Source organism: Aquarana catesbeiana, linkage group LG08 (genome assembly GCF_042186555.1).
Source record: "Aquarana catesbeiana isolate 2022-GZ linkage group LG08, ASM4218655v1, whole genome shotgun sequence".
Classification (NCBI taxonomy): Eukaryota; Metazoa; Chordata; class Amphibia; order Anura; family Ranidae; genus Aquarana; species Aquarana catesbeiana.
Window position 1 is genome coordinate 138,383,078 of NC_133331.1, and position 63,468 is coordinate 138,446,545.

Consider the following 63,468-nt stretch of genomic DNA (forward strand, 5'->3'; position numbering starts at 1 on the left):
CAATACACACCGTCCAGTCCTCGGGCATCCACCTCTAAAGCGGCAGGGGTTAATGACTCAGAGGAAGAGGGTGCAAGTACGCTTCTTTCCCTCAAGGATTCAGATGAGGAAGAGGATGATAGCAAAGCATCCAGATACAAGCTATCATTAGAGAAGGTATATGATCTCCTGAAAGCAATCTACATGACTCTCGAGATACAAGAGGAGAAAGTATAACTGTCTGTACATGACAAGATGTACCAGGTCTTGGATGAATCCAAACACAGGGTGTTTCCAGTCCACAGGGTTCTGTCCATTACAATCAAAAAGATTCCGGAGAGGTGTCCTTGTTTTTCTAAAACCCTCAAAAGAAGGTTCCCTTTAAAAGAAAAGGAGACCAAGGTGTGGAACAAGAGACCCAGAGTGGACGCAGCTTTTTCACAAGTATCTCGTCACAAGGATTTGGCGTTCAAGGATATTAAAAGATTCAGTGGGCAAGAGGGCAGATTCCCTCCTGAAAAAAGCATGGGATTCCACCTTGTCCAGCCTCAAACCCGCTATGGCTTCCACAGCAGTGTCCAGAAACTTAGAATGCTGGTTAGAAAAGCTTAACAGGCGTGTGGAGGCTTACTAGAGTCCTTTCAACATAAGTGGAAGTAGGACGCTTATCTGCACGTCCCGATAGCCCAAGCTTTGCAACAATTTCTCCGGCTCGCTGTCAACCTGGGGAGTACAATATGGCATCTCCAGTTCAGTTCACAAAGGTGATGGCAGAAGTGCCAGAGCCACTGAAACTAAAGGGAATATCTAATGTACCCTACCTAGACAATCTGTTACTTTTTGCAGACTCCAAAAAACAGGTGTTGTTAAATCTACAGAAGACTTAGACTCACCTCAGAAGCCTAGGTTGGCTCCTAAACTTAGAAAAATCTAATCTGTCCCCTGTGACCAGCAGAACACAAAGTGCAGAGTTTCTTCTCGCTTCACAGGGAAGATAGGGCTAGATGCTTTCACCCATCCTTGGGACTACCAGCTGTGCACAGGAAATGCGCTTTTTGGGGTACACAATAAACTCAGTGCTCCAGAAGCTCCCACAGGAAAGGGTAGAAAAAATTCAGTCAGCTGTAAAACAGATCCAATCCAACCTCTTGGTGACAGTACAGACAGCAATGACAGTCTTAGGACTGCTCAACCCGTCTATACCTGCCATACAGTGGCCAGGCTATATTCCCGCCCACTACAGATGGACATCCTTCAGAAATGGTCACACCAGGAGCCTCTAGGGAAACAGATAAAGATCGCCTCGAAGGTGAGGAGGGCACTCTGGTGGTGCCGAAATCCGACCAATCCAACAGAGGGTCTCTCCTGGGTTTTTCCCCTGGACAAATGTCTAACGACGGATGCAAGCGCTTGGGGCTGGGCAGCCCACCTAGATGGCCAGACCACGCATGGTTCCTGGAGCAAAGTAGAGGCCCGGAAGTCATCTATGTATTGAAACAGGGAGGAACAAGAAGTAAGGGACTCTTATGCCCCGTACACACGGGCGGATTTTCCGACGGAAAATGTGTGATAGGACCTTGTTGTGGGAAATTCCGACCATGTGTAGGCTCCATCACACATTTTCCATCGGATTTTCCGACACACAAAGTTTGAGAGCAGGATATAAAATTTTCCTACAACAAAATCCGTTGTCGGAAATTCCGATTGTGTGTACACAAATCCGACGGACAAAGTGCCACGCATGCTCAGAATAAATAAAGAGATGAAAGCTATTGGCCACTGCCCCGTTTATAGTCCCGACGTACGTGTTTTACGTCACAGCGTTTAGAACGATCGGATTTTCCGACAACTTTGTGTGACCGTGTGTATGCAAGACAAGTTTGAGCCAACATCCGTCGGAAAAAATCCTAGGATTTTGTTGTCGGAATGTCCAAACAAAGTCCGACCGTGTGTACAGGGCATTAGAGTTAGCCAGGCAGATACTTACCTGGGCAGAGCAAAACGTATCTTCGCTAATGGCAATCCACCTAAAGGGATCCCAGAAGCTCCTAGCAGATCTCCTAAGCCGAAGGAAGGTTTTAGAAGCAGAATGGAGTCTGAACCAGGAAGTCTTCCTGATGGTCACTGAAGCATCGGGTCGGCCTCAAGTAGACCTATTTGCAAACCAGCATAACGCAAAAGTGCAGAGTTTTTTCTTGCTTCACAGGGAAGATCGGGCCATAGGGCTAGATGCTTTCACCCATCCTTTGGGACTACCAGCTGTGGTACGCTTTCCCCCCTTTCCAACTGATTGTGCTGGTTCTCAGGAAATTCAGGGAAGTTAACACGGTTCTGATTCTGGTCACCCCCTTCTGGCCAAAGAGACCCTGGTTTGTGACTCAGCTAAATCTAGCCGCAAAGCTGCTAGGATCTGATTTATAACCTTCAGTATATATTTAACTATAGTTCACCAAATGACATAAACTTTACATTTGTTTTAAGGCATCCCACATCCACCACCAACATGTCCATACCTCCTAACTTTTTGAGATAGGAACGAGGGACTCTTTTAGCAAAAGTATGTAGGCATAAGACACACCATGCCCCCTTAAATGAGAATTATACAAAAATGATGATCAGTTAAACCCACAAGTACTTTTCTTGCCACTACTATTCCTTTACACCAGGGGTCTCAAAGTACTGGCCTGCGGGCCATTTATGGCCCACGGAGCGGTTACAATTGGCCCACAGGACTGATACATTTCCTGGTAAGCAACGGCCCCCTGCTTAAGATGTTTTTTTTCCTCTTCCTGGTTTACTCAGCGAAAGACGGGCTAGCTGATGTCGGTGACATCACGTGACGTCCGCCGCTGTTGCTTCTGGGAGTTGTGGTCCATGGCTGTGCGCTCAAGCTCCCTGTACCCGGCAGGTGGTCTGGAGAGCAGCGAGTGCAGCCAGCCTAAATACAGCCATTGGCATTGCTATGGGGTACGGGAGAGGCTGGGGGTGAGGCTGCCTCCTCCACTCCTCCCACAGACTCCTTCCCTATGGATGATGCCACAGCTGAAGCAGATAGAGGCGAGGACAGATACAGCAGCCTTGCCCACCCGCCCGGGTCTTCATCTGCAGACATGAGGCATGCTATGTAAGTTACTCTGCACACTGTCACTACATAGAGTTCTAAGATGCCCTATACCACCCCAACCTGCCCTGTGCCACCCCAACCTGCCCTGTACCACCCCAACCTACCCTGTGCCACCCCAGCCTGCTCTGTACCACCCCAACCTACACTGTTCCATCCCAACCTGCTCTGTACCACCCCAACCTACACTGTACCACCCCAACCTACACTGTGCCACCCCAATCTGCCCTGTACCACCCCAACCTGCCTGTGCCACCCCAGCCTGCCCTGTACCACCCCAACCTACCCTGTGCCACCCAAACCTGCACTGTTCCACCCCAACCTACACTATGCCACCCCAACCTGCCCTTTACCACCCCAACCTGCCCTGTGCCACCCCAACCTACACTGTGCCACCCCAACCTGCCCTGTGCCACTCCAACCTACACTGTGCCACCCCAACCTGCCCTGTGCCTCCCCAACCTACCCTGTGCCACCCCAACCTTTCCTATACCACCCCAACATGCCCTATACTGCCCTAAACCACCACAACCTGCCACTATACCACCCTATACTACCCTAATCTGCCACTATACCACCCTATACTATCATTTACAGGGGCTGGTTTGGGGTGCGCCCAATGACCGTGCGCTGCCTGCATGGTGCTGTGCAGCCTAGATGGGGGGGTGACACCATGTTTTACCGCACCAGGTGAGACCAACCCTAGTGATGCCACTGACTGCAACCAAACTACAACTCCCAGTGGGATCTTCTTGGACACCGTCGTGGCTGAGTCTGACTCACTGGCTCTGCGTGCAAGGAAGAGGACCTGTCCTGCTGAGCCCGAGCTGGCAGTTGCCATCGGCCCATCGCTGAGGTCACGGTGAGAGACCCTGACACCCCCAGCTGACCCCCACATGATCATCCCATCTATCCCCCCCTTATACACCACATTTACCATGCCCCAGTGACCATCCAGTAACCTCAAAATAGCCCCCAACACTGGGAGCTGCCCAAGTGCCCGTGGCCTGTGGATCCTGCTAGGAGCTGGCTGCAAACCTGTGGGGTCCTGCTGGCCGCTGACCTGGGGGTCCTGCTGGCCTCTGGCCATGGGTCCTGCTGACCTGCGGGTCCTGCTGGCCATGGCCTACAGGCCAGCAGGACCCACAGGTCCACAGCCAGCTGTCAGCAGGACCCACAAGCTGTGTGTCCTGCTGGGAGCTGGCTACAGAACTATGGGTCCTGCTGGCCGCTGACCTGTGGGGTCTTGCTGGCCGCTGACCTGTGGGGTCTTGCTGGCCTCTGACCTGTGGGGTCCTGCTGGCCTCTGGCCATGGCCTATGTGACCTGCGGGTCCTGCTGGCCATGGCCTAGGAGCTGGCTGCGAACCTGTGGGGTCCTGCTGGACGCTGACCTGTGGGGTCCTCCTGGACGCTGACCTGTGGAGTCCTGCTGGCCTCTGGCCATGACCTATGTGACCTGCGGGTCTTGCTGGCCATGGCCTACAGGCCAGCAGGACCCATAGGCCGTGGCCAGCAGGATCCACAGGCGGATCCTGCTAGGAGCTGGCTGCGAACCTGTGGGGTCCTGCTGGATGCTGACCTGTGGGGTCCTGCTGGACCCTGTCCAAAGATCTGTGGGTCCTGCTGGCCACGGCCTACAGACCAGCAGGACCCATAGGTCAGTGGCCAGCAGGACCCACAGGTCCACAGCCAGCGCCCAGCAGGACCCACAAGCTGTGGGACCTGCTGGGAGCTGGCTGCTGGACGCTGCAGAGCAAACACTGCCAAGCACCTGGCAGTAAGCAGTGACTGGTAGCAAGCAGTAACTACCACTATATATACTAGTTTAATGTTCTTTTAGAAGCTTAAAAGTTTGCATGCGGCCCCCATGGGATATGAAAACTCGTCCTGTGGCCCTCAGGTAATTTGAGTTTGAGATCCCTGCTTTACACTGTCTTTTCAAATCTACAAATGCAGCAATTTAGAATTTGGATAAAAGGTTTAGCACTATAAAACACGTTTTGAAAGATAAAAAGTGCGGGGCGCATGCGCGCGAGCGAAGGAAATGGCCGCTTGATTCCTACGCTCCGCGCCGACGGGAACAGTAACCCGGCCTGATACCGAGCAGAGAGAGCGGGGACGCAGCACACATATTGCTCCGGACCCCGGAGCGCCTCGGGACCCTGCCGGTGATGCTCCGGTCCGGAAAACATAAGCCAAAAGCTAGGCAACCCCAGAAACCCTCTACAGCGCCAGGCAAGGGGAAATCCAATATGGCGCTTAAGCCTCCGGAACGTGAAGACGCTGCACACATGTCAGATGAAAACCCAGAATCTCCTACCGACAGCCTGGACTCTGATAATCTTTTGGCAAGATATTCTCGCAGTATTGTCAGGGATGAAATTACTGTGGCATCACGCAAACTTTCCTCAGATTTAGTGCGGGGCCTTAAAGAGATAGGCCACCGCACTAATCAATTAGAGCAGCGCATGGATTTGGCAACCACAGTCTTAGAGGGTCATGAAGAAGAGGTAGATAAGCTAACAGCAGAGTTAGAATCCCTGAGAGACAAATTAGAAGACGCAGAAAATAGGGCCCGCAGGGACAACTTACGCGGTGAATGACTTGCAGGGCACAGCGACGGCTTTCTTTCAGGAACTGGCCCCGGAGATCCCTGTGGACAGGCTTGAGTTCGATCGCATACATAGATCCCTGGCCCCTAAACCCACGGATGGTCCCCTGAGAGACGTTATCATAAAGTTCCACTATTATCGTACTAAAGAAAAGCTTTTGCAGACGGCGAGAGAACAACAAACTCTCTCATTCCAGGGAAATTCTCTTCAGCTATTCGCTGATCTCTCGCCGGTCACAATTGCTAGACGGCGGGGTCTCAAACCATACTTGCAAATCCTGCAAACCCAGGGGATCAAATACAGATGGGGATTCCCCTTCAAGTTATCCTTCTCTCATTTGGGCCGTCAATTTCAGGCTACTTCTCCAGCGGAGTTGAGGCGTCATTTCCAGGATCTGCAGCTGGACCTCCCTTCCTCCCAGACGGAGGCGGCGTCCTCCTCCTCCTCCAGACCAGGACCCTCCAGGCCCCCTCGACAAAGCTCCCAACGTTCGCAACCAGGATCCCAAGCCCTGCGAGAATTACAGTCCCAGAAGTTCCATAAATCTAACAATGGTTGAAGGTACTTTATTCTATTTGTTTTTTGAGGACATCTAGCCCCCCTCTGTTGCCTGACCCCGGGCCACGGTCATCCCTTTTTGATCTATCCACTGCTATTATACCTGGAACTTTTAGGTGTGCTGGATAAGGAGTTACCAGTCCCCAGTACACATAGTCTGGTCCTACGCTTTAATAACTTAAAAGGACACCTCACTAAGGTCCGCCCCATTAGTGAGATGGCGGTGTGAGGTGCAAGAAGCGACATCGAAGTTTAGGCAAGTGGACATCCATTAACATGTTTCCAGGAAGAAGACAACCCACGTTTAAAGAAGGATTATTTTTTTAAATTTTTTAAAATATTTTTTTCTACTTTTTCTCTTTTTCTTTTTACCGTTCCTTTTATTTTTAAGTTAAGTCTTCATGATAATATATATTTTTTTTTTTATCAATGCAGGAATGTGACTTTAATATCTCTGTTCCTTCTAGGGTTTGACGTGGTGGGGGGAGGGAGAAACCGCAGCTGCAGGAATGCCTTTTAGTGGTGTTCCAATGCGGCGCGGGCAGTTGTTTTCGTGCCCTGCTTAGCTGCCTCCGTTGGGGGGGGGGGGCGGAGGGGTTGGGTCAATCTCCCTGGTGGTCAGGGGACTGGAGGCCTTTTGGCCTTCGGGTCCGGGCCATTGGGGACTAAGTTTTGGTTGTACCTTCATGTTTTATAATGTTTCATCAACAAATGTTTAGTTCTGTTGTTTTAATTCATTTCCACTAAACCTGAGTTCAAAGGTTTCTAGTCTCTGCTCTCAGCATACATTTACAAGTCACGATTGATAAATGATAGGTCAGTGGTCCTGTTGGACCAATGCTACCCCCGATGAGTCAGCACTTGACCGAGACGGCTGTCTCGGCCAATGTCTTATTCGAATGTGGGTCTTCCAGCCCACAAAATAATGCAACTAAGGTATTGTTGTTTATCCAACTTCGAGATTTCCTCTTTACCTCTACCTTACCTGCTTCACTCTTTCTCTTGTGCCCTTTGCTTTCCCCCCTTCTTCTTTCCCTTTCCCCCAGGTCCGCGGGAGGTCTGACTGGAAATTTATATAGGAGAAACCCCCTGATCCCATGACCCTTAATTGGCTTACCCTGAATGTTCAGGGTATGAATTCCCCCCAGAAAAGGGTCAAGATCTTTAAATATCTAAAACAACAAAAAATAGATATAGCTTGTTTGAAAGAAACGCATTTCTCTACCACTTCTTGCCCTAAATACTTTGCGGCACACTACCCACAGGTCTTTCTGGCTAATGCATCTACTAAACATAGAGGTGTTCTGATTGCCATAAGTAAAACGGTCCCATTTATTTGCAGTAAGCAGATAGCAGACCCAAATGGTAGATATTTAATTTTACAAGGCACGATTCAGGATAATGAGATAACAATCATGTCCTATTATGCTCCGAATACTAACCCAGGGCCCTTTCTTACCCACCTCTGCTCTCTGTTACGATCTCACCAAAAAGGTACCCTATTGATGGCAGGAGACTCTAATGTAACGTTGAAGCCCTCCCTTGACAAATACCCACCGGACCATAAATCCCCCTCTGCGGCCGCTAAATCATTTTTACAGTCCCTACAGAATTCTGATCTAATAGATATATGGCGGGAACTCCATCCCCTAAGCAGGGATTATACCCATTATTCCCATCCTCACCACTCTCATTCTAGGATCGATCATATGTTTGTCCTTCGCAAACACCTTCCCTTAATAGAATCAATTTCTATCCTTGCCGCCCCATGGTCAGATCACGATCCCATCCTAACGGTTTGCCGTTCTTTACTGAGTAAATCACAATTCTCCCCTTGGGTGATGAATGACTCTCTTCTATCCCACAAAGAGATTTTTGCTGACATTCATGATGCTTCAGCAGAATATTTTAGAATTAACACAGGATCAGTACCATCCCCAGTTACACTGTGGGAAGCGTATAAAGCTGTCCTCAGAGGTCATGTTATTCGTATAGCGTCTAGACGTAAAAAAGAGAGAGCAAAGGCTCGACAAGAGCTTGAATTAAAATTAGAAACCGCGACCAAGACCTTCAAACAAAAACCCACTCCCACTAATCGCAAACTCTTAGATAAAGCCCGCACAGACTTAGACCTGTGCCTGACTGACGAAGCAGAACGAACCCTACGATGGGCCCGACAGAAGTGGTATATTAAAGCGAATAAACCTAATGCAATGCTAGCTAATAGATTACGCACCTTCGCCCCGAAATTTACTCCTATTACTCTTCGCATCCGCCACAATTCCCTAACAGGTAATCCCCAGCGAATCCTGGAGGAATTAAGACATCGCCTCACTAAACTTTATTCGGATCATCTTTCAACCCAAGGCCTAGATACCTTTCTCAAGAATCTATCACTACCGTCCTTGTCTGAAACTCATACATCTCTGATGGACCGAGATATACAGGTCTCAGAAGTCCTCCAATGTATTAAGGAGCTCAAGGTGGGCAAAAAGCCTGGCCCAGATGGCTTCACGGCACTTTATTACCGGAAAATGGCAGATGTCATCGCTCTGCATTTGACTAAGATGTATAATTCAGTCAAGGACGGTTGTCACTTCACACCCAATCAACTGACTGCCAACATTGTCATGATACCTAAACCAGATAAAGACCATTCATCTTGGGCTAACTTCCGGCCCATATCACTCATTAATATCGACATGAAAATTTTAACAAAGATCCTGGCCACTCCTTCCTTCCACACCTAATAAAAAAAGAGCAAGTGGGATTTGTCCCACGGAGACAGGCAGGAGACGCAATAAGACGCCTTCTCCAAATACAACACATTGTTCATAATAGATCCCTTGAAACCATGTTCTTATCATTGGACATCAATAAAGCCTTTGAAACACTGTCCTGGCCATACCTGATTCAAACGTTAAAGCACTTTGGTTTTGGCACTTCTTTTATGGGCTGGGTTTCAGCCATCTATAATTCCCCTCAAGCCAAAGTGAAGTACTATGGGTTTGAATCATACACCTTCCCAATTAGAAGGGGCACTAGCCAGGGATGCCCACTCTCTCCATTGTTATTCATTTTAGCACTAGAACCCCTAGCGGAAGTCATTAGATCCCATCCTGATATAACTGGCGTGGATATAGCAGGAACCTTGCATAAATTGTCTATGTTCGTGGATGACATTTTACTGACCATCACTAAGCCGAGAATCACCCTCCCTAATCTGCTAGCTCTTCTGGAAACCTTTGCCACCTTTTCGGGTCTATCGGTCAATCCTGCTAAATCCAAAGCAATGTCGATAAACCTCTCACCATCTGAATTAGAAGCTCTACAGTCACACTTTTCTTTTCAATGGCTGAATTCTTTGCCTTATCTCGGTATTAGACTCACCCCAAATTATTCAGGTTTATTCCAAGCTAATCTTCCCTCATTATTCAGAAATCTCACTAATATGCTCTCCTCGTGGTCCGCCCTCCCGTTGTCCTGGTTCGGTAGGATTACTACCGTACGCATGTCCTACCTCCCAAAATTGCTTTACTACTTCAGGGTTCTCCCGGTTCAAGTCCCCTCCCATATCCTCCGTATACACCAGCGCAAGATTATGCAGTTTATTTGGGGCTCCAAGAAACCTAGGATTAAAAAGCAGGTACTATTTGCTCGTAAAATTAATGGAGGTTTATCAGTACCCAACCTACAAGCTTATTACATAGCGGCAGCCATAGCTCCATTATCCCATCTCCATGAGAAATCTCAGATGCCATTATGGGCCACTATGGATATGATAGACTCTCACCCGATACCCTTAGCCTCTCTTCCATGGCTCCCCCAAGAACATCGCCCAAGTGCTATGGGCCCATGTTTGACTCATTCACTATGATTATGGGATTCTGTCAAATACTCTGCAGGTTTAATCTCCTCGCATCTTCCCCTACTTTCTCTTCTTCACTGCCCATTGTTCCCACCGGGGCATGATAACCCGCAGCAATTTCGATGGGGGACTAAGCAAGGCTTTGTGGATGTCCACTCTATGCTTTCCCCAACTAGGATCACAACATTTGCGGCCTTACGCTCCTCACATGACATCCCCCTAAGGGAACATTTTAGATATATGCAAATACGACATTTTCTACTAACCCTTATAAAATCTCATGACGCCCCTTATACACTAATCCCCTTTTAACATCTTTGCAGATCACGACCCCAGTCCCCAGGTTTGATTTCATTAATCTACGCAGCCATTATTGACTCCAAAAAACCGCCCATAAGAGCATATCATCTTCATTGGGAAGCAGAGCTGGGTAAAAAAGTTGACCCGGAGGACTGGCAGGCCATGACAATTTCATTATCCAAGTGCTCCAAGAATTTTCTGTTCTTGGAAAATGCTTACAAAATTCTTTATAGATGGTACTACACCCCAGCCAGAATAGCGAGGTTTATCCCATCATATTCCCCTTTATGTTTTCGAGGATATTCACAAGAAGGCACGATGGCACATATTTGGTGGAAGTGCCCTAAGGTATGCAGACTGTGGGTCAGAGTGTATGCACTCCTCCGAAACCTCTTCAACACTACTATAAAAAGGGACCCCTTTGAGGCCCTTTTGGGGAAACCAATCATTGAATTGTTGCGACCAGAGCGTCAGTTAGCATCCCATATACTTACTGCAACTAAATTAACTATTGCAAAATCATGGAAAACTCCAGCCCTAAGTTTTGAAGCTGTTAAAAATCGCATTAATGATACCATGGTTAATGAAAAACTGACAGCAGTATTTTCAGATACACATGACAAATTTCTCAGAATATGGCAACCATGGGTAAATTATGCCCACCCCTCTAGATTCGACTCGGCACTACTCTCCTTGTAATGAATTCACAGGCACCCCATCCCGCGGACCTCTTACCCTCTTCCCCCCCCCCCATCTCTCTTTTCCCCCCCTCTTTCTTCTCTATTTTTCTCCTTTCTTTCCTTTTCTTAATCACTAAGTCAGTTCTTTTTTACTCCCTTTTTCCATCTTTATTTTTGGCAATTTTTCATATCCTCAAACCCGCAGGTTTACCCCTGACGGAGATAAAGTACAGGCTGACAATTGTTTATGAACATCTTTTGCCTCCTCAGAGCTTTATGCACTGTTACATGGTCATTTGATATGATTCCTGTTTTCATTTCCTATTATTTTTTTTTTTTTTTTGTGCCAAGACTATGTAAATATGTATCCGCATAATGTTCATTTATATGTTTCTCCCTTTGTACTATCAATGCTCTTTATGTTCAATAAAACTTTTGTACAAGAAAGATAAAAAGTGCATTTTATATACAGCTATATAAATCAGACCAAAATGAGGGACAAATGAGGAGGAAAGAGGGACTTTGTTCCAATTCAGGGACAGTCCCTCGAAATCAGGAACAGTTAGGAGCTAGGAACATGTCAATGTCCTAGGTGATTGTGTAACTGCAGAAATAATCCTATTTATTTACAAATGTTTAGGGCTTGTTGACCTTGTCAAGTCAATGACCTTCTTTTAGCAATGAGAAAAAGTGAACTAGATTGCTGTCCTGCAGATAAACAGTAGAAATAAGCCTATACCTCTTCTTTTCCCTAGGAACTAAAACTCCCATGATGCATCAGGCGCACAGCAGCCTCTCCTCTTCTCATGTGCCAATAGCAAGCAACAAGTGGGGAGCTGCCCATGTACATAAAGGCTTGAGCAGCTCAGCTGTCACACAAATCAGAGCTTTGCTGCTTATTCTGCATCAAGAGATGGATGCAATTCTGAACTGCACTCAAGAGTCTATGGGGCCAGATTATTACACTCTGTTGGGATGTGATGAGCTGTCCACGGTGTGTATGTCCACTATTCAGCCTGTCTAATGCTTTGTCACAATATATTCCATTGTCCTGTGCAACTTTGCATCTCTTCCCTTGATAAGACATCTGTATCCAATATTTGGATGCTGCAGATGGGTCTCTTCTTTATTTATACATATTCAGATTGATTTAATTCTACTTTATATAAACAGGGTTGACACTAGTATAATGCATCCAATGTACTCAGTTTCAGCTTTTATATGCAATCATCGTCATTTAATATGTTTTGCAATTCCTGAGTCATCATATATGTCTGGGACCGCACAGTACAGGATAGGTTTAATATTCATTTCTGTATGTACGTATTTAGATTGTATTAGTAGATGCCAGAATTACCTCTCATTTAAGACATATATTATTTTGGTGGTAATATATTCCAAATATTCTTTATAAAAGGAAATAGGAAAATATGAAAAGAAGATTTATCTATACATTTATTATATTTATTTAAAAAATATATATTAAGGGCTAGTCCCACATAATCATAATAAGCTATGTGCAATCATTTGGCAATTATCTTTGTTATTTGTGATTTGCCTAATATGATAAATATTGAAATCTGATTGGTTGCTCTGGGTGATTTCACATTGTACATCATCTTTGCTTATTGGTACAGCATCTGTGTGTCTGTACTGCCCCATTTTATAACCTCAGCAGACGTACATGGAAATACATAGAAATTGATGCTTTTTAATGATAATTTCATATATTTTCTGCGGGTATTGTTATAGATACTATCTGTACATTTCCACCCTAAGTAGCTATAATGAGTATATATTTTTGTCATGTTTGTTATTTTTTACTAGACTGAAGTAATTGCTTTTGCTGAGTACGATTCTTAGCTGTCCAGTGACACATGTTATGCATTTGTCTTCTACATCAATATAATTACGCTGTTTGCTTTCCTTGACGTCAAAGAGGACTTCATTACTTTGCTAGGCAATGCATACCACCCACTCAATCACCAAAGAGGCATACAAGATCAGCGCATCAGTAGCACAAGTGGACACCGTGTTCATCAGTTGTTTGTGAGCTAAAAAATCTGCTGTGATTTTATCTTTGCACAGTTTTCATACTCTGAGTGTTACCTGTAAAGCCTACACTATATTGTCCAAAGTATTGGTTCGCCTGCCTTTACAAGCACATGAACTTTAATGGCATCCCAGTCTTAGTCCGTAGGGTTCAATATCGAGTTGGCTCACCCTTTGCAGCTATAAGAGCTTCAACTCTTCTGGGAAGGCTGTCCACAAGGTTTAGGAGTGTCTATGGGAATGTTTGACCATTCTTTCAGAGGCGCATTTGTGAGGTCAGGCACTGATGTTGGACGAGAAGGCCTGTCCTGCAGTCTCTAATTCATCCCAAAGGTCTTCTATCTGGTTGAGCTCAGGACTCTGTGCATGCCAGTCAAGTTCCTCCACCCCAGACTCACTCATCCATGTCTTGCTTTGTGCACTGGTCCAAATCATTTGGTGGAGGGGGTGTAATGGTGTTGGGTTGTTTTGTAGGGGTTGGGCTTGGCCCCTTAGAATTCTTAAGGCGTCAAAGACATTTTGGACAATTTCATGCAACCAACTTTCTGGGAACAGTTTGGGGGTTGCCCTTTCCTGTTCCAACATGACTGCGTTGCACTGCAATAAATCACCCGGTGCCACTAACTGCTTGAAATCAGTGGTTCCTGTGATGTAATCTTATTGAAAAATCTTTGTAGTGCATCCAACTGTCCATCCAATCCTACTACTCCAATGGAAGAAAACAATATACCATACTTTAAAATACTAACGTCTTTCTTAGAATTGTTGAAAATACTATTTTGGCTGGCTGTCTGCATAAAACATTAGGCAGCCAGACAGTATTGGACCCTAATTTATTACTGAGCATCACAGGAATGACATGATCTACTATGGCTATAGATGCATCCTTGGTTGTCTTTGCATTTTCTACTTTTTACTACATCACTGACACCTTCCTTGCTTATTGCTTACCTTCCAGGATATATATTTTGATATAAAATCCCTCACAGGAGAAACTGTTTATGGCATAAATATACTACAACACCACAGATCTCATTTTTAGCATGTCTGCTTGATGACCATTTGATCACTTTGGAAAGGATTTCTCAGGTATCTTTTCTTCTTGAGTTCACTGCTTTGTGAAATTACAATAAAAATGATTGAACAAGAAAAGGATTTCTCAGACAGGCTCCTTTTCTGTGTTGTACATGGAGGAGTCTAGTTTCTTTCTGGTCCATTGATGGACACATGAAGTCTCTCACCTTCAGGTTATGTTGCCACATACAGGAGGATTGGACCCTGGCAAACAAGCTGAAAGCAAACACAGGATAACATTTCCCACAACCAGCATGCCTTAGTTTTTTGCTAGTGTCATAGATGGATGGACATCTTTTCTGCCGCTGTGCTGTGTTAAAGACTAACTTTTTTTTTTTTGCTAGATCCCTTTTTTCTTTTTCACCTGCTACCAGCTGTCCAGATTTTCGTGAGTACCAGAGGCTTTACCTCTTTCCCTAAGCTTACACATTGCCTTATCATCATACAGTCGCAACATGTCTGATTCCCACTGTATCAGGTGTCCCCGAAACTTCTTTCTGCTTTGCAGGTTCAAGATGGAGGGCGTTCCAGTGATCCTCTTTGCTCTAGACTAGCCCACGCAGATGTGGTATACCAACCTGGCAAGACTCCTGCCATGTGCTTCATGGGCTCTGCCACACTGTTAGGATCTTCTATCCCAAGGACTGATTTTCTATCCTGCTTCACAATTGCTAGCTTACTGCCATGGCTGTTGAAGAACGGGTTCTGAGAGACAGGGCTTTCTTTGAGTTTGCAATTCCTAAGAAGCTAAAAATTGACTTCTCAGACATAGATTTCTTATTTGACTTGGTGTGGGTTTTTTGGATGAATTTTCTCCTTCCGGCAGCAGGGTCTGGACCAGCGTTTGGCTCTCAGCTCTTTTGAGGGTCAGGTTCTTGCCATTTCTATTATGTTTTAGAGACCACTGGCTTCTCATTCTTTTATTAATATATTTGTACAGGGAGCCTTCCATGTAGCTCCCCTGTCCATTCTTCTGTGACCTCATAAGATCTAAATCTGGTGCCCTCTGCACTTTAGACACTGCCCAGGTCCAGGACTTCCTTCTTGCCTAAGGTAGTTTCTGACTTTCACCTCAACCATAGTTCTTCTGTCCCTCTGCCTGGCTTCAGTTTTCCAAAAGAAAGCTTCCCTCTATTGTCTGGAAGTGGTTCAAAAGCTAGTCATAAATTGGTGTAGTTGCCATTATTGTATAGCTTGATTACTGGATTTGGCTTGGGGACACTTTAGACGCCTTCAGCTGCCATTGTGCTGTTGCGTCTTTAACCACTTCAATACCAGGCACTTCCCTCCCTTTCTGCCCAGGACAATTTTCAGCTTTCAGCACTGTCACACTTTGAATGATAATTGCGTGGTCATGCAACACTGTACTCAAACTAAATTTTTATCATTTTCTTCCCACAAATAGAGCTTTCTTTTGGTGATATTTGATCACCTCTGCGGTTTTTATTTTTTGCTAAACAAACTAAAAAAGACCAAATTTTTTGAAAAAAAAAAGGATTTTTTTTTTTTAGTTTAGTTTAGTGTCTTAGTGTCTTTAGTGGTTAGTGTCTTTAGTGTTTAGTGTCATAACATTTTGTTTTCCCCTTCACTGATGGGCACTGATGAGGCGGCACTGATAGAGTGTCACTGATGGGCACTGATGAGGAGGCACTGATATGTAGAACTGATGGGCACTGATAGGCGGCACTGATATGCAGCATTGATGGGCACCAATAGGCAGCACTGATATGCAGCACTGATGGGCACTGATAGGTGACATTTATGGGCACTGACAGGCAGCACCTATGGGCACTGACAGGCGGCACTGATGGGCACTGACAGGCGGCTGTGATGGGCACTGACAGGCGGCACTGATAGGCGGTACTGATTGGCACTGACAGGTGGCACTGATGGGCAGGACTGATGATGAGGTACTGATAAGTACCGACAGATGTTACTGCTGGGCAGTTTTTGGCACTGTGGTGGGGAGTGATTGGTACTGTGGGGGGCAGTGTTTGGCACTGTGGTGGCAAAATTGATTGTTTTTACATTTCTGGGCACTGGTTGGCAGGTGATTTGTACATTTGAGGGGGCTATGCTGATAATCAATGTGCTGATTATCAGCACAGACGCCCCCTCTGACAGGGAGAGCTGCCGATCGCATTGTATTTTATCCAGTTAATAAACTGATGCAGTGAAAACATTCACAGCTATAACTATCCTGCCACAAGCTCATGGTCATTATGGCTACCTACCTGTACACTCCTTCAATAGCTCCTTTATATATGAACATGGAGTTGCTTTGGCTGACCAAGGCCAAAATGATACCGCTGCCCACTGAACTGCCATTCTAAGCTACAGTATTTGGAGTTCTGTACTTAGAAATTGACATTTAAGAATGAGGAGGAAGAACAAATTAACTTGTTTATTAACAGTGCAAAGAAATGTGCGCACTAATCCATAGCAATCAAAACCTTTTTTCATTTTTTCTAAGCTGCTGAAAGCTGAATATTGGTTACTGTGGAGTATTGCACAAGAATGCGTTTTGCAATATGCTGTATATGCTGATAAACTTCTAAAGAAATCAGCAGATGTTGTGCTACGTGTCTTTTGCATCCTACACCTGTGTGGTCTGTCATAGTCATTCCCAGTGTCCATCAGTGCAGCCCATCAGTGTTCATCAGTGCCACCTCATCAGTGCCCACCAGTGCAGCCCATCATTGCCACCTCATCAGTGCCCACCAGTGCAGCCTATCAGTGTCAATAATTGTCCTTCAGTGCCACCTCATCATTGCCCACCAGTGCAGTCTATCAGTGTCCATCAGGGCAGCCTATCAGTGACAATCAGTGTCCTTCAGTGCCACCTCATCAGTGTCCACCAGTGCAGCCTATCAGTGTCCATCAGGGCAGCCTATCAGTGACAATCAGTGTCCTTCAGTGCCACCTCATCAGTGTCCACCAGTGCAGCCTATCAGTGTCAATCAGTGTCCTTCAGTGCCACTTCATCAGTGCCCAACAATGCAGCCTATCGGTGTCCATCAGTACAGACTATTGGTGTCCATCAGTCCAGCCTATCAGTGTCCATCAGTGCCACCTCATCAGTGCCCATCAGTGCACCCCATCAGTGCCACCTCATCAGTGCCCACCAGTGCAGCCTATCAGTGTCAATCAGTGTCCTTCAGTGCCACCTTATCAGTGCCCACCAGTGCAGCCTATCAGTGTCCATCAGTGCAACCTATCATTGTTCATCAGTGCAGCCCATCAGTGTTCATCAGTGCCACCTCATCAGTGCCCACCAGTGCAGCCCATCAGTGCCCACCAGTGCAGCCTATCAGTGACAATCAGTGTCCTTCAGTACCACCTCATCAGTGCCCACCAGTACAGCCTACCGGTGTCCATCAGTGTCACCTCATCAGTTCCCACTAGTGCAGCCCATCAGTGCCACCTCATCAGTGTCCATCAGTGCAGCCTATCAGTGTCAAACAGTGGCCATCAGTGCCACCTCATCTGTGCCCACCAGTGCAGCCCATCAGTGTCCATCGGTGCAGCCTATTAGTGTCCATCAGTGCAGCCCATCAGTGCCACCTCATCAGTGCCCACCAGTACAGCCTATCAGTGTCCATCAGTGCAGCCCATCAGTGTCCATCAGTGCCAACTCATCAGTGCCTACCAATGCAGCCCATCAGTGTCCTTCTGTGCCACCTCATCAGTGTGCACCAGTGCAGCCTCAGTGTTCACCAGTGGAGTGCTCTGTCCCGCTGCCTCCCCTGGCCACAGACAGAAGACAGAGCAGACTGAGCGGCAGCTGCGGCTGTACTCCATTCGGCCGCTGGGGCTCCTCTGTCTTCTGTCTGTGGCTGAGTAACAGGCCCAGCCCAGAGATTGCCCGGCGCTTGCGGCTGTCCGGCAGCCTGTAGCCAAATGTGGGAGACTCCCGCGACTCGCAGGAGACTTGGGATGTCTGTATTGCTGTGCCACAAGCAAGAGTTTCACAGACATATTTAAACCTCAGCACAGTCATTTAAAATAAATAAAACTCTTCCATTACATATGATTTGTGTACACTGAAGATAGTCAGAGAGCGGATACGCCACTGGTTACATTGTAACAATGATCTGGCGTGTTGCCTGAAATCATTGTATTTTATCCAGTTAATAAACTGACGCAGTGAAAACATTCACAGCTATAACTATCCTGCCACAAGCTCATGGTCATTATGGCTACCTACCTGTAGACTCCTTCAATAGCTCCTTTATATATGAACATGGAGTTGCTTTGGCTGACCAAGGCCAAAATGATACAGCTGCCCACTGAACTGCCCTTCTAAGCTACAGTATTTGGAGAAATTGACATTTAAGAATGAGGAGGAAGAACAAATGAACTTCTTTATTAACAGTGCAAAGAAATGTGCGCACTAATCCATAGCAATCAAAACCTTTTTTCATTTTTTCTAAGCTGCTGAAAGCTGATTATTGGTTACTGTGGAGTATTGCACAAGGATGCATTTTGCAATATGCTGTATATGCTGATAAACTTCTAAAGAAAACAGCAGATGTTGTGCTACGTGTCTATTGCATCCTACACCTGTGTGGTCTGTCATAGTCATTTCCTGTCCTTTCATTGGCAGGTGAGCAGCTATGACTCAGCCAAAGGTTATTTTCCATAAAGGAAAAACTACAAAGAAAATCAATTCTGACAGGTCCCTGGTGCTCCAGGGGAATAACTGACCATTGTCAGGATGAATCTAACAGTGCAATAATCTAGAGTAAGATGTGTACACAGAACCACAGCTAGTAAATGTGTGTGTGCTTTTTATGCAGGTTGAACAAATTATTGCTGAATATAAAGTCAGAGCTCTTGAATGCCATCCAGACAAACACCCAGGAAACCAGAAAGCAGGTAAATGTATTTTCCAAACTGCATAACAAGAAAATGATAGCTGAATATACTCCAGGAAAATGTAAAAATAAAGTTATGCATTTCAAAAAAGCTTCTTACCACAAAGCTTTTTTTGGACGTGTCCTCTCCTGCACCCTATAAAACATAAATGAGATTTTGGCACCGATATCTTTGGAATTAAGAATGGGATGATTAGTCGAGGTTTACAGGGTGGGTTAGTGTGGGGTTATTGCTAGGGTACAGGCAGGCATAATGTTAACTTAGGGTTTATGTGAGGTTAACGTTAGGGTTACGAGGAGGATTAGTGTGAAGGCAGTGTTGGGTTTGGAGGGGGAGTAAGTATGAAGTTATTCCTAGGGTAATTAGTGTGAGGATTAGCTTTAGGGTTACAGGAAGGATTAATTTGTGCTTAATGTCAGGGTTATCTGTCCCCTGATGATGGTTTTGGCCAGTCTCTCCCCCTCAGCTCCCATGCCATACATTTATCGTTGCTATCTTTTGGGATACAGCAATTCGGTACCTTGGCTCTGCAGTTTGGTGAGTATAGGGTTCCATACCCCTGAGCCCTTTCACCATCTGCTCCAATATTTATCACTGTGTCCCACATATCCTTGTGTTCAATTTAGATACATCACACATGCATCTGCCCCAGAGGAAGCGAGTCATGCCTTGCGAAACGTGACGGATTACTTTGATGCCTGTGTCTACTGTATGATACAGTATCTACATGCACTAATGTTACTTTTATCATGTGCAATATTTCATTGGCTATGCTATTGTCTGGGTTACTTTGATGCTTGTGTTTACTATATGATATCTACATGCACCAATGTTACTTTTATCATATGCAATATTTCATTGGCTATGCTACTGTCTACCGTCATGCATGTATGTACATTACCTCTTGAATAAATGGTTTTACTGTATTTACTGCTGTTATTTTGGCCCACCGTGACCACCTCACTCAAAGTCCCAGGGCAACTTTTTTTGTGCATTTGCCTGGAATGGAACTTCAGCAACTTGGTGTTGACTGGGGATGTGAGTGGTCTACCTCTGGAAGAAAAATACCAAGCTGTGTTAGTTCTCAAAAGACTCGTAGTAGTCTGGACCATTCATTGTCGTCCACACTTGTCCTGGACAAATAGTTTGCCTGAAGATTCTTCTGACCAGGCACATAGGCTGCAGATAGCTGCAGAAGATTGACTTGGGCAGATTCTAGAATTAGAGAAACCTCCTTCAGAAAGGAGACACTGAGCCTTGTTTCCAGATGTAGGCCACAGTCGTTGCGCTGTCCAACTTTACCAGGACAGGCTTACCCCGGATGAGGTGACTAAAGGCTAAGAGCCTAAAATGTTGCTCTCAACTCCAGGACATTGGACACCATCTTGGTTCCTTGAAAAAGACCATTGGCCCTGAGCCCATTGCTCTTGAAATAGGGCTCCCCTACTACTTTGTTGGTGTCTGACTCTACCACCAACCACTAGGTCGTCAGAAGGGAATGACATTGCAGACGATTTCGTTTCTTCAACCACAAGTTTAGGCCACTGGTCCAGAAACCCGACTTGAACGGGAGCGATAGTTAAACTGAGCCAACCTGAGCTGCTGGAGCGAGGCAATTTCTATGGCTCAATCTGAGACGTGAAGGATGAAAGATTTCCAAATATGGCCTTAAATGCTTGCCTTAAGGGACCAGCGTGTCAATCAGCAAAGCCATGTCCACAGAGGAGCCAAATAGTGCCCCTAAGGCATGTATGGGTGGCACAATCCCAAAACAACAGAAAGCATCCTGATATGGAACTCTTTTCTGACTTCTTGGTTTATGCGTTGGCTTCCCAGTTTTTCCTGAGAAGCTAAGCTCTCTAGAGTGAGAGTGAGCATGGAAACTGGCTCTTGAGTTTTTTGATCTTCTTTAACTCAGCAGACATTCATCTTGAGGCAGGAAGCCAAACTGACCACTATTAAATTTAGGCTTGACCTTCTATGATCAGGAAAAATACAGTGATAGCGTTTGTCCTTGAAGGCTACAACATCTTCTGATGGTAAGGTCATGTATATGGCCAATCCCACAAGGGAAACACACTGACCAGAGGGGTGATCCCAACCCCTAGACATCTTTCAGTTCAAAAGGGCATAACTTTGATATCCTGCTGTGACAACGTACTCCAATCTTGTAGAACAAGCACTTGATCCATCCAGCATAAGGGAATTGTCAAGCTGTCCTCTGGAGGTACTTAAAATACTTCCAAAGCTTCACTTCTATTTAAAGGCATTTCACCAACCTTACCAACCTGGACAAAAGTCGTCCTCATCTTCCTGTTCAGAAGAGACTGAAGAGGATTGATTGGCTTGAGAAGGCCCTGAATAGAAGACTGGACATTGCCAGAATAGATGGCCCTTGCAGAAGATTAATTCAGCAATTCCTTTAGAGTGTCTTGACCATATTCTTAATTGTGACAACTTGGTCACCATCATCTTAATCACAGCCTGCCTGAACAAAGTAGGAATCACATGTTCATTCACCTATACTTGGAAAGAAGCTGACAAGGGTTAATTTGCCTGAGGAGGTTCTGAGACTATACATTGGCACCATATATTACCCCCTTCACAGAGTGAGTGTAAACGACTCCCTTAGAGTGTATTGACCACATGCTTAATGAATGTGATAACCGGTTAGGTGTCGTCGTCATCTTTATCCCTGGTTGTTTGAACAAGGCAACATTCTTGCAGTCATGTTCGTCTGTCTTCTCTTTGGAAGAATCTGAAGCAGATTGCTTGCCTGGGAAGGCTTGGAGACTGCTTGGTAACCCTTTCACAGGGTGAGTGGAAACACTCCTTTAGAGTGTATTGACCACAGGCTTAATGAATGTGACAACCTGTTAGGTGTCATCATCTTTATCCTTGGTTGCTTGAACAAAGCAGAATTATGCAGTCATATTCATCAGGAAATTCGGAAAATGGGCTGTTTCACTTGGTATGGCTAGGCAGCTTCTCATTGCCAGAGCAGATAACCCTTCAAAGGGTGAGCAGAAACCACTCCTTTAGAGTGTATTGACAATGTGTTTATTGAATGTGACATCCTATTAGGTGTCATCCTTATCCCTGGCTGCTTGAGCCAGTGGGATACATACTGTCATGCCCATCCGTGTATGCCTCTTATAGAGTCTGAAGAGAGATGTTTTGCTTGGGAAAGCTATGAGATTGCTCCTTGCCAGAGAATTTAACCACTTCACAGGGTAAGTGGAAAAAACTCCTTTGAGTGTATTGGCCACTTGTTTAATGAATAAGACAACCTATTAGGTATCATCATCCTCATTTCTGGATTCCTTAATCAAAGCAAGCTTCACATAGTCATGTTCCTCCACACCTTCCCCTTTGGAGATTTCAAGGGGTATGAATACTTTTTAAAGACACTATAAATTAGTCTGACACCAGTATTCATGATAGACTAAAGGGGGATTTCCTGTGTAAAAGTAGGTCGATGAAATGTCTGTGGATGTCTGTGAAATGTCTGTGGATCATTGGAAATGTCTCCCTGTCAATGAATGCTGAGCCAAGTTTTGTTTATAGTAACTGTATTATAAGAACTAACACAACCTATTTCTAAAATATATAGATAGCATTCGACATCACAGAAATCTCTGGCTCCTAAATAACATTCAACCTAGGGTTTACTGTTTTGATGTGGTCACAAAGCTATTGGAGGTACACTTTCCTTATGTTTCAAAATTAGAGATTCGTTATTCAAAATAGAATATATTAGTTATTGATATTGGTCCTACTAAATCCCAATGCTTAACACTTCCTGATTTTACCTGAAAAGCTTAAAAAAAGGATATTCTTTTAGGGTAAAATATGTTTCTTTGGGCTTGTTAAGGGTCGCAGGATTCAGAGACAATTGAGTTGTAGTGCTGCCTAAGATTTGGACACTGGTAAAAAAAAAACAATGACCAACCTGGTATAACCCTTCCCAGTCCTAGCATGCGTTGGTTCGTGAAAAAGCGTACTATTAGTAAGAACACAAAGCACAAAGGGATTGGACCTGTATGCCTTCATGAACTCCAGGGAATGGAAATTACGGTAAATAAAAAAATTCCCCTTTCTTCCATATTCATTAAGGGACACAAGATTCAAAGACAATGGGGACATTCAAAATAGTCCAGCTGAGGCATGGGCAACAGTTACAAAACACTGACAGGCCCACATACCAAAACAAGAACCTGGCTGCAACCTGCAGCTCAAAGAGCTTCCTGAAGAACCTTATACCTAAAGCTGTATCAGATATCAGATGAGGCCTGGACATTCACCTAATAAAACTCCTAAAATGTACAAACAGAAGACTAGGTTGCACCTACGTAAATCTAGAAAACAATTGCCTGATGCCAACATAAGGTTTACAGATCCAGTAGACTGCTTGTTCACACCAGCCTGCATGCTCAGATCAGATCAACATTTTAGCATGTGGATGGGTGTATGTTGTGTAAGGGCAGTGCCTTGCTTTGTTACAAGGCAAGCCACTGTTTACCTTTTTTTCCATTTTTAAACATTATTGAAATTCCACAAAATTACATTTTGTTTATCTCGATTGAGATGAGGAAGGAGTTTTTAGAGAAGGAAAGGCATGGATCCGATTGAACTGATCCCATGTGCCATAGAGCCACCAGAGCATATTCTGCTTCTGCCAGAGGATCTGGAGACAAACCTGTCCAGTTTATTGTTAAACCTGAAGGCCATCATGTTCACATTCAACCTCCCCCACCTGTGACACAGGTCCTGGAACACGTCCTGGTATAGGGACCATTTACTGGGGTCCACTTGCAGCCTGCCAATTGTCCACACCTGGAATTTAGTTCTACTTCTCTTGCTGCTGTAAGACATCTGGTTCCTCCCTAAGAGTTGATAGATACCATTGAATACAGATTGATTGACCCTCCAGTTCCAAGATCCACAGTAGTAGGGGCAACCAAATTGCTTGGAGTTTTAGACTGTTGATCAGGTGACAGGATTCCTCTGGCATCCAAGTCCCCTGAACTGATAAGGTGTCTAGGACTCCCCACCCTTCTGGCTGGCATGTGTTGTTAGGGTCTCCCAAGACATTGGGAGGAAGGATTTTCCTAACATCAGAGCTGGATTCCTGAGCCACCAGGTATCCAAGCTGCTTTCAGACCAGGTTTCGCAAAGGCCAGCAGATGTCCCACCACAAGTCGGGTGTCCCTTAATGTCAAAGAGAACTTGTCTGATGGTTTCAAAAGTATAGAGGCTCAGGGTTTGCTGTTGAATTGGGCACCTGGCTTTGGTCTGGCCTTGGAAGTTAAAAGCTTGGGAGTAACCAAAGGAAATTTTTTTTGGCCCCAGAGGGAGGAGGAGTGTTCCTTGCATGAGGCTTGGCTTCTGCTGGGGCATACGAACACTTTTACCCAGAGTAGAAATCCCTCTGTAGACCTCAGTACAACCCAATTGTCTCCTAATCCTGTGTCCCGTAATGAACCAGAAATAAATTCAAATTAGTCTTGAGCATAATGCTGGTTTTCTGGTTTGTAAAGGGATTTTGAAGTACCATGCGATGTTTACTGAATTATCGAAAATTATACTTTTGTTTTATGTAACTGTTCTTAATATAAACAAGCAGATATTATAGGCAAGGCTGTCATATATTTAGGTAAATCATACCCTTGTGCCGACCCCAAATCCTTTGCTTTAATTTTTAATTGAAGAAATATAGTAAAATCTGTGCAAATTGTACCTTATTATTGACTGTCAGTGCAAAATTGTGGTGAACCATTGGACTGACCATCACCATTTAACTGTGCTATTTCTGCCATAAATTACTTTTTAACCCTAAATCCTAATTAATGCTGACAATTAAATCTCTGAACACACATTGTTACATTGCAGTTGAAGAGTTTCAAAAAATCCAGCAAGCCAAAGACACCTTAACAAATGAAGAAAGTCGTGCTCATTACGATTACTGGAGACGGAGCAAAATTATGATCCCATTTACGCAATGGGAAGCTTTGCAGGATTCTCTAAAAATGGTACGTTTTTCTAAGTATAGTAGTGTAGGGGCCCTGCTCTAAACTTGAGTGTTCCTAATTACATTTAGTATGATTTGAAGCTAGGCTGTAAGCAGTTTTTATGTTTATATATTTCTGGACTCTGTTGAATACCACAAACTCAGTTGGTGATTGCTTCTGCCTTTTATTGTTGAGGGGGTTCTATTAATCAAAGTGGGAAAGATAATTACTGAGTTATATATATTTGTCTGACCTGACCAATCTCTGGGAGCTTTGTTCAGTGGTGTGGATTAAGGAGAGGCTAACAGAAAATACATGGCAGCATACATATGGTAGTATGCTGCCATGTTGGCGCCAGGAAAATTGTATCAAATACTTACCGTAATTTTCCTTTCCTGGTGCCAATCCATAGCAGCATGCTACCACATGTATGCAGCCATGTTGGTGCCAGGAAAATTGTTTTAAGCACCTTTCCAGAGTGTTCTTTCTCACCAGGGCTTCTGCCTAGAGAGGATATCAGTAAAAAGTGTGCCTTCTATTTGGACCTTTCCTGAGTGGGGGCATGTACTGAAGACTCAACGACTTTAGCTGCCCTCTTGAAGGACTTATATTCACAGAGAGCGGGGCAAGAATGGAGCATCTGTGTGAAATCTTTTTCTTGAAGAATTGCATAGAAGGGCTGGGTAGAAGCTGTTGCTGGACATTGCAAGAAGGATTCATTGCTCATAAATCAAGGTAGCTTTGACAGCTATCACAGCATCAAAGGCCAAATTCATAGAGAGATTCAATGCAAATTAAGGAAGACTGTGACTGCTTTTACAGGGTCCACATCATAGGGGACCACCTCACCATCACCCCCAAGAGGAGAGGTGCTACTCTTTTTTTTTTTTAAATAGTTTTCATTTATAGAAGAGCAGTTTTAAAAGACTGTAACCATACATGTACCTGCACTGTATCAGTGGCTTGGCTTTGTTAGGTCTGGATTTTATTTTACAGGAATGCTTGCGTGCTGGTCGTGTGTGTAATATGACCCGGAGAACACTGAGACATGAGGAAAGCTTTCCTTTGGCATTAAAGTGTGTTTTGACAGTATAGCGTGCCATTGTGCAAGAATTTGTTTCAATAGAATTAGGTGGTTTCAAAACACTTTCTCTTTGAACCTAGCAAATAAACATTTCCTAATCCAAACTTTGTAGTAGAATGCAGACGAGTTGTTGCTCTATAATAATCCTCTTTATTTATATTTCTGTAACAACTGTTGTTTTTTTTTACTTTGGCATAGTTTGACTTGGTGGGATTCAGTATAATAATGTACTATTATTGAAATTAGCACGCAATCTGTTGTGACACAGTAACTATGTGCTCTGTTAAAGTACATTTTTCATTAAGTTCAGATTTTTCCATTTTTTCGCTATACTGGCATCAACAGCAAAACTAAGGCTAGAGCTACAAAGATTAATTATTGTCATCTGAATACTATAGGTAGATGAGGGATTTTTTTAGTACCTTAAAGCAGTTGTAAATCTTATATATATATTTTTTTTTGTAAAATAACAAACATGTTATACTTACCTGCTCTGTTCAATGATAAACCATTTTATTGACTCATTATTATTAACATATTGCGGCTGTCTGCACCTAGATCACTTGTGTGCAGCCTAACTTTAACATAGACAGGGTCCTGCTAAATCTCCCGTTTAAACTAGTAGTTACAGAACTGTCTGTTTTTGCAAACGCTTTAAAAAGCAAACTTATACTTTAAAAGTGTTTTTATCCTAATGTCATTTTTATATTGGTATATTAACATCATTTTTATTATCACAATATATATTAACATCATTTACAGAACTATATGGAGGGCATAGGGCATCTGGGCCTCAAAACTAGAAGTGTTTGATGTACATCTGAAGACCCAAAATTGCTCCCACTATTCCTGAAAGAATAAAGACACATATTCTTGGGCTAAATGCTGGACAGATTAGCACAAAAATGTAGAGTAATTATTTACTACTTGATTGTTTACTTGGACCAGATGAAAAATTTGGTTGTATGATCACAGCATCAGTAGGCATATGTAGCCTTTAAACCAAGTGTAGGGATCAACATACTGAATGTACAGGCCATTGAAATATGGTTACAAGCATGGGTCAGGTCAGGCAGACAAATCCGTATCCTGGTCACTGGACGCCTACAGAATTTCCCAATGCGTATACCTAGTGACATTATGGCTGCACACAGAATGTTTATTGGTTTTGCCACTGCTCAATAATAATTCTCTGACCTGGTTTTTTGAAGTTTTCTGCCAGAATAATTGGTTATCACCCATTCTCTGTATGCCCTTGAACAGTCATCTTGCTACAAAAACCCTTCTCACATGTATGTTGTGGGCATATTAGCATGGTACCTTCCCTCTTTATTTATGAGGGTTTAATATCACTTTAAGGATCAGTCCCAAGAAGATGTATAGTTAGTGACTGGTATTTTTTTTTAAATTCTTGCTTTCACTTTGATACCTAAAGGGGGTTTGGAACATATTTTACACATTCTGTTAGGAGACTATACTGTTGACGTATTAAAGGGGAACTAAACCCCCAGTGTTAATTTCACCTTCCAGAGATGTGGAGGTTACATCCCTCGCTGGCTGCTGTCATGGTCTCCCTGGCCCCTTCTGGATGCCAGGTTTTCGGGCTTTTGATTGGCCGGTGGGTGAATGGCATCATCCTGTGCATGTGCATGGGAGTCAGTCATTCCAGCATAGAGGTAGTGTGCCAGGAATGGATGCTGAGCTGCACATGCACAGCTAAGTGTACATTCAATAGAAGACAGTGAGCAGGCAGGTAAGTTTTTGATATTACAAAAGAGAGATTACATGTCTTTTCTGCAATAATTGCTGCCTGCTCGCAGTTTTTTACTACTTACGTTTAGTTCCACTTTAAATCAACACAAAAATTGTATACGGTTTGATGATATATTAGTAAAGTCTGTGTATGTATCTTTTAGTCAATGCATTGGACTGTAAAGAACAAGAAGGAAGCGATGCTGGAGGCTCCAAACAAGCCTTCAGATGGAGCACAAGATGACATTTTAAATGATGCGGAAGAAAAGAATAACCCGCTCAGCAGTGAACATGAGAATTACATATTGGAGGAACCTCAGGAAAATTTTGATTTACTGTCACCTAAAAGTCCTGAAGGTAACACCAGAATTAGTGGCTCTCGGTCTGTTGTGATAAAGTTCCCTAAATGTTAAAGTAGAACTGTAGGCAAACCTTTTGTTTTCATTTTGGATACAGTAAGTGAAGGTTATAACCCCTGTCAATTATTTTTTCCACCTGTGTCCTATTGGGGAGATTTACCTTCACTTCCTGTTCCATAGCCAAAACAGGAAGTGAGAGGAAATTCCTGCAAATTAAAGGAATCCCTTGGGGTCACCAGAACCGTTTTCCCCATTGTAAGATTTCCTCTCTATTATTTGGCTTGGGACTTTCTTTTACTTTCATTTTCAATGATAATGGTAAACAAGATAAACAGAGATCTGAATAGTAAAAATTCTTGCAAGCTACCATAAATATATACCGACTTTTGATCTAGACAGCTGCTACCACTGATCACGTCCCATATGACTGTGAAAACGAACAAAATACAGAGGAACGTGCTGTGCTATCTTAATCTTGGCATGTGATAACCACAATAAATTTCAATTCCTTGTGTATTTCCACAAATCACTGTAAATTATATACTAATGAATATCTCTTAAATCTTACAAATATATCACATACATGAAGTGCCCTAGTGACAATAAAGTGACTTTGCAGCAATAAAATGCAATGTGTACATTCATATCATCATATATAATACCAAAGTCCTTATTAATATTAAATACTATACAAAAAAGTGTTCAAGTGCACTGAAGTGCTACGTGCAAAATTCTATGTTAAAAAACACATGTGAAGACATGCGTTGATGAAAAAATATGAAGTCCATTCAAAATAAACAGATCAAAAAAACATTATATTGGTGATAACAAGCGTGTGTCCACTCAGGTGTTCACCCCTTCAGTGTATGCGCTCACCTTAGAGCGTGTAACCTTGCAGTTAAGCTTGGTCAAAACACGCATATGAATCTATTTTATTCATCTAAAACACTAGCCCCTTTAATAGGTTACTCACATTTAATGGGTGCTACAGTGCACCACTCTTTACAGACCAAACGAAAAATGCTGTGATCACTGAACTGGTGTGTCCTTTCCATGCTGAGACCGCTCTGCTGTCTCCTGCACCGTCCTATCCCCTCCCCAACGCGTGTCGATACCGGGAATGTGATGTATCTTCCTCAGGATGAATTCTATTGGAAGGTTGCGGTGTCAATCAATATATAGTGACACATGGCCATTTTCTTGTAGACCTTGGACACTCTATTGTCCGTGTCTCATTGTTTCTGCATATCATTACTGTTATTGCCACTTATAATCACAACAGCAATGGTCCTTCATTCCGACTAGCTATTAATTCTCTTTAGGTACTTTATCTCATTAAAATATATATGTTGTAAGTAACATTGAGAAAAGATCAGAAGTTTTTTAAATACTCAGAGCAGCCCGTCTGGCACCAACAACCATGACACGTTCAAAGTCACTTAAATTCCCTTTCTTTCCACTCTGATGCTCCATTTGAACTTCAGCAAGTCGTCTATACCACGTCTAGATGCCTAAATGCATTGAATTGCTGCCATGTGATTGGCTAGTTAGCAATTTTTTGTTACCAAGCAATAGAACAGGTGTACCTAATAAAGAGGCCGGTGAGTGTATATATTAACCACTTGCTTACTGGGCACTTAAACCCCCTTCCTGCCAAGGCCAATTTTCAGCTTTCAGCGCTGTCACTCTTTGAATGACAATTGCACAGTCATGCAACACTGTACCCAAATGATTTTTTTTATCATTTTTTCATACAAATAGAGCTTTCTTTTGGTGGTATTTAATCACTGCTGGGTTTTTTATTTTTTGCTAAAAAAAACGAAAAAAGACCAAATATTTAAAAAAAAAAACTGTTTCGTAGTTTGTTATAAAATTTTGCAAGCAGGTAATTTTTCTCCTTCATTGATGTGCGCTGATGAGGCTACACTGATGGCCACTGATAAGGCGGCACTGATGGGCACTGATAGGTAGCACTGAGAGGTGGCACTAATGGGTGGCACTAATGGGCACCATTGGGTGGCACTCATGGGCACTGATAGGCACTGGTAGGTGACACTAATAGGCGGTACTGATGATGAGGCACTGATGGGCACTGATAGGTGGCACTGGTGGGCACTGGTAGATGGCACTGATGGGCACTGCTTAGCAGCAGTGGGTTTCCATGTGCGGGACCAATGTCCCTCTGACTGAAGCCGGTAATCGCCTTTTTTTTCGCCTCATGCTCTTAGCATGAGGGAAAAAAAAGCTGATAACGATCTTCTGTTTACATCATGTGATCAGCTGTCATTGGCTGACAGCTGATCACGTGGTAAGGGGCCGGGATCGGCCCCTTACTCTGATCTGTGATCAGCTGAGTCTCAGTAACTCACTGATCACAGAGCGCACCACGCCGCTGCACAGGAGGCGCACGGGTAGCTCATGCTCAGGAGGACATACATGGACACCCTCCTGGCAATTTAGGCCCACGCTGTAGCCATCTTTCGGCTATAGCGCAGGCATGAGGAGGTTAAAGTCCAATGTGACAAATCCCAACACCAATGATTATTCCAGTGCTTGGATTCCTTTTTTTCTTCGCCACTTGTGCTCAAGGAATGGGTGTACACTCACTAGAGGTGTTTGACCCCTTGTTACAGGTAGGTCAAAAAGTGCTTATGTCGCCCAAGTGGTATCCTTATGCACGTCAGAAAGAGATGAATTTATTTTTTTTATTTTTGTGGTGTTGAGTCATAACAATAGCATACAATTTTACAGCTAAACAAAACATTTTTTTACTATTTTTGAGGCAGTTTTTGAGGCAGTTTTCCTTTGATACTATAAAAAAATCAGAAGATACCCATTAATATTTACCAACATACTAAGGTCCAATTTTCCCCAAAAAAACTAGTTATAATTTACCTAGGGTACTGTACAGATGCACACATTTTCATTTGGAGAGCTAGGGGAATTGTCAATAGAATATCAATATGGTCAACACCACACTCAAGTTCCATTGAGATCTCTGTACTCTAGTCTGTCTGCCAGGGGGACAGATGGGACTTGTAGAACAATAATTCACAGATTTCTGTAAATGAATGACATAACTGTGTGGTTTGGGCAGCCATATAGATTTCAAAAGCAACTAAAAAACAGGTATGCCCCTTGGGACTTTTTGGGAGGCAGAATAGACACTGAGTATCAGAGGAGTATGTATATAAAAAATATATGCAATGGGGCAGGCATTAGTCCAATGGTATATACTACCAAAAATGTATTTAATAGAGAAAAAAAGGGAAGGCTGCTGGAGTACTCGTGTATGAGAGAAATTCTGCCAGCATCCCGGGAATTGCAACAAAAAAACAGGTATGCACCTTGGGACTTTTTGGGAGGCAGAATAGACACTGAGTATAAGAGTAGTATGTGTATAATTTTTTTTTTCTGTAAATTTCAAAAGTGACAGCTGCTGTGGGAGAGAGGAACCCCTGCACACTGTCATAGGGGGGAAGAGGGGGTGTAAAATCGTGCAAAAGATGGAGTTAGCCTTTAAACACTCCTATGTCCCCCAAGTTTCCATAAGCGCTTGACGCCGGCCGGCCGTCATATGACGGGCAGATGGTGCGGCTCTTGTTCTGGGTGGGCGTCATATGACGTCTGTCCATTTAAACAGGGCATGCGCGCGATAGTGTGCGGCAGCCCTGTACTTTCTGTGGCGGCGTGTCACAGAGACACCGCTCACCACCGAGGGGGTGAACAGCCATTGGGCATGGCTGTTTACCACGTGATCATCACGGCCGATCACAGATGGTGCCGCCCCACTTTGCACGGCGCATGCGCGTGAGCACGTCAGTGGCGGCATGTTCCCGGGAACACTGCTCGTCACCGACGCTGGTAAACAGCCATTGACCGTCGGCTGTTTACCACGTGATCGGCTGTGATCCTTTCACAGAGCGGTAACGAGATGTTACCGGGTTCTCCTCCTCACACACCGATCGTGTGTGAGAAGGAGATTGCAGTAACATCTTGTTACCACTTACAGTGTACACCAATCACACTGATTGCCCCCCCCAATAAAGAGGACCTGTCACCACCCATCAAAGTACCTGTCACAGTTCATCTGAGTACCTGTCACAGTCCATCCGAGTACCCGACTACCTGTCACAGTCCATCTGAGTACCCGAGTACCTGTCACAGTTCATCTGAGTTCCCGAGTACCTGTCACAGTCCATCTGAGTACCTGACACAGTTCATATAAGTACTGAGTACCTGAGTACCTGTCACCACCCTTCTGAGTACCGGAATATCAGTCACCAGCCCATCAGAGTCCCCGAGTACCTATCTGTAGCCCATCAGAGTACCCAAGTACCTGTCACCAGGCCATCAGAGTACCCGAGTACCTGTCACCAGGCCATCAGAGTACCCGAGTACCTGTCACCAGGCCATCAGAGTACCCGAGTACCTGTCACCAGCCCATCAGAGTACCTGAGTTACTGTCTGCAGCTCATCAAGTTACCCAAGAACCTATCTGCAGCTACAAAGATGAGAAAAGAAAAAAAAACGCTCACAGGACTCAGCCTCACAGGTGCTGGCTCTGCACAAATAGTGGAAATCAAAGAAGAAAAATCTGGACGGCCGCACTTCCGTGAAGAAAAAAAGCACCTTTATTGTAGCAAAAAAAATTATCAAATGGGTCACATAAAAAGTGGATTGTGTAGGATAATCGCTAACGCATTTCACATCATCCGATGCTTATTCATCAGCGATGCTTTTTTTCTTCACGGAAGTGCGGCCGTCCAGATTTTTCTTCTTTGATTTCTATCTGTCTGCAGCCCATCTGAGTACCCGAGTACCTATCTGCAGCCCATGCCTCATAGAATATACGTTAGGGTGTTTGCTTCCAAAATGGGGTCATTTTGTGGGTAATTCCACTGTCCTAGTGCTCAAGGACCTTCAAAAGTGTGATAGGTAGGAATGAAATGAGATGTGTAATTTATGCTCCTAGAACACCTGAAGGTAATACTTCAGTGTTGGACCTCTGTATGTGGCCAGGCTGTGTAAAATTCTCACACATGTGGTATTGCCATACTTGGGAGGAGTAGCAGAATGTATTTTGGGGTGTCATTTTTGTTATATACATGCTATGTGTTAGAAAAGTCTTATAAATTGACAAAATTGTGTAAAAAAAAAATGCATTTTAATTTTTTTTACACATTTTCCAAAAACTTCTAGAAAAGAATGAACCGTTCAAAAGACTCATTATGCCTTATAGATTCTACGTTGGGGTGTTTGCTTTCCAAAATGGGGTAATTTTGTGGGCAATTCCATTGTCCTGGTGCTCCAGGGCCTTCAAAGGAGTAATAGGTGGTTGAGAAATTAGATATGTCATTTATGCTCGTAGAACGCCTGAAGGTGCTACTTCAATGTTGGGCTTTTGTATGTGGCCAGGCTGTGTGAAAGTCTCACACATGTGGTATCGCCATACTCGGGAAGAGTAGCAGAATGTATTTTGGGGTGTAATTTGTTTTATGCTCATGCTGTGTGTGAGAAATAACCTGATAATATGTTTTGTAAAAAAAAAAATCTTCATTTTGCAAAGAATTGTGGGGAAAAAATACAACTTAACAAAACTCACCATGCTACTTACTTAATACCTTGGAATGTCTACTTTCTAAAAAGGGGTCATTTGGGGGGGGGGGGGTATTTGTACTTTCCTGACTTGTTAGTGTCTCAAGAAATGAGATACACCTGATGTACTGAAGGCCTGATCAGATGTGATCAATTTGCAGTGATTGGCACCATAGTTTGTAGACTCTATAACTTTCACAAAAACCAAATAATATACAGTAATTTGGGTTATTTTTACCAAAGCTATGTAGCAGTATAAATTTTGGCCAAAATTTATGAACAAAAATTACTAATTTGCAAACTTTTATGACAGAAACAAAGAAAAAGGCATTTCTTTCATAAAATTTATGGTCTTTTTTTATTTATAACACAAAAAATAAAAAACCCACTAGTGATTAAATACCACCAAAAGAAAGCTCTATTTGTGTGAAAAAAAGCTGAGGATACAAAATAAGGTAGTACTGAGTATTACCAGGGAGGCGGACTTTTTAGGCTAAGAAACAGTGGAGAAGATATAGCAGTATAAAAAATATAAATTTATTGAAAAATACAAATATCTAAAAAACAATGACAATTATAACATATAGCATCTATGATTATTGTGCAGTGAGCCCTGGTATGTCTACGCGTTTCGCCGTTAGGCTTCCTCAGGATACGGCCAAGGTTCACAGATGAGACAGAGAAGGGAATATGTCTCTCTATCTTAAATTGGAATGCAAAATCATGCAAGCCATGGCAGCATGAGAAAGTTCAATCAGCAGTAAGAAAGTATATTAGATATAGCTAAATATCTCAGCAGGGGCATGTAAACAATATTCCTAATTATGGGAGCAGCCATTAGAGGGAGGAGGGCCAACACCGGATACACCACTTAGATCCTGGGTTTAATATCAGCAATGCTGAAGGCTCAATACAATCCCATCGCTGCATATTCAGGATACAAATAATCCAGCGTGCCCCTGGGAGACAGCAATACACTGCACGTGTAGTGTGCATGTGCAGTGTATTGCTGTCTCCCAGGGAGACAGCAGGATCTAAGTGGTGTATCCGGTGTTGGCCCTCCTCCCTCTAATGGCTGCTCCCATAATTAGGAATATTGTTTACATGCCCCTGCTGAGATATTTTTAGCTATATCTAATATACTTTCTTATTGCTGATTGAACTTTCTCATGCTACCGTGACTTGCATGATTTTGCATTCCAATTTAAGACAGAGAGACATATTCCCTTCTCTGTCTCATCTGTGAACCTTGGCCGTGTCCTGAGGAAGCCTAACGGCGAAACGCGTAGACATACAAGGGCTCACTGCACAATAATCATAGATGCTATATGTTATAATTGTCATTGTTTTTTAGATATTTGTATTTTTCAATAAACTTTATATTTTTTATACTGCTATATCTTCTCCACTGTTTCTTAGCCTAAAAAGTCCGCTTCCCTGGTAATACTCAGTACTACCTTATTTTGTATCCTCAATGATTTATGGACGTGGCTCATTTTTGGTGCACATTCTTCTCTCCTTTTTTTTGTGTGAAAAAAAAGGATGCAAATTTCATATGGGTACCGTGTTGTATGACTGAGTAATTGTCATTCAAAGTGTGAGAGCGCTGAAAGTTGAAAATTGGTCTGGGCAGGAAGGGGGTGTAAGTGCTCTGTATTGAGGTGGATAATATCTAGAATTTCTTAACAAATGAAGGGCAAGGGTACCAGTCACCTTAATGTGGCATACTGTACATACATCAGAGTTATATTTTATGATCTGAAATACAGCCTTGGTATGCCTATGGCAATTTTGATTATTTAACAACCATTTATCTCTTGTTTGAATGTAGGAAGGCCAGACATGACATATTGTCTCCTGCGCTTCCGCTGGTCGGCCGAGGCTCCATCTGACCTTCTTCGAAAATTCAGAAATTATGAAATATGAGATCCTTCCTCTAAAGTATTTCAGTGCTCTTTCCATGGCATGCTTTTTTCTTACTGTGTATAGTGTATAATGTAAGCCTTATTTTTCTATTTACTCCATACTACCCAGAAGTATTTTATTACAAGTCATCTCTTTGTACACATATTAATGTCACTTTAACATAGTAAAAGGTCATTTGCTATGTAAAATGGTCTTTGTTCCAGTATTTAATGAAATGTTGCATGTTGTTTCTGATAAAATTTTAGACAGTTGTTATTTTTGTATGGTTTTAATTATTTTGTCAATAAATTATATGCAGATTATCTATAGATGTGTGTTTTTTATTTTACCATACCAGCATTTGGCCAGCAACAGTACAGTATCTAATCTTAAATAATGTCATTTAAGACAAGGAACCCTCAATTAATATTTACATTTTTTTTTCTATGAGCTGCCTGTTTGGTAAAGCGGACTTTCACCCATGAAATACATTTTCTCTCCTGCTTACTCGCTCATACACATACAATTTCAGACACATTTTTTTTCAAGGTGAATAACTTTTTATTCCTTGTGCAGCTCACTACTTCCTGATTCTTTACCTAGCAAGGCAGACATAGACTGGCCAACTGCTGTCTCCTGGGATGTTCACATTGCACACCACAGGAGGCAGTGTTAGGAAGAAATATTGTGAAATTTTGATCCCGCTCATGCACAGACAGCATTTGGCTACAAACCACATGCATGTGCAGGCATGTGGCAAAGCTTTTCTAGGTTACAAAGATCTAGGAGAAACCTGCAGCATATCTATGCAAGAGCAGATAAGATAAGTTTAACTGCTTCCAGCCCAGCCTATTGTAAAATGACAGCTGGAAAGGAGCTCTGTTATTCTGGGTGGACGTCATATGACGTCCTCCCAGGATCGCACCCTGCTTGTGCCCTATGGGCCGCGCTCCGGTGCAATCTGTCACCGGTGGACACATTGGATTACAGATCAGTGTACCAGCCTGCTGCCAGTACAATGTGATCGCTGTGACCAATCACTGCAGATCAAATGACAATTGCATGCAATGAATGGCTTTGATTCATGCTATTCATTGTGTACAATTGTGGTAATCTCTGTGATTGGTCACAGCAATCACATGGTACAGACAGGGCCAATTACAGCCCCTTTGTACCATGTGATTATTATTATACAGGATTTATATAGCACCAACAGTTTACGCAGCTCTTTACAACATAAGGACAGACAGTACAGTTACAATACAATTTAATACAGTAGGAACCAGAGAGCCCTGCTTGTTAGAGCTTACAATCTAAAAGGGAGAGCCAGGAGATACAAGAGGTAATAACTGTGGGTGGGTGGGCAGAAAATAAATGTGCAGTTAGGTGAGGGTCAGATAGGTTTCAGGGATCGTCTGAAAGTGGACAGATCGGGGTAGGGAGCTCCATAGAATGGGAGAGGCTCTGAAGAAGTCCTGGAGGTGAGCATGGGAGGAGGTGACAAGGGAGCTAGAGAGCAGGAGGTCTTGGGAGGAAGGAAGAGAATGATATGATTGGTATTTTGAGACTAGGTTAGTGATGTAGCTGGGGGCAGAGTTGTGGATGGCTTTGTAAGTTATTGTTAGTATCTTGAATTTAATTTGTTGGGTGAGTGAGTGGCAAATCACAGCTAATCACAATAGCAAACACTGAATGAATATTTTTAATCTTTGTATGAAATAAAAGGTTTGCTAATTATCACTGGAGGGGGTGATATAGTGAAAGTAGGGAAAGGGAGGACCAGGTGTGCTGGGTGCACAAGGAACATGCTAACAGAAGAAAAGTGTAAAATGAGCACAGAGATAAGCTCATCAAAGTACTAGTTGTTCTTTATTGTCCCATCACAGACTGAGGATGGTGGAGTGACCTAACTAGCTTACTTAAGGTGTTACTAAACCCACAACAGTAAAACCAGTGTGTATATGCAGTAAAGCATGCTTGTTATACTCACCGTGGAACCTAAAGGATCAGTCCTCTGCATTGTGTAAAAACGCTGTTTTATCCTGTCTTTTCTGATCCTCCCCTTTTTCCACTGCCCCCAATCTATCCCCTGACAGTACAGAGGCTATGGAACAGGCTGCATGTGCTCAGTTTGGTGTGTATTGCTAGAGAGTTTTTATTTTCTTGGGAGAGTGCATGTGATCAGCACAGGGCCAATCGGCACTGTCCAGACAGGGTTTGTGCAGCCTCATAGGACAGTCAGAGTACAATAAGAACTCCTCCTATAAGCTTTAACCAGGAACTGATAGAAGTCACAAGACTGCCATATACTACTAATGAGAAAAGGTGCTTGGCAGTTTATATTTACTAAAACTATTGCATTTCCATGTTCTGTGTACTGTGGGAGACCAGATATAGTGAATGTCGGGTCCTGGGTTTAGTAACACTTTAATTTCATTTTAGAAAAGTCAGGTCACCATATTTTTATACAGAAACGTTAGACCTTTGGCAGGTAAAACAGCTGCTATATACCGCACAGGCATATAACACGCACATTCATTTTCAGAGGGAAGTTTCAGGAAAAAAACTTAAATTTTAAATAAGGAACTTTGAAGCAAAATAAGGGTCAGTGCCCATCTGCAGCCTCACCATTGCCTTCAATGCAGCCTGATCAATGCCCATCTGCAGCCTCACAAGTGCCATCAATGCAGCCTCATCAGTCCACATCAATGCAGCCTCACCAGTCCACATCAATGCAGCAGCCTCACCATTGCCATCAGTGCAGCCTGATCGATGCCCATCTGCAGCCTAGAGGGGACAGGGAGAGGGGTGGGGTAAGCGCCGACAGATTACATACAGTGAGAATCTCCTATGATAGACAGAACAGTGGTCCAATGGCGGCCCAGGAGACGGGACCTCCTATTATAGAGGCCACCAAGTAAACAGGAGATTCTCACTGTATGTAATCTGACAGCGCTCGTCCCGCCCCCTCCCTGTCCCCTCCGAGGAAGCTAAAATTGAAGCATTGGCGTATAACACGCACACACTATTTGCACCCAATTTTCATGGTGAAAAAGTGAGTGTTATACGCCAATAAATACAGTATGTTATTTCAGCTGTGTATTAAACTGTTTTCCTGGAGTTTAACTTTAAAAACAGCACTGATATACTCTTGCTTATGACTGATATGAAAAATCACAACTTGAAATTTATGGAGGGGCCTGTAAAGAAAAAAAGAATAGTTAATAGTTATTTCACTGTGCATGTACCTGTTTTCACAGGCAATCTCACTAATATAAGAACAAAAGGAAAGAGACATCCGCCCTAGTGTGATTCAGCTGTAATAAAAACACAATAAAACCACTTCAACTGTTACACTCACATTTTAACAGAGGATTGATTCAGCACATGAAGTATTATGTAGCTACTAACCTTGTACACCACTGTGGGGTCCCAACGGGGAAGGAAAACAGTGAGTACTCAGGCTGGCTGCCCGGATCCTGACAGCACCTCTGAAGCCGTAACACAGACATGGCATGCGGTACCTAGTGTGCATATGTGCCCAGTCCAGCCGGTGCTACGGTCCGTCCACACAACAATCAACACGAGCAGGAGACGGGGGGAGAGCTGACGTCAATATGTTGCCATGATGATGCGTTTCAGAGGAGTGGACTCCTTTATCAAGTCACCTACTACTACCTACAAATTACATGTATAAGAGCAAGTAATTTTTTTCTGGGGTAGTTTTCAAATTTAAGAGCTGAGTATGCTCATGGAAGTTGAAAACCGCTACCTTTATATTCATCAATATTACTATTGCCTTGGGTTAATTTATTGGCTCTAATTATATAAATTACATTTGGTACCACCAAAGATCAGTAATATGTGTGGTGATACCACCAATTTCAATGAGCTTAACTTGGTTCGTATGGGCTTTGATATTACAGTGAGATATTAGTACACATGTCCATGGAGAAGCTCCACATCACTATTTGTTGGATCACAAAATATATGTAAAAATCAAGAAAGAGAGAAAACTATATTTGGGACACAGATGGGACACAAAAACAGTTAACATATTTGATAAACAATTTTTATTGAGCATATTCTATTATAAAAATGATGCTTGGTTATCAACAGTAATAAGGTTTAGCTACATGATAATAATTCAAAATATATTTAAACCACAATGTATGAAAAAGTGAATTGTGATATTGAAGTGTAAAATCTTGTGAAATTCAATAAAATTTACCCTTTAAAAAAAAAAAAAAAATCACAGTGAGAAGGCATTGATATATCCCTGACAGGTTGTAGGGTTACAGCTATAGTACACATGTTGCTGCACCCAATGGTACCCCAACAGTTCATTACTGCCATGTGCTACTGATACCACCAAATTCCCCTGCACTGCACATTCCCATCAGTTTGTCAGCTGTTAGTATTGTACATCTGTGTACACTGTATCAGAGATCATTCATAATTTGAGAACTGTAGACTCACTGTAGAATTACTCTCACAACCAGAATCAGAATCATGCTGCCCTTATTCTACTGAAAATAACAATATGGTTGGTTGTTATGGTTAGAGCATGCTTTCTTTTGACCCAGACCATCCTTAATAGATTCTGCATTGCAGTATCTACAGTCCTTTATATGAAGTTTTTACTTTAAGCTTCCTACAAACATACAGGCAACGGGACGTCTAACACAGAGCAGGACCTTTTAGCACAAATCTACTCTACACAGGGCTTCATTTTTCCTCTGATCCCCCCTCCACCTTGGGGAAACTAATTGGAGAAACCATCACAGGTGGTGTCCATATATTGATCTCAGGACTGTTTGATTACTATCAATACTTACCCAGTGGTAGGATCCAGCACATATTAACTCCACAAGCTGCCCTCCACAGGCTGTTTCTTCTATCTTTTTAGCCCTTTTTTCTGCTCTATCTTGCTATTTCCTTGTTTTCTTATTCCATGATGTGGCACTGTGATATTGATTAAGCCCTCTGTGCATAATGGACGCTCCTTTCCCCCCCTTTTGTGATGTACCAATAGGATAACCTGAAGAAGCTAAAGGCGAAATGCGTAGCGATCCATTGGCGCTGATATTGAAGTTTCGTATGCTTGGCCTTTAATCCAGAAAGAATTTTCTCGGACTACCTGGCATCCCAGTCTCCTAGGCCATCCATGCGACTTCCCTGTTTCAGGTTCCCAATCTGTTCTCTTACATGAGACAGTGTATTATTCCAGATATGTTCATGTATTTATATTAGTTTTTTCCTAAAATATGTGTTTTTTATGTGATTCAAATAAATTATATATTTTTATTAAAATACGAGACCATCTCTCTTTCCTATTTGGGATTATAGTGGCAACCTTTAAAGTTTGTTTTCTTCTTTTTCTGTTTTTGCTCAAACCTTTGCAGTCTGTTAAAGGTGTGATGCCTACTGGAAATATCTGTGGATTTACCTCACTTAATATACGCCAAACAGCACACCTTATCTGATTGCAACATTTAATTTCCGTAGGAAAACTTGTTTTGACATTGAAGTAAAACCACATTACTCATGAAATAATGGTAAGCGCCATAAAGAAAAGAAAAAAGATCTCTATCTTCTTCATGATTTGATCTTTTAATTTTGCTGGCATGTCAAACTGATGCTTCTTTTCACTTTGCAGATCTGGTCCAAGCTCTAGCAACTCTAGTGCTATCATGAAAACATAAATAATACTTTTGTTTATAATTGAGAGTTATTGAATTTATAGGTTAGAAAGTTTGTGGACATCTATTTTTTGCCCGGGATCAATATTCATGATAAAAATCCTTTGTCCATTCACATTTTATTTTTTTCTTCAAAAAGTGCACATCTGAAAATGATAGAGGAATGGGTAATCCCAAGCAAGAATGGACTTTTGATGAGAGCTCCAGGAAATAAAAATTCATAATTTGGACCCCTGTGTAGCAATACCTTACAGCATTGGGGGGTGATTCTGGTAAATTCAAAATGCTAGCCCAGCATCCTTTTGAAACCTGGAAGCTCCACGAGTGGACAAATTCTCCCTGGTTACAATGTAGTAAAGGTCATATCCAAAGAGGGGAATTTCTCCTTTTCTTGAAATTCACATTTGAAGGAATTTTCCTTCTTTTATTTATTTTTTTCTTTTTAGTACAAAGGTGCCTGTGGGTGGCAACATGCCAGCAGGATATAAGCATTGATGTTTGTGTTTCACAATGTGCTACTGATGCCTAAAATGTATGGCTAGCTTTACTGTTGTCAAACAACAGGGATTCCTCTCTTTGAAGGTGGAAATATACCTGCTATGGAAAACAAAGGCAAAACTGCTGCAGGTTAAAAGTGCAGGCAATTTACGTACCTGTAGCAGCCTCCCAAATTGTTGTAATTGATGTCATGGCTGAATCCTGGCTTGTTCTGACAGGCAAAGCTCTGAATATTTTGTGTCAGAGCTTGCTGCTAAGCCTCCTTCATTCCTATTGTCCCAACACTATGATGGACAACCTTACTGGTTAACAGGAATGTACAGGATATGACAAGTCATATGACTGAAACAAAAAAGAAAAAGTGGTCAGGTGGATGTTGTCAGTGTTTTTTTTGTTTTTTTACAATTTTTTTCTTCTTCTTCTTCTGCTTTATCAGCCCTGTTGGGGGGGGGCTTTGGTGAGATATCAGGGGTCTAAACAGACATCTCCCCTATGAGACAGGGAAAGGGACTGAGGACACAGATTCCCCAGTCCCTTTCTCTGCAGCCTCAGCTGCACTGAAGATGAATGGACAGCGGCTCCTCTTCATTCGTAAACACATTTTATGATGCTCAGTTATGAATAGACAAAGTCAGTGATCACTGATCCAAGTCAGTGATCCAAGTACTCGTGCAAATGCTCGGTATGGGCACCGATGCTGATACTGGTATCAGTATCGGTGCAACCCTAATATTGACATCACACATTTGGGCATGTATACAGATCCTAAATGACAGCCCAGCCCCTCCCTCCTCCTCCATGCCCAGTAACTAAAAAAGAACACAGTGGGTGGGATGTCACATCTTGATTGATGGATGATCCACATCCCATAAAAGCATGAGGACACAGGCTGTAGTGGATTTCAAGAGGGAGTGATTCCCATAAACGAGATAACAGCACTGTAAGTGTTTTTGCAGTGTTCTTTTTTTGACCTCTCAACAGCATCAGTTACAGCCTGCAGACGTGCATATTGAGCTAATATTTCCCAATTTCCCAATAATATTTCCCAATTTCTAATTTCATAAAAAACACAGATTGTGCCAAAAATGTGTTATGTTTTATTTTTATCATATTTGTGATCCTTCTTTCTCTCTTTCTGTGCCTTTCCTTTTTTTCTCTCTCTCTCCCCTGTCATCCACATCCCACCGTGCACACCACTGCCACCTTGCTAACACACTACCCCCTGTCATCCTCATACTCCTCCCACCTGGCATCCCACTGCAACCTTCCTAACACCCCACCCCCTGTCATTCTCATGTTTATCACACCTGGCACCTCACTGATACCTTGCTAACACTCCACCCCCTGTCATCCTCATCTTCATCACACCTGGCAACCCACTGCAACCTTGCTAACACCCCACCCCCTGTCATCCTCATCACACATGGCACCCCAATGATTCCTTGCTAACACCCCACCCCCTGTCATCCTCATCACACCTGGCACCCCACTGATACCTTGCTAACACCCCACCCTCTGTCATCCTCATCCTGATGTTCATCACACCTGGCACCCCACTGCAACATTGCTAACAACCTACCCCCTGTCATCCTCATCCTCATTACACCTGGCACCCCACTGCAACCTTCCTAATACACTACCCCTTGTCATCCTCATCTTCATCACACCTGGTACACCGCTGCCAGCTTGCTAAAACCCCAACTCCTGTCATCCACATCCTCAGCACACCTGGCACCCCAATGCCACCTTGCTAACATTCTACCCCCTGTCTTCCTCATTCTCATCATACCTGGCACCCCACTGCCACCTTGCTAACACCCTATTTCCTCTCATCCTCATCACACCTGGCACCCCACTGCGGCCTTGCTAACACCCCACCCCCTATCATCCTCATCACACCCTACCCCCTGTCATCCTCATCCCCCCTATAACCCACTGTCAGCTTCCAAACACCTGCATTGACAAAGCAGCTTATTCCCATGTTGAGAGGACAAGGGTCTCTTCCCCACAATTGTGCAACTATTGTCTGTGGATGGGGGCATATTGAAATATGGAACACTATGTTAACAATATCGATGCCACCCCAGGTGAATAAAGTGTTACTAAACCCACAACAGTAAAATCAGTCTGTATATGCAGTAAAGCATGCTTGTTATAACCCCTAGTGTGGAACCTAAGGGGTTAATGCTCTGCATTGTGTAAAAAGGCTGTTGGGTCCTGTCTTCTCTGATCATCTACTTCTTCCACAAACTTCAAAAAATAACCTAATATTTACAGCGTTGGTTCTCAACTCCTATCTTCAGGACCCACTGACAGGCCAGGTTAGCAAGAAAACAGAAATACATCACAGGTGATATCATTTGCTGCTTCAAAAGATGGGTCCAGTGCTGCAGTGTCAACCAAACTACTCTGCTCTAAGATGTTGATGGAGAGTTAGGCAATCCCAAGTGACCATGTTTTTTGGATTTTCATGGACTCCTCCCCAGCCTGAGAGACTTGCGTATGTTGTGAAAACTTTCCATGTAGGAAGGTAGGATAGGAAAGGAAGCATATCTCCACTGCAAGGGTTGTGGTGGTGATCAACCAAGATAGGAAATTCCTTGCTTGGTTGGACAGGAGCATGGGTAAATCAAAAGAAGGAGCGTGCTTTTCCAGGTTGACAAGATTTTTAGTTGGAGAGTTTATGAATTGAATTGGGTGAATGGTACTGCCTTAAAGGAGGCTACCATTAGGTCTAGAACTGTCATCGAGAATCTCATTGTGGGGTGTCTCTTGGATCTCAATTCTTGAGCATGCAGTATTCTCTGGAAGAAAGACTTTTGCTTGGGATGTGTTCAGGACCAGACTTAAGTATTTCAGGTAAAGGGAAGGCTGGAGAGCAGATTTGTTGAAAGCGATTACCCAGCCAAAGGCCTGGGGCATCAGAATTGTCTTTAGTCATTGATAACTGGAGGGGGGAAGTGCCAAGGTATTTGTGAACACTGTGGGAGCAGAGCATAGGCCGAAGGGGAGTGCGACAAATTGTAAATTATGTCTGCCACTGCTAAGCTGAAAAGATGAGGGAGCTAAATGGGAGCATGCAGATAGGCATCTTGGATGTATATGGATGCCATGTAGTTCCCTTGTCTCAGAGAAGCTGCAGCTGCTCTTGTCACTGTCGGCTGCAACTGAAAGTTTGGCTGTGTGTGATCACTACTGCACTGCTTAGGAGAGCTCAGCTAGGACAGAATTCATCTGTGTGTGCAGTGTGGAAACACACAGTGGTACTAGGCTGCAGTAAAGTGATTTATAACTGCACAAAGGAGAGATAAGGCAGAGTGAGGATCCTTACAGTGCAGTGCATGAGGATGAATGACAGTCACAGGGTAGTTTTGGGTTGATTTGAAAGAAGAAAATAGTGAGGGAGTAGAGTTTTGTACTCTATTTTCTACACCTTTGAAACCACCAAGTGAACCCACAAGTCTGGGTCCTACAGAGAGGCAAACTGTAACAGTCTTGCCCCCATTCTTAGAAGTGAACGCGCCTTTTTATTGTGAAGAGTGCTTTAGGGAAGGCTTGGTGGTCTTTGTGGGCCAAGCCTTATGCCAAAAAGAAGGGCTTAACTTAGGTTTTGGAGTTAAAGCCTGGTTGGAGCAGACAGGTGCTGATCATTTAGAGAAGCTATTGGCTTCTGAGGGGGGGACTTTTGGGATCTTCCAATGTGGCAGTAAAACCTTCCCACCTGTGGCCTTTTTGATGAATTGGTCAAGTGCCTCATCAAACAGAAATCTTCCTCGGAAAGGAAGATGTGTGAGGCACCTTTTGTTGGCAGATTAAGCTGCCCAAGCTTTTAGGCATGGGATTCAGGTTGCACAATGCCAATCCTTTTGCAGACAGATGCAATGAGCTTTTCAACGTTAGTAAGCATGTTGCGTAAAGCTCCCTCCTCGATGTAATGATAATCTGGGAAAGAAAAATCTTATGTAGCATCTCCCAATACTGCCTAAATATAATTTTGGGACTTAAATGAAGATGGCTGTATTACGGGAAAAAAAAAAATAAATATAAAGAAAACAGGACTTTTGAGGTGCTAAACACAAACAAAAAATGTATGTAACTACTTACTGCCTGTCCACAGTACAATTACTGAGGCAGGGCAGTAACTACAGGCTAAGAAATGTACTGGTATGTCGCTCAGCACATGTGCGGTGGACAAAGCGGATCACGGTGCTCGGATCCCAGCCACGTTAAGCGGTTGTGGTATCATGTGATTGCTATGACCAATTACATGATTACATGTAAGCAAAACTGTCATGAATCGAAACCATTCATGACAGCTTGCTTACTATTGTGATGCTATAACAAAAATATAATACTGCGCTATCTGTAAAACAAAAGTGATTAAAACTCATATGAAAAATCAAAATCAAAAACTCCGCTGCAACTTCATGTGAGACACACAATACCATACAAAATTAAAAAATCAAGTTGCGTGATTGATAGTTGATGATCTAGAAAGACACCTTAGATTTGTGACACATAAACAAATTTATAAGTTTATAAATAACCTGTGGAAAAGGTTAATAGATACCCCTAGATATTACAAAATAATGCAATTGATGAGTCACTAGTTAGTCCTTAACAGATAAAGAACCAAATGGAAAAGTTCATGTGTTAAAAGTGGTACTTCAATGTGTTCCTCCACGGTGGCACATGAACAAAACACCACAGAAAGAGTGAAATGAAAAATAGGATAGTGCCTCCACCTCTACACGTACTGCCGCTTACCAGCTGTAAATGATCTCCTGTTATGGGAGATCAGATGCGCTTGTGGCTTATTACCCCACCTCGGGACTCTGTGCTGTGCACCAATACTCCCAGCATCCCCACCAATGGATAGGCTCATACACAAATGTATTCAGTAGGTCCCCATGGAAAGATAATAAAGGCTTGCATAGTGTAAAAAGAACAAAATTGCACTTACAATTAAGTTGTAGAAAAACAGCATTTGGAATCGAGTTGGCCGGCTCTCTATAGCAGCCCGTTGCTTCCGGGACCTGCGTACTCGTGGTGACGTCACCGTGGTGTACGCCATGCTTCCTACTAAATACCTTGGACTGCTCACTTTCCATGTACTGTCCGTATATCAGGATTGATCAATTTTCAAATATACTGTATATTCTAGTTTGTATAACTTCCACACAGACTAAATAATATACACTGATGTGGGTTATTTGTTACCAAAGAAGTTTAGCAGACTACATTTTGGTGTGAATTTATGAAGAAAGATTATTTGTTTGACAAACTAACATTTTTTTTCAACATCATCTGTATTTTTTTTTGCTTATATAGCAAAAAATAAAAAACCCAGTAGTGATCAAATACCACCAAAAGAACAAAAGAAAGCTCTATTTGTGTGGAAAAAAGTATATAAATTGCCTTTGTGTACAGTGTTGCATGACCGAGCAATTGCCAGTTAAAGAAACAGTGCAAAAAATGCCCTGGTCATAGAAAAAAACCTAAATGAAAAAATCTCAATTTGATTTTTCATACACAATTGTGGTTTTGGACACATCATCACCTAACAATTCCATCTAAAGCATGTCTGTTACAATACATATACAGGTCATTATGACTAAGACTAGGTTCAAAATAACCCTTGGTACTGGTGGACATTTTGGGGTTGATTGAAACTGGAGAGTGCAAAATCTGGTGCAGCTCTGCATAGAACCCAATCAGCTTCCAGGTTTTTTTTGTCAAAGCTTGATTGAACAAGCTGATTGGCTACCATGCACAGCTGCAACACATTTTGCACCCTTCAGTTTTAGTAAATCAACTTTGTGTCATATACGTTAAAAAAGGGCAATGGTAGGCAAATCTTCAGCGCACTAGATTTCATCAGGAAGATATACTGAGTAGTAAAGATGTGTTGCGCCAGCTACTTCAAGGACCAAACCAAAGGAGGCCGCCAATAAATCTCTTATGGGGTGTACACACGGTCGAACTTTTCGGCTACAAAAGTCTGACGGACGCCGACGGACCAAATCTGGCGGACAATCCGATCGCGTGTGGGCTTCCCCGGGCTTTCCCAGTCGCAAATCTGACGGACTTTAGATTTGGAACTTGCTTCAAATCTTTACGTCGTAACTCCGCTGGACCCAGGAATCCGCTCGTCTGTATGCTAGTCCGACGGACAAAAACCCACGCTAGGGCAGCTATTGGCTACTGGCTATCAACTTCCTTATTTTGGTCCGGTGTACGTCATCACGTACGAATCCCTCGGACTTTAGTGTGATCGTATGTAGGCAAGTCTGTTCGTTAGAAAGTCCGTTGAAATTTTGTCGGACGGGCTGTCGAACTTTTGTAGCCGAAAAGTCCGACCATGTTACTGGGGGACCTTAACCATTAGAGTAACTGGGGGACCTTAGGGGGAAGAAATGATTGGTGGGTAAAAAATTGTGCAAAGATTGTACCATATGGTGAATACTGTTAGGTTGGAAGGGACGTGCTCACGACAGATTATGGAGATGACCTCCAACAAGGGACTCCTTCAGGGAATGGGTAAATACTGTGTAATCATACAGATGAATAAAGTGAACCCCAAGGAAACATCAGACAATGACCCATCAAACTATTATCCACCACTTGGTACAATTTTTACTCTTACTTACTTTTAAGCGATGGGTCTCCACCTGCATGCACCTCTGTGGCCACTGCCACCAACTTTCTTTCTATGTTCATTTTTGTAAAACGGTAATCAAGTTCCCTTTTCCCATGATCATTTTTTCTATTTTATTAGTTATACACTGTATGTGAGTGTTATATGTGTGTGTGTATATATATATATATATATATATATATATATATAGCTAAACACAAGTATTCCATCAGGGATAAATTAGACAAATTTCCTTTAAGCCTCGTACACATGATCAGATTGTTGGCCAACAAAACCGTGGACTTTCGTCCGAAGGGCGTTGGCCCAAACTTGTCTTGCATACACACGCCACACATTTGTTGGCCAACAATCACGAACGTAATGAAGTACTACATGGTTTTTCAGCTCTTTAGCGCCACCCTTTGGGCTCCTTCTGCTAATTTTGTGTTAGTAGAAGTCTGGTGAGTGTTGATTCGCGCTTTTCTTTTCACGCTTTTCATTTCGTGCTTTTCAGTTAGTTTCTGAACGGTCGTTTATCAACCAGACGCTGCGGAATCGGAGGATATAACATGTTATTTATTATTGGCATTGGAGTTGCTTTGACATTATTTTATTGGTTGAATAATGATTTGACTTGGCATATTTTCTATATTTTTGGATGCATAGAATACACTTTTTGGTTAAGTTCTATTGGCAAATAGCATGTCTAATTTTATTTGTGTTCTTTTTTTATTGCACAATAAAAAAATTGTGTAGAATAATACTTGGCTATGTGTTTTACTTCAAATGACAGTTTGAGAGTAGGCAGTTACATTTAAAAAAAATACAATGTAAAATTGACAAGGGACACCAACATAGTTGTATCTTTAAAAACTCTGGGATAATGGTGTTGTGGTAACTTGCCCAATAAAAAAAAAAAAAGCATAATAATATTATTCTTGATATCACTAGAAAAAAAAGCCTTTGAAAATTAGTTTGCAATAACTCCATCAGCATCACCAGCAAAGCAGCTTCATTATTATCCCATTAAAGAAGAAGAGAATTGTGCGCTGCATTTCGACATTTCTTAATTTGCCACGTCAAGAATGTTAATTCTCCATTACAAACGCTAGCTTACAAGACAGACAGCTTCTGGCTCGTCTTTGCTTCCGAGCATGTTTGTACTTTGGTCGGACGGACTTGTGTACACACGATCGGAAAATCCGACAACAGACATTTGTCCACGGAAAATTTTAAAACCTACTATCCAATATTTGTCTGAAAAATCCGACAATTGTCCGATGAAGCATACACACGTTCAGATTTTCCGCAAACAGCCTGTCATCAGACGTTTCCCGTCGGTAAATCCGATTGTGTGTACGCAGCTTTAGCCCGACATTTCATAGAGAAAGGACATACTGTTTCTCAATTAAGATTTATGGTCATAGATGGTATACCTAAGAACTGACATGGAGGGCATAGGGTATTAAGCCTTAGAAAGCGGGAGGTTCAATGGATACACTGTTTAAATACATTATTGCCTAATGGATTGAATTCAGTTTTTTATCTACATTTATTTCTTTGACTTATTCTTTATTCTTTTTTTTAAACAGTGATGTCTTTTTATATTTATTTTCATAGCCAGCTATATACTGTACATGTATTCACTATATGTGTTTTGTTCTTCCTTAGCACATATCGAATGTAATAAGAAAAGCGATAGCACCTGCTGACCGATGATTCCATATATGTCTACATGTTTTCTTCATTTGTTGATTATCCTTATTGGTACTAAATAACTGATTAATTGATTGATCCCATATGAGATAGGAGTGTATAAATATGCTTGTAAAGACCATTATTATTGTATGCGTCTTGCTCAGAAGAAGGGCACTATCTGTATAGCCCGAAACCATCATGCATTTGACACTAAATGGAATTTGAATTTTCCTAATAAATAAGAGTAAAGAAAACAAAAATAGGTGTAGCGCTAAAAAGTTTTGAAATGTCCAATATCAAGATGAAAAAATAGACCAACAGTTCTAAGTATAGAATGTAGGAGAAAATCATCCATGTATATATTGGTCCTAGTGATAAGAAGTCCTCAGAGGTTATGTGACTTCAGACAAAAAGCACGTCAATAGGTATATGCCATCTGGAGTGAAGACAGACACACCACCACCGACAATGAAGAGGCTTACCAGATCTCATGGACCCAAAGGGGCATACGCCGAGTTGGGTCAGACAAAGCTTGGGTGGTCAGTGGCTGTAAATGATCCAGAAGGGTGATGTTCCTGGGATGAACCGTAAACTGATGTGTCCCTCAGGATGGTATTAGGAACCAAATGATGGTGATGCCAAGTAGGAAAAAGGAGGAAAGGCCACATAGTGTAAATCCATAAACAAATGTAGAATTCATTAAAAATTAAGAGATACACTCACATGTAAATCCTTTTAAAAACAGCGCTGTAGAAATGTGGTGGCAAGTGGGGTCCTAACCAACGCGTTTCGTCCTCTTAGACGTCGTCTGGGGGGTTCCCCCACTGCAGCCTACAAAGTATATATAGAGGATGCATCAATAATGATGAGAAACAGCTCCACGGGTGCACAATTGCCACTTCCGGTATTCGGGCAAGATGGCCGCCCGGCGTGCATTCCACGCCTCCCATTGAATCTAATGTGTATACCGGAAGTGTAACAGGTGGGGTCAAAGTAGTATGTAAATCGAATCTGTTTAAATATTCATATTTAGGGATTAAGTGTATTAATAAATAGTACATAAACAGTGTCCAATGTGGAAAACAAATGTGATGACAGGTCTGCACAGACCGCACCATCTCTGAAGTGAGCGGCTGATATGTAGCTTGCTGCTGGGCGGCATTATGCGCGCGCATCTAGAGTGAGTGACCGATGTGTAGCCCGTTGCTAGGCGGCATTGTGCACGCGCATCACAATCAAACAGATAATACTGCGCCTGAGCAGTAGATGGAAGGACGTAAAAGTATCGTCCTTCTGATACTAATCAGGTGGGAGGTTAGGAAGACGGCTGCGTCTTATCTTAGTGGCATAGCATGACTCATATGTAAATTAATACAGAAGACCCGGAAGTGCGTGCAGTGGCCCCAAATAAACAAATAATAGGGGCATGTATTCCCGGTGTGTATATATAGACAAACTTACGTAAAATTGTGAAAAACTAAATGATATGTGTATTTTAAGTCACGTACCATTTAGTCAGCGAGCGTGTGTGTATGCTGTGTAGAAAAAAAAAAAAATTTAAGTCGAATGACAGTTGATATAGTCCATTATCATGACCTTAAAAAACCTTTTTTTTTCTACACAGCATACACACACACACCATTATGAACAACCTCCCCTTGCCACTCACAATAGGTTCTTGCCCCTTAGAGACACATGGGATGAAGAATACAGAAATAATTACAGACATGACCCTGGGTCTAGATATGAACAGTCATCTCATGATTACTATCCATCTGGTACCAACCAATACAGGGGACAGGTTTTTCACGAGGACCAAAGACCACGAAAAAGAGGTCCAGACCCAAGAGAGGCACAAGGGGAGGGCGAAGAACACAAAGGAGGAAAAAGAAGGAGAACTTAAGAGGCCAAGGAGTTTTCAATCTAAGTACCAAGCCATTGACTATAGAAGAGCTTTCTGTGCTCGACAAGGGACTTAAATTTGCCCCTCCTAAGAAGCTCGATAGGTTTGGTACTTTTATTGACATTCATAAATACATACGTAAGTTGCATATCCAGCGCTACCTCATCTCTAATCCGGTTAGAAATGAGAGTAGCACTACATCTGGAACCGTTCATTCCGGTTTGTCGAATCCTTCATTGTTTAACCCACCCGTCCCTGTAGCGCCAGCTATAAGTATATTCAGGGACCTTGTCCTTAAAGATCTAGCAGAACTCCCGGATAAACACATACGCCACCACCCCTTGTCTAGCACGGGTTTGAGGCCTTTGTGTTCACAAAAGGACCTTGTTATCTGCCCGGCGGACAAGGGTGGTGGCATTGTGATTCTAGATAAGAAGGATTATGAATCTGAGATGCATAGAATTCTTAACGAACCAGACACATACAAAATAATACCCAATAATCCCACTACGTCATTTAAGAGAGAGTTGTCTGCCATTGTAAAGAGAGGTTATGATCAAAAGATTTTAAATAAAAAGGAGAGAGACTTTTTGGTACCCTTGGCACCCAGGGTTCCAACCATTTATTATTTGCCCAAGGTACATAAAAATCCAGTGCAACCCCCCGGCCGGCCTATCGTGAGTGGGATACATTCTGTCACCTAACGTATAGGCCGGTACATTGATTTTTACCTTCAACCTCTAGTGAGGCGTATGCCATCCTACTTAAAGGACACGGGAGCAACCATCCGTCTACTAGAGAGTCTAGAGTTACATGAGGATCACATCATTGCTACAGCTGATGTTGCATCCTTGTACACATGCATACCCCAAGACAAGAGCTTAGAAGCCGTTCAATATTTTTTGGAAAAGGAACCAAGCATCGCTCCCTTTCAGTGTTCCTTCATCATGGAGCTATTGGAGTTCGCCACTAAGCGAAGTTATTTTTGGTTTGATCAACAATATTATCTCCAATTGCGTGGCGTAGCTATGGGCGCCAAATTTGCCCCTAGCCTCGCCAACCTTTTTATGGCCAAGTGGGAGGAGGATGTCGTCTATACCAATAGGGACCCTTCCCTCACGATGTGGGTACGGTATATTGACGGCATCCTCCTCCTATGGAAGGGGAGTGCCGAATCACTCAATTTATTTTTTGAACATCTGAATGACAACGACCGTGGCATTTCCTTATCCCACACAGCCAGTAAGGACAAGATTAATTTCTTGGACTTAGAAATTGAAATGTGCAATGGCAATTTTCAATTCCGGACACATTTTAAAGCCACGGACCGTAACAGCTTCATACCACCAGACAGCTGTCACCATCGGTCCTGGCTTGATTCTGTGCCACGGAGCCAATTTCTTTGACTTCAAAGAAATTGTTCGAACACTGATACTTTCAAAGCACAGTCCGAACTTTTGAGAACTAAGTTTGTTGACAAAAATTATGACGCTTATCTTGTGGATTGTGAGCTCCAATATGCCCTTGAGACAAATAGGGAGTCACTACTTGAGGAAAGACCTAAAAAGGAACAAGGAGACATTTTCAGGTGGTCCCTGCTGACTTCCTTTTCCACTCAGCACAAGCATGTTAGAGCTATCCTCTCTAAACATTGGGGTATCCTTAAGAATGACCGAGTTTTGGGCACAGTCTTGCCCGATAGGGCGAAAGTCATCTTTAAGGGAGCCCCCACCCTACAGAGCAAAATTGCTCCAAACATCATTAACCCTCCCACACGCCAACCACTTTTCCATGAGATGGAAGGATTCTACTCGTGTAGAAAATGCATAGTGTGCCAACATAATTCTGGCATCGGAAGAAAGACTGTGTCCTTTATGTCTTCGGTCACCCAAAAAAGATACTCCATTAAACAGTTCTGTACTTGCACCACTAGCCATATTGTGTACCTGATCACATGCCATTGTGGGAAACAGTACATGGCCCGCACCATCTGCTCTTTTGCTGTAAGAGTAGCTGAACATATCGCTCTTATCAAGGGTGGGGACACTAAACATACTGTCCCCCACCACTATAGGCTACACCACAATCGTGTTATAGAGGGGACACAATTTGTGGTGATAGATAGATATGTTCCCCCCTGGAGGGGGGGTGCCATGACCAGGGGTGTGTCTCGCTTAGAGACCTTCTGGATCCATGAGCTCCGTACACTTTTCCCACTGGGTATTAATGTAGAACTAGATGTCAATGCCTTTATTAATAGAGCTTGACACCTGGTTTCATTTTATTTTAGTTTTTGTTATTCTCTCCTTTTTACATGTCATAAGTTATATTTTATTACCATTATCCTTACTAAGTTTATTTTTATATACATGTATCGATCTTGTCAATTTTGCATGTATGTACATTTTTTAATATACATGTATTAGATGATTATTCATCTGTGCATCACTATGGGAACCCACTCCACGATCGATCGTGTATTTATACATGAATATAGATGAGCATAGTTATCACTATGCCATTTTTCTGTCTTGAATTTCCACAATGGAAATGTATTTTATTTTATTTTAATTCACATATTTTCACATTTATTAATTGCACGCTTCTTATGCAGTGCAGATCATGCCCTTGAGGCATTATCATTATTCACATGTTTTTTTGGTTTTTTAAGGTCATGATAATGGACTATATAAACTGTCATTCGACTTAAATTTTTTTTTTTTCTACACAGCATACACACACGCTCGCTGACTAAATGGTACGTGACTTAAAATACACATATCATTTAGTTTTTCACAATTTTACGTAAGTTTGTCTATATATACACACCGGGAATACATGCCCCCATTATTTGTTTATTTGGGGCCACTGCACGCACTTCCGGGTCTTCTGTATTAATTTACATATGAGTCATGCTATGCCACTAAGATAAGACGCAGCCGTCTTCCTAACTGCCCCCTGATTAGTATCAGAAGGACGATACTTTTACGTCCTTCCATCTACTGCGCAGGCGCAGTATTATCTGTTTGATTGTGATGCGTGCGCACAATGCCGCCTAGCAACGGGCTACACATCGGTCACTCACTCTAGATGCGCGCGCATAATGCCGCCCAGCAGCAAGCTACACATCAGCCGCTCACTTCAGAGACGGCGCGGTCTGTGCAGACCTGTCATCACATTTGTTTTCCACATTGGACATTGTTTATGTACTATTTATTAATACACTTAATCCCTAAATATGAATATTTAAACAGATTTGATTTACATACTACTTTGACCCCACCAGTTACACTTCCGGTATACACATTAGATTCAATGGGAGGCGTGGAACGCACGCCGGGCAGCCATCTTGCCCGAATACCGGAAGTGGCAATTGTGCACACCCGTGGAGCTGTTTCTCATCATTATTGATGCATCCCCTATATATACTTTGTAGGCTGCAGTGGGGGAACCCCCCAGACGACGTCTAAGAGGACGAAACGCATTGGATAGGACCCCACTGCCGCCACATTTCTACAGCGCTGTTTTTAAAAGGATTTACATGTGAGTGTATCTCTTCATTTTTAATAAATTCTACATTTGTTTATGGATTTACACTATGTGGCCTTTCCTCCTTTTTTCCTACTTGGCATCACCATCATTTGGTTCCTAATACCATCCTGAGGGACACATCAGTTTACGGTTCATCCCAGGAACATCACCCTTCTGGATCATTTACAGCCACTGACCACCCAAGCTTTGTCTGACCCAACTCGGCGTATGCCCCTTTGGGTCCATGAGATCTGGTAAGCCTCTTCATTGTCGGTGGTGGTGTGTCTGTCTTCACTCCAGATGTCATATACCTATTGACATGCTTTTTGTGTGAAGTCACATAACCTCTGAGTAAAAAAAAGAAAGAGAAAACCTGCACTATCAAGCAAAAAATTAATATAACTGCAGCTGCAACAAAACCACAAATATCAATGAGGTGAAAAATTACATACAAAGAAAAAATTGTGCGCTTACATTAGATATTTAAATCTATATTACTACATGATTATCATAAGTAGATAAACAAATAAATAAAAACATAAATAAAAAACACCATCAAAGTTAATTGTGAGTGAATTAGAAAGTCGCTATGCTACAGAGCAAACAGCGACATGTAAGTCAAATACTAATATTGACCATTGTATACATATAAACCAACAATAAAGTTATAAACTGGTGTGCAAAAAAGAAAAAACAAAGGTTATTCCACCCAAGTGCAAAGTCATAAAGTTCAAAATTGCATCCTGAGTCGCAGGAAAAACGCATATCCAAAGTTCATGAATTGCATTCCTTAGTGTGTATAAATATATATAGAAATAAAAAACACCATCAAAGTTAATTGTGAGTGAATTAGAAAGTCGCTATGCTACAGAGCAAACAGCGACATGTAAGTCAAATACTAATAATGACCATTGCATACATATAAACCAACAATAAAGTTATAAACTGGTGTGTAAAAAAGAAAAAACAAACAAAGGTTATTCCACCCAAGTGCAAAGTCATAAGTGAAAAAGTTCAAAATTGCATCCTGAGCCGCAGGAAAAACGCATATCCAAAGTTCATGAATTGTATTCCTTAGTGTGTATAAAGGAATAAGGGGACGTGAAGGGACCTCCAACCACCAGTGGATCCGAAGGTTGATAATAGGTGTATCCTTACCAGACACGTTGGACCTCCTTTATAGCAAGGTCTTAGAAGCATGCAGATTTAGCCCTCTGCAGGGACAGTAGATGTCAGCTCACCACAAAGCTGGAGATGGTTCTGACACTTCCGCATTGATGTAAACACTCCCTCGTTTGGACTCGTAGGTAAAGAAGGGGAGAAAGAAAAAACTCCAATGGTATAGTATGTAAAAAAAGGGGAACTTTATTGCCTTAGACAACTAGGCATCTTTAAAACATCCAAAACATAAAAGCCGGCAAAATATAAAAACAACAGAGACGCCCGTGCTAGGTTACATGGGGCTCTATGGCGATCTGGCGTACACTGCGTAGCCACGCCCTACATGTTTCGTGATAGGTCACGTCTTCAAAGGGGCACGGGCGACGCAGTGAACCATCGCCATTTATAGTACTTCCTTACATTCAAGCCTCGTTTTCATCTGAGTTTCAATTACAATCTGAGCATGTGCAAAGGATACCAAGCCTCGATATGGCTCCCGTATAATGCTTCCTCTCTATTCAAGCCTCGTTTTCGTCCAAAGAACGAATTACGATCTGAGCATGTGCAAAGGATACCAAGCCTCGACGTAGCTCGCATTATGAAACGCAAACCAGGAAGCTTGTTCCTGAATGTCATTAGCACACTTTATATGGCCAAAATTTTGTTCTCATCTCAAACTAATATATGTCATCTATTATAGGTCTTAGCAATTAGTTATTTTTGGGTCAAATCGTCCCATTTTACATACTGTAGGACACTACTCCTACAGTAATAGACATTTAGCAACAAAAAAAGGGGAAAATTTGAACGAGCACATTGGAAATATCCGAAGAGGGTTTATAGGCCACCCAGTATCCAAACATTATTTGGATGTACATGGGCGAGATCCTAGGGGTACAAAATTCATAGCCATAGATAGACTCAATATAATTTAGAAAGTGCAGCGCTGGACATGTGAGGTGAATTATGAAATTTGATAAACAAATTAATAAATTAATAAAGAAAATTAATCAAAAAATAGAAAACAGTGATACAATCATACGTGTTAATTATGTGAAGTGTTTCTTGAAACGTGAACATATAAACAAAAAAGGAGTCTTTCCTTATAAAAAACTTAAGAAAACACATAAACGTCCACAACAGTGTGTTTGATACAAGTGTAGATTTCAGGGGTACATTCTTCAATGTTCCATGTTGCCCACCACCGAATAGAAGAATGAAAGGCTTACCAGAAAGCCTGTGACCGCCCTTACTCAGGGGGGTCAAAACAGGCTTAGTAGATATGCTGAAACCGCCACAGGGATACTCCAAGGGCCACTGATGGATAGGTGCGTCAGGAATCCTCGCCAGATAACCGACCAGCCAACAACCGCTGTAGATGTTCTCCTGAGTACTATCCTCTCAGGGGGCAAGCTTGAGATTTTCCACAGATCCAATGCAAAAAAGGTGTAGTTATCATGCCAAAAGAAACAAAAAAGGAGATGCTCCGCTGGTGCAGATAACTTTTGGTTTTCTTTTTATTGGCAAAATAGCGTTAAAATAACAAAAAAGAGGAGCAAAGTAAAAAAACGACACTACCGCCGTTTATTTTAAAATCGCGCATGCGCGGTGCGTGCAATGTTGTGACCCTACGGCCGTTTCGTCACAACTGACGTCATCAGGGGTACGCACTGACGCACGCGCATGCGCACTAAATACACAAGCGTCAAAAGAGAGGACGCTATGATTGGTTCACAAGAGGCTCTGCTTCATTTTGATAGGTTCCAAAAAATTAGCTGCAGAGGGTAATTGCCATCTACATGGAGATCATTAATCAATTAGAAAGAAGGATCGTCAAGCCATTAAACTTCACCCCATGAAGATAACAGCAAAAGGACATTCCACCTATGCCACCTAGTGACTTTTCAAAAGTATTACACTAAAGTTCACCAGCTGCCACCTAGTGACTTTTTAAAATTATTACACTAAAGTTCACCAGCTGCCTGTATCCAGGCCGCTGTGTAAAAGATAGTGGAATACAAAATGGCATAGACAATAAAATATGAAATATAAAATAAAAAATAAAATTATAAGCCAATTAACACATCATAGTTGTTGTTATAATGTCTATAGACATTTATAAAGTTATAAAGCTAAATTAGTTAATTATAAAACTATCAAAAACACCAAACCTAGTAGAATAAAGGCAAACAACATAGGGCATCGCTTCCAATGCCATTTAGTGGAATACTAAATATTGCACCAGAGGTAACACCAGCCTTAATTCAAACAATTAAAAAAATATAAAAAAAATATGTAAAAAATGAGAGTAGGGAAGATTGGTATATCATAGTAAGGAAAGAAAAAAGGAGCCACCGAAGCCTATTAATGCCTATTATGAATTCAATAGCATAGCGTGCTCCTTACATTAATTATAAAATTACAATACAAAAAAATATCCAACCCTATTGGGAACCTGAAAAAGGTGTAAAAACAAATAGTTTATAGAGGATATTCGGTAGAAATTTTTAAGATTTTATAAAACTACGTTACCCACAAAGGGCATATTCCTGATGTTCAATATTTATTATCACTAGAGGTATATTAGGTAATCAAACATGATTGTCATTAAAGGTGTATCAGAGGGGGACATCAACTTCACCAGCAACCTAATGTATTCCAGAGACATCAGCTGTTGTTGATAAAGCAGTTGATGTCCCACTCTATATTTAGACCCTTGGGGGCATGGGAACCAAGTCTAAAAATCCAGTTGGTCTCTGATCTGGATATAGTTCGCTTCCCATTACTGCCTCGCCAATGTGGGACATACTTTTCTATACCTATAAAAGTGGTGCCACTAGGGTCTCTGTTATGCACTTCATCATAGTGTCTAGAGACACTATGCTTATCAAACCCTTGTTTGATATTGGTGATATGTTCCCCTAATCTTACACTAAGTTTCCTAGTGGTTCGCCCCACGTATTCCAAACCACAAGGGCACCTAAGAAGGTACACCACACACTTGGAGGTGCATGTTATGAGGGAATTAATAGGGTAAGTGACGCCTGTGCCTACTGATGTAAACTCTGTAAGCCTCCTTTGGCGTAATGCATTTACTTTACAAACCCTACATCTTCTACAGGGAGAGAAGCCCTTCAGATCACCAGAGATCACTAGAGATCACCTCTAGTGATAATAAATATTGAACATCAGGAATATGCCCTTTGTGGGTAACGTAGTTTTATAAAATCTTAAAAATTTCTACCGAATATCCTCTATAAACTATTTGTTTTTACACCTTTTTCAGGTTCCCAATAGGGTTGGATATTTTTTTGTATTGTAATTTTATAATTAATGTAAGGAGCACGCTATGCTATTGAATTCATAATAGGCATTAATAGGCTTCGGTGGCTCCTTTTTTCTTTCCTTTCTATGATATACCAATCTTCCCTACTCTCATTTTTTACATATTTTTTTAATTGTTTGAATTAAGGCTGTTGTTACCTCTGGTGCAATATTTAGTATTCCACTAAATGGCATTGGAAGCGATGCCCTATGTTGTTTGCCTTTATTCTACTAGGTTTGGTGTTTTTGATAGTTTTATAATTAACTAATTTAGCTTTATAACTTTATAAATGTCTATAGACATTATAACAACAACTATGATGTGTTAATTGGCTTATAATTTTATTTTTTATTTTATATTTCATATTTTATTGTCTATGCCATTTTGTATTCCACTATCTTTTACACAGCGGCCTGGATACAGGCAGCTGGTGAACTTTAGTGTAATAATTTTAAAAAGTCACTAGGTGGCAGCTGGTGAACTTTAGTGTAATACTTTTGAAAAGTCACTAGGTGGCATAGGTGGAATGTCCTTTTGCTGTTATCTTCATGGGGTGAAGTTTAATGGCTTGACGATCCTCCTTTCTAATTGATTAATGATCTCCATGTAGATGGCAATTACCCTCTGCAGCTAATTTTTTGGAACCTATCAAAATGAAGCAGAGCCTCTTGTGAACCAATCATAGCGTCCTCTCTTTTGACGCTTGTGTATTTAGTGCGCATGCGCGTGCGTCGGTGCGTACCCCTGATGACGTCAGTTGTGACGAAACGGCCGTAGGGTCACAACATTGCACGCACCGCACATGCGCGATTTTAAAATAAACGGCGGTAGTGTCGTTTTTTTACTTTGCTCCTCTTTTTTGTTATTTTAACGCTATTTTGCCAATAAAAAGAAAACCAAAAGTTATCTGCACCAGCGGAGCATCTCCTTTTTTGTTTCTTTTGGCATGATAACTACCCCTTTTTGCATTGGATCTGTGGAAAATCTCAAGCTTGCCCCATGAGAGGATAGTACTCAAGAGAACATCTACAGCGGTTGTTGGCTGGTCAGTTATCTGGCGAGGATTCCTGATGCACCTATCCATCGGTGGCCCTTGGAGTATCCCTGTGGCGGTTTCAGCATATCTACTAAGCCTGTTTTGACCCCCCTGAGTAAGGGCGGTCACAGGCTTTCTGGTAAGCCTTTCATTCTTCTATTCGGTGGTGGGCAACATGGAACATTGAAGAATGTACCCCTGAAATCTACACTTGTATCAAACACACTGTTGTGGACGTTTATGTGTTTTCTTAAGTTTTTTATAAGGAAAGACTCCTTTTTTGTTTATATGTTCACGTTTCAAGAAACACTTCACATAATTAACACGTATGATTGTATCACTGTTTTCTATTTTTTGATTAATTTTCTTTATTAATTTATTTATCAAATTTCATAATTCACCTCACATGTCCAGCGCTGCACTTTCTAAATTATATTTTGTTTTTTGTGCCCTCATATCGGGGTTATAGTGTACAGCAGCAGGATTTTTCTTCATTGTTTTCACAACTTTTTTATGCACCTAGCGCAATTTCTTTTTCTTTAATAGATAGACTCAAGACACCATGGAGGGGTGGTCCGAAAAAACGAGCTATATCCAAGCTCGAAATGGAGTGGATATATAAAATGAAATGTTTAAAACCCTTTGGGCTCAATGTAGATGTCGAGATTAATGCGTTTATTGACAATGCTTAGACGATGTTGTGTGTGGACGCATTGATTTCGACACTTGGGAGAATAATTTGTAAACCTCCCCCCCCCCCTCTCCCTTTTTTTCTAGGGGTGGTTATATTGTCGGTTTTGTAAAAAATATAGGGGGATACCATGTCGAGATATGGCTGCCCTTTGAATGTAGTAATACACATAAATATAGGACTAATGTATGACGATTCTTAGTAATGTAACCCCCAAATATAGAGATTTTTTTCAATAATACAGTAGTTGTGGTCTGAGGAAAGAACAAGCAATATTGTTTAGATTTAGCAGTTTTTTTTTTTTTTCTTAATTTATTTATTTTTTCGTCCTTTTCAAATTTTCCCCTTTTTTTGTTGCTAAATGTCTATTACTGTAGGAGTAGTGTCCTACAGTATGTAAAATGGGACGATTTGACCCAAAAATAACTAATTGCTAAGACCTATAATAGATGACATATATTAGTTTGAGATGAGAACAAAATTTTGGCCATATAAAGTGTGCTAATGACATTCAGGAACAAGCTTCCTGGTTTGCGTTTCATAATGCGAGCTACGTCGAGGGTTGGTATCCTTTGCACATGCTCAGATCGTAATTCGTTCTTTGGACGAAAACGAGGCTTGAATAGAGAGGAAGCATTATAACGGGAGCCAGATCGAGGCTTGGTATCCTTTGCACATGCTCAGATTGTAATTGAAACTCAGATGAAAACGAGGCTTGAATGTAAGGAAGTACTATAAATGGCGATGGTTCACTGCGTCGCCCGTGCCCCTTTGAAGACGTGACCTATCACGAAACATGTAGGGCGTGGCTACGCAGTGTACGCCAGATCGCCATAGAGCCCCATGTAACCTAGCACGGGCGTCTCTGTTGTTTTTATATTTTGCCGGCTTTTATGTTTTGGATGTTTTAAAGATGCCTAGTTGTCTGAGGCAATAAAGTTCCCCTTTTTTACATACTATACCATTGGAGTTTTTTCTTTCTCCCCTTCTTTACCTACAAGTCCAAACGAGGGAGTGTTTACATCAATGCGGAAGTGTCGGAACCATCTCCAGCTGTGTGGTGAGCTGACATCTACTGTCCCTGCAGAGGGCTAAATCTGCATGCTTCTAAGACCTTGCTATAAAGGAGGTCCAACGTGTCTGGTAAGGATACACCTATTATCAACCTTCGGATCCACTGGTGGTTGGAGGTCCCTTCACGTCCCCTTATTCCTTTATACATACTAAGGAATACAATTCATGAACTTTGGATATGCGTTTTTCCTGCGACTCAGGATGCAATTTGGAACTTTTTCACTTATGACTTTGCACTTGGGTGGAATAACCTTTGTTTGTTTGTTTTTTCTTTTTTACACACCAGTTTATAACTTTATTGTTGGTTTATATGTATGCAATGGTCAATATTAGTATTTGACTTACATGTCGCTGTTTGCTCTGTAGCATAGCGACTTTC

General features: G+C 42.3%; 1 protein-coding gene across 1 annotated transcript; it reads left to right on the top strand.

Annotated features, from left to right (window-relative positions):
• Window positions 1–11,919: 11,919 nt before the first annotated feature.
• On the top strand, window positions 11,920–36,162 carry DNAJC12 (DnaJ heat shock protein family (Hsp40) member C12). Its single transcript, XM_073596441.1, has 5 exons — window positions 11,920–12,114; window positions 19,046–19,124; window positions 25,017–25,156; window positions 28,136–28,328; window positions 35,760–36,162. Exons 1-5 carry the CDS (start codon window positions 12,034–12,036, stop codon window positions 35,852–35,854), a joined length of 588 nt encoding a protein of 195 aa, XP_073452542.1. The 5' UTR covers window positions 11,920–12,033; the 3' UTR covers window positions 35,855–36,162.
• The last annotated feature ends 27,306 nt before the right edge of the window (window positions 36,163–63,468 follow it).

What these genes read in the sequence shown, in the direction of transcription:
- DNAJC12 (XM_073596441.1), top strand. Translation starts at nt 12,034, where the DNA reads ATGGATGCAATTCTGAACTGCACTCAAGAGTCTATGGGGCCAGATTAT. An exon ending in GATGTGATGAGCTGTCCACG is followed by an intron (nt 12,115 to 19,045) that starts GTGTGTATGTCC and finishes CTTTTTATGCAG; the next exon opens with GTTGAACAAATTATTGCTGA. An exon ending in CCCAGGAAACCAGAAAGCAG is followed by an intron (nt 19,125 to 25,016) that starts GTAAATGTATTT and finishes GTTACATTGCAG; the next exon opens with TTGAAGAGTTTCAAAAAATC.